The 53081-nt window shown below is 39.9% G+C and overlaps 1 protein-coding gene across 2 annotated transcripts; it reads left to right on the forward strand.

Moving 5' to 3' along the window:
* The first annotated feature begins 24798 nt into the window (after positions 1–24798).
* Positions 24799–47979, forward strand: LOC128691753 (zinc finger protein 300-like). 2 transcript variants are annotated; one of them, XM_070079927.1, is made up of 4 exons: positions 24799–24852; positions 33770–33988; positions 42473–42642; positions 42779–47979. In XM_070079927.1, exon 4 carries the CDS (start codon positions 44813–44815, stop codon positions 45734–45736), a length of 924 nt encoding a protein of 307 aa, XP_069936028.1. In that variant the 5' UTR covers positions 24799–24852; positions 33770–33988; positions 42473–42642; positions 42779–44812; the 3' UTR covers positions 45737–47979. The 2 variants fall into 2 exon arrangements, with proteins under 2 accessions (XP_069936028.1, XP_069936027.1); XM_070079926.1 differs by lacking the exon at positions 42473–42642.
* Positions 47980–53081: the final 5102 nt, after the last annotated feature.

A 53081-nucleotide genomic window follows, 5' to 3' on the forward strand; every position in this document is an offset into this window, starting at 1 on the left:
CTTGCTCTTGCTGTAGCTACAACTAAATAATGATCCGATATATCAGTTGCCCCTCTATGAACATGTACATCCTGGAGCCTACCCATCAACCTTTTATCCACCAATACATAATCTAACAAACTACTTTCATTATGTGCTACATCATACCTTGTATATTTATTTATCCTCTTTTTCATAAAATATGTATTACTTATTACCAAATCTCTTTCTACACATAGCTCAATTAAAGGCTCCCTATTTACATTTTCCCCTGGCACCCCAAATTTTCCTACTACTCCCTCCATAACATTTTTACCCACTTTAGCATTGAAATCCCTAACCACCATTACTCTCACACTTGGTTCAAAACTCCCCACGCATTCACTCAACATTTCCCAAAATCTCTCTCTCTCCTCTACACTCCTCTCTTCTCCAGATGTATACACGCTTACTATAACCCACTTTTCACATCCAATCTTTATTTTACTCCACATAATCCTTGAATTAATACATTTATATTCCCTCTTTTCCTGCCATAGCTTATCCTTCAACATTATTGCTACTCCTTCTTTAGCTCTAACTGTATTTGAAACCCCTGACCTAATCCCATTTATTCCTCTCCATTGAAACCCTCCCACCCCCTTCAGCTTTGTTTCACTTAAAGCCAGGACATCCAGTTTCTTCTCATTCCTAACATCCACAATCATCTCTTTCTTATCATTTGCACAACATCCACGCACATTCAGACTTCCCACTTTGACAATTTTCTTCTTATTATTCTTTTTAGTAATCTTTACAGGAAAAGGGGTTACTAGCCCATTGTTCCCGGCATTTTAGTTGACTTTTACAACACGCATGGCTTACGGAGGAAAGATTCTTATTCCACTTCCCCATGGATATAAAAGAAAAAGTAATAAGACCAAGAACTATTACGATAAAATCAAAGAAAACTCAGATGAGTGTGTATAAATAAACGTGTACATGTATGTGTAGTGTGACCTAAGTGTAAGTAGAAGTAGCAAGACATGCCTGTAATCTTGCATATTTATGAGACAGACAAAAGACATCAGCAATCCTACCATCATGTAAAACAATTACAGGCTTTCGTTTTACACTCACTTGGCAGGACGGTAGTACCTCCCTGGGTGGTTGCTGTCTACCAACCTACTACTCTAATAAATATATATATATATATATATATATATATATATATATATATATATATATATATATATATATATACATATATATATATATATATATATATATATATATATATATATATATATATATATATATATATATATATTATATATATATATATATATGCAATAAGATCACAGTAAACAGGTGATTTCGGAATATGCAAAACAACCACTCTGAAAAAATAGAGAAATTCCAAGCGCTTTCGTGACTACTCACATTATCAAGGAACTATGAAAGTAAAGCATACAAGGAAGCTATATAAGGGGTCAGGCCAGCACCTCACTATCAGATCCCACAACGGTTAAACACCTGACGCGCGCCGACCCAACTTGGATAGGTCCTTTGCACAACTCACCCCACAAACTATTCTACCCATGAAAATTTAAAAATTATTTGTCCAGTGTATTATTAAATTCTTCCCAAATTCTATTAATTATAAATGGATCTAATTTATATAAACCAAAGGAAATATTCATATTATTGTCAAAACTGCTTTTTATGAAACAAGATTCAATTATATTCCTGTCGACCATGGACTTGCTTGATACTACTTTCTCAACTTTTTGAAAATCAATTGGATGGTTAAAATCTCTTACATGAATAAATAGAGCATTGGAATCTTGTCCAGTTCTAATGCTATATTTATGTTGTTTTAATCTTAGTTCGAGATTTTTACCAGTTTGACCGTAATAAACTTTATCGCAAATTTTACAAGGAATCTTATAGACACATCCATCAGCATTTTGGGGGGAATTCTTTATCAAAAGTTTTTTTTACTGTATCAAGATTTTTGAATACAACTTAAATATTAAAAGTCTTAAGAAGAGAAGGCATGTCAACCAAGTTTTAATGGTAAGGGAGAACCAACATATTTTTAGTTGAATAAGGCTGGTTGTCCCTTTTTGGATTGTAAAAAGTATTTCTAGCAACTTTAAAAGATTTATCAATTACATTTCTTGGGTATTTTAAATCATTACCTATTTCATAAATTTTGGATATTTTCTCATCTATGAACTCAGGACTACAAATTCGTAAAGATCTCAGAAACATTGATGAGAAAACAGACAGTTTGACTCTATCTTGATGCGAGGAATAATAGTGGACATAGGAACAGTTATTTGTAGGTTTTCTGTAAATTTTAAATTTGAATTCATTATTACCCTTAATAATTAAAACATCTATAAAAGGCAATGAGTTATTTTCTTCAAACTCAACAGTAAAGTTTATAGAATGGGCTAAGCTATTTAATTTTCCAAGGAAATGGTGTATATCTACATTTTTGGGCATAAGACACAAAATATCATCAACATATCTGAACCATTTAGCTCTATTAGGGAGGATTGTGTTAAGTAACCTTGTTTCAAAAAATTCCATGTATAGGTTACTAAGAACAGGTGAAAGAGGATTCCCCATTGCCATACCAAACTTCTGAGTGTAAAATTTATCATTAAATACAAATTTTGCATCAACAATGCAAAGTTTAATAAGTTTAATGATAGTAGGAACTGGCAATGGTAAATCTTAGTTAACGAGTTCTTCAGATAAGAAACTTAATAAATCATCAACAGGAACTTTCGTAAACAAGGAAGTAACATCAAAACTAACCATGTTAAAATCATTTAAGTCAGTCAAGGAGCTTAATTTATCAACCAAGTCTATGTTGTTTTTAATATTAAAGTTAGAAATTTTGATGGACTGAACACATCGACTCCAGGCTGAGGGACTGATTACCTCATACTCCACCTCTCCTTACGCCTTCCTCTTTGTATTGGACTGATGAAGCCACTGTGTGGCGAAACGTTTCCTGACTAAAGATTCCCATATGCTGCATAAGTGTCTCAATCTTCAACTTGTCGGTTTTTCAAACCATTCATCACAACTGTCAGACACTGCAGCATCATGGGATCTTGTTACAAAGAATTCTTCAACACTTGTTCAACCTTTGGACGAAGACCTACTTCGACTAGTGGATGATACCACTATGACCCCGCCTCCGCCTGCTTCACCTCACCTCACTACAGTATATAAGCCACGTCTACGGCCCTATGCTGTACATTCTACAAGATTGATGGACTGAACACATCGACTCCAGGCTGAGGGACTGATTACCTCATACTCCACCTCTCCTTACGCCTTCCTCTTTGTATTGGACTGATGAAGCCACTGTGTGGCGAAACGTTTCCTGACTAAAGATTCCCATATGCTGCATAAGTGTCTCAATCTTCAAGTCCATGGTCGACAGGAATATAATTGAATCTTGTTTCATAAAAAGCAGTTTTGACAATAATATGAATATTTCCTTTGGTTTATATAAATTAGATCCATTTATAATTAATAGAATTTGGGAAGAATTTAATAATACACTGGACAAATAATTTTTAAATTTTCTTGGGTAGAATAGTTTGTGGGGTGAGTTGTGCAAAGGACCTATCCAAGTTGGGTCGGCGCGCGTCAGGTGTTTAACCGTTGTGGGATCTGATAGTGAGGTGCTGGCCTGACCCCTTATATAGCTTCCTTGTATGCTTTACTTTCATAGTTCCTTGATAATGTGAGTAGTCACGAAAGCGCTTGGAATTTCTCTATTTTTTCAGAGTGGTTGTTTTGCATATATATATATATGCAAGGAGGGAAGAGTATATATATATATAGTGGGTTATTGGGAAGATGGAAGGAATATTTTGAGGAATTGTTAAATGTTGATGAAGATAGGGAAGCTGTGATTTCGTGTATAGGGCAAGGAGGAATAACATCTTGTAGGAGTGAGGAAGAGCCAGTTGTGAGTGTGGGGGAAGTTCGTGAGGCAGTAGGTAAAATGAAAGGGGGTAAGGCAGCCGGGATTGATGGGATAAAGATAGAAATGTTAAAAGCAGGTGGGGATATAGTTTTGGAGTGGTTGGTGCAATTATTTAATAAATGTATGGAAGAGGGTAAGGTACCTAGGGATTGGCAGAGAGCATGCATAGTTCCTTTGTATAAAGGCAAAGGGGATAAAAGAGAGTGCAAAAATTATAGGGGGATAAGTCTGTTGAGTGTACCTGGTAAAGTGTATGGTAGAGTTATAATTGAAAGAATTAAGAGTAAGACGGAGAATAGGATAGCAGATGAACAAGGAGGCTTTAGGAAAGGTAGGGGGTGTGTGGACCAGGTGTTTACAGTGAAACATATAAGTGAACAGTATTTAGATAAGGCTAAAGAGGTCTTTGTGGCATTTATGGATTTGGAAAAGGCGTATGACAGGGTGGATAGGGGGGCAATGTGGCAGATGTTGCAAGTGTATGGTGTAGGAGGTAGGTTACTGAAAGCAGTGAAGAGTTTTTACGAGGATAGTGAGGCTCAAGTTAGAGTATGTAGGAAAGAGGGAAATTTTTTCCCAGTAAAAGTAGGCCTTAGACAAGGATGTGTGATGTCACCGTGGTTGTTTAATATATTTATAGATGGGGTTGTAAGAGAAGTAAATGCGAGGGTCTTGGCAAGAGGCGTGGAGTTAAAAGATAAAGAATCACACACAAAGTGGGAGTTGTCACAGCTGCTCTTTGCTGATGACACTGTGCTCTTGGGAGATTCTGAAGAGAAGTTGCAGAGATTGGTGGATGAATTTGGTAGGGTGTGCAAAAGAAGAAAATTAAAGGTGAATACAGGAAAGAGTAAGGTTATTAGTGGAAGGAAGGCGGGGTAGGGGTCGGCCTATATATATATTATATATATATATATTACATATATATATATATATATATATTTATATATATATATATATATATATATATATATATATATATATATATATATATATATATATATATATATATATATATATATATATATATATATATATATATATATATATATATATGTGGGTGTGTGTGCGTATATATAAAACAACCCTGCGACTAGCCAAGGACTCGAACACATGCTGCTTTGGCCTGCCTCATGGTGGGCGAAAACTTAGGATGCCTTAATCCACTGGACCATACAATCCTTAAGAGCAGCGCATCCAGCGGAGCTAGATGTTGTACTCGCTACCCAAGGACATACGATGGTGTGGATGACTCTAGGCTCGAGTCCAGTGGATTAAGGCGTCATGAGTTTTCACCCGTTTATGCAAACTCTCTGCTGCCTATTTGTAACCATGTCTCTATCCAGGAAATAATTTCTCCTCCTATTCCATGTGCCTTAATTTTCCTCAATAGCCTCTGATGTGGAACCCTGTCAAAAGCCTTACTGAAGTCCATATACACAATATCTTATTCATTATCATGATCTACCTCCTCAAATACCTGAGTGAGAAAAGTTAATAAATTCATTAGGCAGGAACGCCCCTTTGTAAAACCATGCTGAGATTCATTGATTAATTTATGCTTTTCAAGATGGCTACGATCTGTCTCGGCAATTATTGATTCCATAAATTTTCCCATTATAGAGGTTAGGCTTATTGGTCTATAGTTCGAAGCTAAGAACCTGTCACCTGCTTTGAAAATAGGTATCACATTTCTGCCCCCATTTTTCTTTACGGTGTAACTGTGATTAATTTATTGCAGCAATTGTGCACCGATATATGATGCTGTTATAGTCTATTCATGCTGGTTCGTTAGCTAATGGGGTATAAAAACCTCTCGACTACACGATGATCATTAAGGTTGAACGGTAACTTTTCCACCACCAGACAAGAATACTTAAATCCCTAAAATAGATACTAAAGAAAACTCTTACCATTATATATGCTTAGATAAATACGTCATACAGGGCATATAACTTGCGTCTTTATTCAGTAAATTACTGCAATTTAATACTGGACTTGAAATATTCCATTAAATTACTTCTTCTTATATATTACTGCCATTTATCTTGTTATAGACTTGTTGTTGTTGTTGTTGTTGTTGTTGTTGTTGTTGTTGTTGTTGTTGTTGTTGTTGTTGTTGTTGTTGTTGTTGTTGTTGTTGTTGTTGTTGTTTTTGTTGTAATATTCGTCAGGAGACATGACAAGTGTCTCCTGACACGGGTCTTAATCATATTAATGACCAACTAAACTTTGTTAAGAGTCGTGCTGTATTTTACGAATGTTTATTACCTGTGTTGTTGTCTTGATTTTATTAATGTAGTGGAAGCTGGGATGAGTGTCAGAAAATATACAGAAGTATTTATACTACTTACCTAATTATACTCACCTGATTGTTTACCTGGAGTTTACCTGGAGAGAGTTCCGGGGGTCAACGCCCCCGCGGCCCGGTCTGTGACCAGGCCTCCTGGTGGATCAGAGCCTGATCAACCAGGCTGTTGCTGCTGGCTGCATGCAAACCAACGTACGAGCCACAGCCCGGCTGATCCGGAACTGACTTTAGGTGCTTGTCCAGTGCCAGCTTGAAGACTGCCAGGGGTCTGTTGGTAATCCCCCTTATGTGTGCTGGGAGGCAGTTGAACAGTCTCGGGCCCCTGACACTTATTGTATGGTCTCTTAACGTGCTAGTGACACCCTGGTTACAGGAGGCGAATCATAACTCCTGGACCCGCCTGTTCACAGGTAGCCATTGGGCCCACACTTCCCCTGCTCCATGAGCTTTATCATACCTCTTCTTGAAGTTATGTATGGTACCTACCTCCACTACCTCACTTTCCAGATTCCACTTCCTGACAACTCTGTGACTGAAGAAATACTTCCTAACATCCCTGTGACTCATCTGAGTCTTCAACTTCCAATTGTGACCCCATGTTGCTGTGTCCCATCTATGGAATATCCTGTCTCTGTCCACCAAGCTTGTCGATTGCTCTCAGTATTTTGTATGTCGCTATCATGTCTCTCCCGTGTCCCTCCTATCCTCCAGTGTCGTCAGGTGGAGTTCCCATAACGTCTCCTCGTAGCACATGCCCCTTAGCTCAGGACTAGTCTCGTTGCAAACCTTTGCACTTTCTCTAATTTTCTGCCGTGCTTGGCCAGGTGCGGGTTCCAAACAGGTGTTGCTTACTCCAGTGTGGGCCTGACGCATACGGTGTAAAGGGTCCGGAACGACTCCTTACTGAGATGTCGAAATGCTGTTCTTAGGTTCACTAGTTGCCCATATGCTGCAGCAGTTATTTGGTTGATGTGTGCCTCAGGACATGTGTTCGGTATTATACACACTCCAAGATCCTTTTCCTTAAGTGAAGTTTGCAGTCTTTGATCCCTTTGACCGTACTCTGTCTGCGGTCTTCTCTGCCCTTCCCTGATCTTCATGACTTAGCAATTAATGGGGTTAAACTCCAGGAGCCAGTTGTCAAGCTTGACAAAGCTCCTGGAGAGCGAAACGTTGCCACAATAAAATGTCACATTAGTTGCACTTGTGTCCTTTTACTTTACATATTGTCGGTAATTCTACCAACATTATTACAGGAGCCAGTTGCTGGACCAGGCTTGCAGCCTGTCCAGATTCCTTTATAGTCCTGCCTGATTCTCATTTGATTGAATTCTCCTCATTAGCTTCACATCGTCAGCAAACAGAGACACTTCTGAATCTATTCCTTCCGTCGTGTCATTCACATATACCTGAAACAGCACTAATCACAAGTGCCCACTCTGACACCTCGTCATGTGCCATGACTTGTTGTCTACCTGTCAGGTATTCTCTGATCCAGTGCGGTGCCTTCCCTGTTATACCTGCCTGGTCCTCCAGCTTTTGCACTAATCTCTTGTGTGGAACTGTGTCAAAAGCCTTCTTACAATCCATGAAAATGCAATCTATCCACCCTTCTCTCTCTTGTCTTACTGCCGTCACCTTGCAGAACTCCAGTAGGTTTGTGACACAGGATTTCCCTTCCCTGAAACCGTGCTGGTTATCGTGAATAATCTCATTCCTTTCTAGGTGCTCCAGCACACTGCTCCCGATAATCTTCTCCATGACTTTGCAAACTATACATGTCAGTGACACTGGTCTATAGTTTAGTGCTGTGTGTTTGTCTTCTTTCTTAAAAATTAGGACTACATTGGCTGTCTTCCACACCTAGGGTAGCCGTCCTGTTTTGATAGATGTGTTGAAGATTATTGTTAGTGTCACACAGAGCACCTCTGCGCCGTCTCTTAGAACCCACGGAGAGATGTTGTCTGGCCCCACCTCCTCGGTTGTATGTACTGTGTCCAGCACTTGATGGTGTACTCCACCACTCTGGGCTTCTTGTGTCCTTTCTCTCTCCACTGTAAATATTCTCTAAATCTTATACTGAGCTCTTCACATACTTCCTGGTCGTTTCTTGTGGTATCCCCTCCTTCCTTCCTCAGCCTGATTACCTGGTCCTTGGCTGTTGTTCTCCTCAACTCATTAAGTTTAAATTGTGGCATGCTTGTGTCAGAAGCCAAACACGGGTTTGGTAGGATTTTAGACACTGGAGTCAGAGTGCACCTTCTGTGGATTCCATCTCACATTGGTCTTCAGATGCATGATAGAACTGACGAATTGGCTAAATTATGTGCTTGCAAAGAGAAAGAGTAGATTACAATCTTGGCTTGTCAGTTAGCAGTTTGAGAACAATAATATGAAAAGAACTTCAACTGAACTTTATTGACGCAAGACTCAGGGAGACTGGAGTTTACCTGGAGTTTACCCGGAGAGAGTTCCGGGGGTCAACCCCCCGCGGCCCGGTCTGTGACCAAGCCCCCTGGTGGATCAGAGCCTGATCAATCAGACTGTTACTACTGGCTGCACGCAATCCAACGTACGAGCCACAGCCCGGCTGGTCAGGTACCGACTTTAGGTGCATGTCCAGTGCCTGATTGAAGACAGCCAGGGGTCTAATGGTAATCCCCCTTATGTATGCTGGGAGGAAGTTGAACAGTCTTGGGCCCCTGATACTTATTGTATTGTCTCTTAACGTGCTAGTGACACCCCTGCTTTTCAATGGGGGGATGTTGCATCGTCTGCCGAGTCTTTTGCTTTCGTTGTGAGTGATTTTCGTGTGCAAATTCGGTACTAGTCCCTCTACGATTTTCCAGATGTATATAACCATGTATCTCTCCCGCCTGCGTTCCAGTGAGTACAGGTTCAGGAACTTCAAGCGCTCCCAGTAATTGATGTGTTTTATCTGTTATGCGCGCCGTGAAGGTTCTCTGTACATTTTCTAGGTCAGCAACTTCACCTGCCTTGAAAGGTGCTCTTAGTGTGCAGCAATATTCCAGCCTAGATAGAACAAGCGACCTGAAAGGTGTCATAATGGGCTTGGCATCCCTAGTTTTGAAGGTTCTTATTATTCATCCTGTCATTTTTTATAGCAGATGCGATTGACACCAGTCAGTCCATCTATCATCATTCTATCATGCAGGAGGAGCCACATCTCTATGGTGCATCCAAGAAAATAAGAAAACTCTTGAATGTCATTACCTCCCGGCTCCGGCTGGGTTACAAATATCTTTGGCAGGTTAAATTCCCACCTCCAGATGCAGAGCAAACGAAATGTAAACTTTGCCAGATGGACTATTGCCACACATTGCGTCATTATGTATGGAATGTGATAAAAATTATTGAATTCATGGACAACTGTTTCAGAAATGTTTAAGATATGTCAAAGTATTTTATCAACAGTGGTATATTACAAGCCATTCTGGAAAAATACTCTGACTTTGCTCACTTTAAATAAAATAATATTTGAGTTAATAACTCATTACAGTTGTTATCAGGTGTGGACGTGTGAATGGTTCATTACCATTGTAATTTGTTCAGTTATCATAACTTTGGGGTCCAGCCCCTGGACCTATTACGTACCTCTGTAATAATTTTTTATTACCGCCCACAGGACGGGTATGGGGTACATAATAAAGATAATAAACTAAACTAACTCCTGATGTGACTGTACAATAGCTTCAGGTCAGATTTGGTTATCGCTGCTATGTCATTTTCGTATTGTCGTTGGGCCTCCCACCTTATCTGTGCATATTCATTTCTAGCTCTTCAACTAATCTCCTTATTTTCCTGGGTCCTTTGCCTTCTAAACTTCTTCCATTCTCTAGCTCAATTAGTTTTAGTCTTTCTACACCTTTGGATGAACCAGGGGCTCGTCCTGGCCTTCCCATTATTCCTGTTGCCCTTGGGTACGAATCTCTCCTCTGCTTCCTTGCATATTGTTGTCACATATTCCATCATTTCATTTACTGAATTTCCTGCCAGTTCTCTTTCCCACTGAACTTCGTGCAGGAAATTCCTCATGCCTGTGTAGCCTCCTCTTTTGTAGTTTGGCTTCACTCGTCCTTCCCTTTCTGCTTCCCTCTCCACCTGTAACTCTACTATATACTAGAAGCTCAGGACCACGTAATCACTAGCTCCGAGGGACCTTTCATATGTGATGTCCTCATTGTCTGAACTACTCAAGGTGAATACTAGGTCCAATCATGCTGGCTCGTCCTCTCCTCTCTCTTTGGTTGTGTCCTAACGTGCTGATGCACGAGTGCGATAAATGGTTTTGAAAACTGACAAGTTGAAGATTGAGACACTAATGCAACATATGGGAATCTTTATTGAAGAAACGTTTCGCCACACAGTGGTTTTATATTGGACTGACGAAGCCACTATGGGCGAAACGTTTCTTCAATAAAGATTTCCATATGTTGCAGAATGTCTCAGTTTTGATGTATGACGTTGTCCAGTACCACCTTCATCATTTTAGACCACCACGTTTCTGGGCACCAGTGTGGCTCCAGATTTTTCCAGTCAATTTCCTTGTGACTGAAGTCACTCACGACTAGTAGCTTTGCCCTGCCCACATGGGCCCTTCTGGCCACTTTAGCTAGTGTGTGTGTCAGGCTCACGGGCATAGACTGTGTCCTCGACTCATGTGCGCAGATTGTGTCTTTTACTCTTGGGCACAGATTGTGTTCTTGACTCACGGGCACGGAATGTGTCCTTGACTTACGGACATAAATTGTGTACTTGACTTACAGGCACAGACTGTATCCTTGACTCTTGGGCACAGTGCATCCTTCACTCTTGGGCACAGGGTGCATCCTTGACTCATCAGCACAGATTGTGTCCGGGGTAGAACACCTGCCTCTCTCCACTGCTTCCTTGCAGCTGCTGATACCATGTGTGTATCTCTGCTCAATAACTAAACACAAATCCCAAAAATAGGGGCATTGTATATACAAGAAAACAAGCACATTCATCTTGCCTTTCCCAGGATGACTTCCATAACAGCCAACTAAGACTCAGGTGCCTACAAGAGCAGCAGGAAGGAAAGTCTTGCTCACACATCACTTTGTCTGAGTTTCTTAGCTTATCCTAAGTAATTTATACATATATTACTAATTTGTGTAACTGTATTTATGTGTACCTGTACCTAAATAAACTTACGTCTTGCCTCGCCCAGAATTTGAACTCTGGTCCTCTCGGTTATGAGCCAAACGCCGACTAGGAAAACACTCAGTTAGTGTGTCAGAAACTATGCTACAACAATCAGACATGTTTCAAAAATATTGCCACCAGTAATGGAGAAATTCATTTAAATAGTATGAATATTCAGTTACGCCTGGCTGGTCGACCACACGTTTTACTGTAACTGACAAGTCATTATCCTGGACCCTCTGGTTTTTATACACTCTTGCTGAATGGATTTTTTTACGTGTCATTGTCTACATTCGAATACTGTTATCATCTTATTCATTCACAATGTACTAGCGTGGATGAAGGGTGTCCCATGGTTCGGTCCGTGAGTGTCCATGGTTCAATCCCCGGCAAGGGTGAAAACACTGGGCGTTTCCTTACACCTGCTATCCCTGTTCGCCTAGCAGTAAGTAGGTACCTGGGTGTAGTGGACTGTTGTGGGTCGCATCCTGGAGAACGAGATTGAAGGCCCACAATATATATATATAAGACAAACAGTCCACAATAAGTAAATTTATTCAGGTATACACAAATACAGTTACATAGATTATCATACATAGCAACATATGTGTAGAGAACCTGGGATAACACAAAAAGGTCAGAGTGACTTATTTCCACTGCGGACTTTTTAATATTTTATTATTATACTATAAAGGAGATACACTAGGAATAATGTAAAATAAGTTATTTAAATTTACATGTGTGTTAGCTAAAAGAAAAAAAATCATTCTCCTCCCTTTCTGTCCCTATATTCATTAGGCACTTTTAGTTTTCTTCATGAACTGGCTCATGCTATGACTGGCTTTGACATGTTCAGGCAGTCTGTTCCATTTCTTTATTGCTGTACAATAAAAGGTGTTTGAAGCCTGGCTTCTACAAAGTTGTGTTCTCTCTCCACTTTGTACTATGGTTTCTTTGGTTTCCAACCTTGACAAAATTGGCAGCAAGATATTCTGGACACTGTTTGTGAGCAATTTTATAAATATGATTTAACTTCAGTTGTTTTACTCTGACTTCAACAGAGCATATCCAATTGTTGTAATTTATCCTGGCCTACATGTTCTCTTGGGCCCAGATCCAGGATGAATTTTCCTGTTTTGTAATGGGTGATTGGTAGTCTATCTTTCAGATTTTTTTATCAAGGCAGAGTACCATGAAGAGCAAACAAAGTCCATATGACATTGTATAAGGGCTAGACGTAGGGTCCTGCGAGCCTCAGTAGTCACTGTGCCCCGTGGCCTGGTGGCAAAAGCTCTCGCTTCATATGGTGAGGGTTCGTGTTCGATTCCCGGCGAAGGGGTGGAAACATCGGACGTGTTTCCTTATACCGGCTGTCTATGTTCATCCATCAGTAAAATGGGTACGTGGGTGTTAGTCGACTGGTGTGGGTCGCATCCTGAGACAAAATTGACCTAATTTGCCCGAAATGCTCAACATAACAAGCGGCTTTCTATGTAGTACTATGTCACTGATGTCAGCTAGGCCTGTATACCTTGTACATGTACTTGCAGTAAATAAAGTTATTATATTATTATGTTATTATTATTTGTCTGTAGAGGAACTTCAGTCTGGCATTCGCTTTCTTTACAACACTGTTCCCTATCAGTTCTCCTGACATGCATGGGTCAAAGGGGATTCCCAGATATTTTACTGAGGAAACTGAAGTGATGGGTTCCTCATTACACCGGACATAAAAATTATTTACTCTTCTCAGTTTATGTTTCGTGGCAAAGAGTATGGCTTCCGTTTTCACGAGGTGTAACGATAGTTTGTTGTCTACTATCCATTTGCTGCAGGACTCCAGTTCCAGTGTTATTGCATTAGCTATATCTTGTGGGTCTTTACCTGACACTAACAGAGCACTGTCATCCGCATACAGTAGTTTGCACTTGACACTGGTGAACATCTCGTTAACATAACACAGAAATAATAAGGGACCCAGAATAAAACCTTGGGGAACTCCACATACTATCAGCAGGGGTTCTGATTCTGTTTTGTTGATTTTGACAATTTGTGTCCTTTTGCTAAGGTAGAACCAGTCTACTGAGCCTATGCCGATAACTTGAAGTTTCTTACATAATGTATTGTGGTTGACAATATCGAAGGCCTTTTGCACTCTTATGAAGTTCCCTATCGACATTTCAGGTCTCACGTAATCAATCAGATTAATTAGGGAGATATCGGTTGAGTAAGATCTCCTAAAACCTGACTGGTAACTACGGAGAATGTTGTTGTCATTAAGATACCTACTACTTAACAGTACATATCCCTTTCTACAATTTTGGATATTACACTGAGTATACTAACAGGCCTATAGTTGCTGACATTACACCTACTATTTTTCTTGAAGACAGGAGTAACTCTGGCCTCCTTCAACCCCTTCGGTACGGTATTAGTGGTGATGGACAAATTTATTATGTGAGCAATGGAGATTGACAATTCAGAGGCACCATCTTTTAGGAACTTAGACTGGATGTTATCTGGGCCGGTGCTCTTAGATGGGTTTAACCTGCTTAGTTCTTTTTGCACGAAGTTATGAGATACACTTACTAGTTGACGCACTGTCTTTCATGGGTTATCCTGAGCGGCTAACCCTCCCTACCCAGGGTTAAAAATCCCAATAAACTTTATTTTAGGATCACTTGACCTGATGATGCATCTACAACGTCCGTGTGGGTCTTGGGTCAAGATATCTATATAAAGCAATATGTCCTCCTCATTTTTTAAATAAAATTTAACCAATGACAGTCTAATAAAGTCAAACATTATTATTTGCTTCAGTTACACGTTAGTAATAAAACTTACATAAGCAGGATCTTCAACATACATTATACTGGATAAGTCAAGACTTGACATTATTTTTTTTTCCAAATTTAAGTAACAGAATAAAAAGTCACAATACCCTGACGAGCAATACATAAGTAACCTGTACATAGGAGAATGAAACTTATGACGACCTTTCGGTCCGATTTACAACATTAATGGTCCAAGTCGGACCGAAACGTCGTCCTAAGTTTCATTCTCCTGTGTGCGCATTATTTGTGTATAAGTAACATATATATTTATATATATTTTTATTTGTTAACACATCGGCCGACTCCCACCAAGGCAGGGTGACCCAAAAATGAATAACTTTCATCATCATTCACTCCATCACTGTCTTGCCAGAGGCGCAACTACACAACAATTATAAAACTGCAACATATCAGCACCCCTCCTTCAGAGCACAGGCACTGTACTTGTAAGTAGATACCTGGAGTATACCTGGAGAGGGTTTTCGGGGGTCAACGTCCGCGCGGCCCAGTCTGTGACCAGGCTTCATGGTGGATCAGGGCCTGATCAACCAGGCTGTTACTATTGGCCGCAAGCAATTCGACGTACGAACCGCAGCCCGGCTGGTCAGGCACTGACTTTAAGTGCCTGTCCAATGCCCTCAGGAAGACAGCCAGGGGTCTATTGGTAATCCCCCTTATGTATGCTGAGGCAGTTGAACAGACTTGGGCCCCTCACACTTATTGTGTTGTCTCTTATCGTGCTAGTGACACCCCTGCTTTTCAGTGGAGGGATGTTGCATCGTCTCCCTAGTCTTTTGCTTTCATACGGAGTGATTTTCGTGTGCAAGTTTGGTACTAATCCCTCTACGATTTTCCAAGTGTATATAATCATGTATCTCTCCCTCCTGCGTTCTAGGGAGTACAGGTTTAGGAACTTCAAGCGTTCCCAGTAACTGAGGTGTTTTATCACGGTTATGTGTGCTGTGAAGGTTCTCTGTACGCATTATAGGTCAGCAATTTCACCTGCCTTGAAAGGTGCTGTTAGTGTGCAGCAATATTCCAGCCTAGATAGAACAAGCGACCTGAAGAGTGTCATGATGGGCTTAGCATCCCTAGTTTTGAAGGTTCTCATTATCCATCCTGTCATTTTTCTAGCAGATGCGATTGGTACAATGTTATGGTAATTGTAGGTGAGATCCTCTGACATGATCACACCCAGGTCTTTTACACTAGTTTTTCGCTTTATTGTGTGGTTGGAATTTGTTTTATACTCCGATATAGTTTTAATTTCCTCACGTTTTCCTTTTCGGAGTAATTGAAATTTCTAATCATTGAACTTCATGTTGTTTTCTGCGGTCCATTTAAAGATTTGGTTGAAGTCCACCTGGAGCCTTGCGGTATCTTCAGTGGAGGACTCTGTCATGCAGATTCAGGTGTCATCTGCAAAGGAAGACACGGTGCTGTGGCTTATATCCCTGTCTATGTCAAATATGAGGATGAGGAACAGGATAGGAGCGAGTACTGTGCCTTGTGGAACAAAGCTTTTCACCGTAGCTGCCTCAGACTTTATTCTGTTTACTACTACTCTTTGTGTTCTGTTTGTGAGGAAATTATAGACCCGTCTACCAACCTTTCCTGTTATTCCTTTATCACGCATTTTGTGCGTTATTACACCATGGTAACACTTGTCTAAGGCTTTTGCAGAGTCAGTGTATACTACATCTGCATTTTGTTTGTCTTCTAGAGCATCCAGGACCTTGTAATAATGGTCCAGTAGTTGGGACAGACAGGAGCGACCTGCTCTAAACCCGTGTTGCCCTGGGTTGTGTAACTGATGGGTATCTAGATGGGTGGCGATCTTGCTTCTTAGAACCCTCTGAAAGATTTTTATTATATAGGACGTTAGTGATATCGGTCTGTAGTTCTTTGCTAATTCTTTACTGCTCACTTTGTGGAGTGGGGCTATGTCTGTTGTTTTTAGTAGCTGTGGGACGATCCCTGTGTCCATGCTCCCTCTCCATAGGATGTTAATAGCACATGATAGGGGCTTCTTGCAGTTCTTGATGAACACGGAGTTCCATGAATCTGGGCCCTGGGCAGAGTGCATGGGCATGTCATTTATCGTCTTTTCGAAATCATTTGTCGTCATGATAATATTAGACAGGTTCAAATCCACCAAATTCTGTCTCTCTCATAAAAAATTCATGTTGGTCTTTGACTCTCAGTCTAGTTAGTGGCTCGCTAAAAACCGAGTCATATTGGCACTTAAGTAACTCACTCATTTCCTTGCTGTCATCTGTGTAGGACCCATCTTGTTTAAGTAGGGGCCCAATACTGGAAGTTGTTCTCGACATTGATTTGGCATAAGAAAAGAAATATTTTGGGTTTCTTTCAATTTCATTTATGGCTTTTAGTTCTCCCCGCGTTTCTTGACTCTTGTAAGATTCCTTTAGCTTTATTTCGATGTTTGCTATTTCTCTGGCCAGTGTCTCACTACGTATTGCAGATATAGTGGCCTCTTGTAGTCGCTCTGTTATTTTTTGCCTTCTCCTGTATAGGGAGCGCCTTTCTCTTTCTAGTTTACATCTCCTCCTTTTCCTTAAGGGAATATGCCTTGAGCATACCTCAAGTGCCACAGAGTAGATTGTTCTAGACATAGGTTTGGATCCATGTTGCTTTGGCTATCTTCCCAGTTTATGTCATTTAGGACCTGGTTTACTTGCTTCCACCTTATGTTTTTGTTATTGAAGTTGATTTGCTTAAGGCTCCCTTGTGACTGATCACATTTTGTCGGTCTGGGGCTCCGCACATACATGTCTGAACCTCTGTTATGTTGTGATCTGAGTATATTTTTTTGATTAGGTAATATTTAGTGTCAGATCATTAATATTAGTAAAGTTGAGGTCCAGTATAGAACCTCAAGATTTTATATAACGTGTTAAGTGCATTTATCTACACATGTTATTGAGTATCCTTGAAGGGAACTTTTAAGAGGTTGCCTGATTTCTCCCTCCAACTCTTCGATTTTATATCGCTCATAACTCTAGAATGCTTCATCAAATCGGCTTCAAATTTTCAACACTTGTGTACGGTAACGAGGATCACATTCCTGGAACAATTGGCGAGTTGACGTGTCCTGTGGCCGAGGTTGTTGAACCCATTCATAGCATCCTGGAATGGCTTGGACATTTTTCAGAACCTCTATGGTGTAACTTCATGTTATCAAAAATGGAGCCTAGTAATTCAAAGACGAGAGTGAAATTCAAGGGAGAGGTTTACTACTGATCTGACTATTTTATGTGGAAAATAGTGTCGCATATTTATTCATGTTAAATCACGTCAAAATAGATTTTGTTCACTCTGCGATTCGAAAAAGGTTTCCCCTGTATAGCATAACCCAAGTCCTCTCTACCTTAGTTCACTAGATAGACACAGTTTAAATTGTGGCATATGCTGATAATATAGCTAAATTTCGTTTACCTGCTGGCAAGTTTGCTGATGAAGTAAAATAGTAAACCCAAAAGAGCTTGGAATCATTGGAATCAATGCCATAACCGGAGAATGACTCATCTGATAGGTATCAAATTTGCACCACAGGTCTGGTTTAATGAATAAAAAGTGATATTCGTTTTCATTCATTAACTAAATAACACTTGAAAATTTTATTGACAATGAATTCCATAAGAAGGATGATGACCCATAAGTCTAGTCCAAGTTGATGCAGTTTGAATGAACTCCCGTTCCACAGGCACTATGTGTAGTCTACGGGTTTAGCTCTTTCTTCTGATTATAATATAACAATTGTGAACGGCATCAATCTTCATTGGTTGATGCCTCGTATGAAATGGATGGAACGTTTCGTGGATTTAGGCTGTGTAGGCACAAATTTTGCTGGATTCTGTCCAATAACTGGAAAACTGACCTTCCGGTCGGCTTTAAACTTTTAGTGCTGATGTGTTTTCTACAAAGGAAACAATTTCTTGAAGTTAGGTTGTTTAACTTATCTTCAAACAATTATATTAATCAAATCGTTTTCCTGTGAATACAGCCTGATAGACCAGTACGTACTTCGTGCTGGTGACAACCTGGATCTGGATCGAACTTAAAAAACTGTGGTTAATTATATTCTTTGAAAGGTCTGCACCTGGATGATAACAGATATACTCACCCTTAATATAGAGAAACATTCTGTATGTCTTTTGAGAATTTGAAAAATCTATAATTTAATGCATATGTCAAGCTTGTATATAAAAATATACCAGAAACTGGAGGTATATTTTTCAGTATACCTCAGTTTATTCTAGTAATACTGTTCATCAGTAACTATTACCACAACTATCAAATATGTGCCAGGGGTTCAAATTTAACTATCCAGTTTAAACCATTTAACACACAATAAATGGCAGTTATCAGAACCATCATAAACTCAAATTACACGAAACAAATTATACCCTTATTTATATCCCTAAACCTTTTGAATATTCACTTAAGTCCAATATATATTTTATCTGCTGTTTATATTAACCCTAGTTTAAGTTCACCTAAAGTACTGTAAAATATACAGGCAGTGTATACACTAAATATACACCGTTAAGTTAAAATTTTAACTCTGAGTTTAATGTTTATTATGCACCCCGTGGCTAGGTTGGCAACGCTCTCGCCTCTCACACTGAGTGTCCGTAGTGACACTCCTGCTTTTCATTGGGGGTATGTGGCATCGTCTGCCAAGTCTTTTGCTTTCGTAGTGAGTGATTTTCGTGTGCAAGTTCGGTACTAGTCCCTCTAGGATTTTCCAGGTGTATATAATCATGTATCTCTCCCGCCTGCATTCCAGGGAATACAGGTTCAGGAACCTCAAGCGCTCCCAGTAATTGAGGTGTTTTATCTCCGTTATGCGTGCCGTGAAGGTTCTCTGTACATTTTCTAGGACAGCAATTTCACCTGCCTTGAAAGGTGCTGTTAGTGTGCAGCAATATTCCAGCCTAGATAGAACAAGTGACCTGAAGAGTGTCATCATGGGCTTGGCATCCCTAGTTTTGAAGGTTCTCATTATCCATCCTGTCATTTTTCTAGCAGCTGCGATTGATACAATGTTATGTATGGTCCTTGAAGGTGAGATCCTCCGACATGATCACTCCCAGGTCTTTGACGTTGGTGTTTCGCTCTATTTTGTGGCTAGAATTTATTTTGTACTCTGATGAAGATTTAATTTCCTCGTGTTTATCATATCTGAGTAATTGAAATTTCTCATCGTTGAACTTCATATTGTTTTCTGCAGCCCAATGAAAGATTTGGTTGATGTCCGCCTGGAGCCTTGTAGTGTCTGCAATGGAAGACACTGTCATGCAGATTCAGGTGTCATCTGCAAAGGAAGACATGGTGCTGTGGCTGACATCCTTGTCTATGTCAGATATGAGGATGAGGAACAAGATGGGAGCGAGTACTGTGCCTTGTGGAACAGAGCTTTTCACCTTAGCTGCCTCGTACTTTACTCTGTTGACTACTACTCTTTGTGTTCTGTTTGTGAGGAAATTATAGATCCATCGACCAACTTTTCCTGTTATTCCTTTAGCACGCATTTTGTGCGCTATTACGCCATGGTCACACTTGTCGAAGGCTTTTGCAAAGTCTGTATATATTACATCTGCATTCTTTTTGTCTTCTAGTGCATCTAGGACCTTGCCGTATTGATCCAATAGTTGAGACAGACAGGAGCGACCTGTTCTAAACTCATGTTGCCTTGGGTTGTGTAATTAATGGGTTTCTAGATGGGTGGCGAACTTGCTTCTTAGGACCCTTTCAAAGATTTTTATGATGTGGGATGTTAGTGCTACTTGGATCAATGGTATAAGAATTATGAGCCCATTGGTACACAAAAATTTAATGATGATTTAATTACCACTATTGAGAGTGTTCTCACAGATCAAGTGGGCAGGAATAGGAAACAAAGACCCTCCACTATAAATAACAACAAAAACCAATGTAAATACTATAATGATCCACAGCTACGCAATCTAACACATGCAGCTAGGAGGATTGGTAAAGCATACCGTGAATGTAGAACCCCAGACCTGCTCTGAACGTTCCAAGCTGCACTAACAAATGCAAGGAATAGAAAGCAAGAACTTAGGCAACAGGAATGGGAACAGTTTGTTAGTGGTTTAAATAGGTCCACCCCTTTAAGTTTGGCTTGGAAAGGTATAAATAAAATAACCAGCTGTTGCTGGCTACAACCCCAACTATGGTGCTAATGTGAGAATCGTGAGAATGATGTACATAGCCTATGTTAGGTCCTTAATTGATTATGCTGCTCCCATGTTGACATTAGCTAGAGAAAGTTCTCTCCGACCCTTGGAGTTAATGCAAAATGAAGCTCTCGGGATTATTCTTGGCTGTCCCAGATCTACAAAAGTTCTTAACATGAGGAAGGAGCTTGGTATTTCTAGTATCGGTGATAGGATTATTGAGATTAACACTGTACTCGGTATTAGAATGTTGAGAAACAAACCAGACACTGTCACAATGAATCTTACCAAGTGTCTAGAGGTAAATACACACAGATCTAAATGGATTGTGAAAACGTGCAATTACAAGTTTTATAACCTGCATGAACTGTATCACTGTAGGCAATAAGAGCATTTCACCCCTCCGTGGAAGATATGTTCATTTAATATCACATACCTGCAAGTCCCTCCCAAGAAGCTCATTGCTAGTAATCCCTTCCTTAAATCTCTTGTTAGAGCAACTGCTCAAGAAGAAATTTCTCACCTAGCTGGTAGTAATAAGTTATCACAAGTTATATACACTGATGGATCTAAACAGGAGTCTTCTGGCAGGGCTGCATCTGCTCTTGTTGCCACCTCCCTTGTTAAAAACGATAATAAATTTGTTGAGTTAGGCATAAGAATTAACAACTGGGCGTCTACACTGCAAACTGAGTTGTTTGCAATCCTAATGGCGCTAAAGCTAACCTATGACACTGAGCTTGACTCTATCATCATTACTGATTCTATGTTATCATTGAAGGCTCTTGACTCATATAATGACTCCAACAACATGCTCATTGGAGAAGCCAGGTATAGATACTCAAAAATTAGGGACAAAGGAATTAATGTACAATTGCTATGGATCCCATCACACATTGGATTACTCCTTCATGGTAAAGTTGATATGTTAGCCAAGAAGAGTACCCAGAAGGAGAATGTAGAATATAACTTTAGTATAACTGTGTCTAGCATTAGGAATAATATTAGGAGAGAAGTAAATAATGAAAATGATTGTTATAGGAATGCAGTTAGAAGCCTGAGTAGATCTATAACCCACTATGATAACATGAACGTAGATAAGTATGTTTATGGAGTAACTTGCAATGTGAACAGACTGACTGATGTAGTGGCCAGGCTTAGGCTTGGTTACAAGTACTGACTGATGTTGTAGTGGCCAGGCTTAGGCTTGGTTACAAGTATTTCTGGCAGTTTGGAAGACACACAGATGATGATCAAACTAAATGTAAATTATGTGATCAGGTATATAGTCACTCTCTTGAACACTATGTGCTTAATTGTCCACTTATTGAGGAATACAGAGACAGACAGTATAATAACCTATGTGACATGTCAAGATATCTTATTAATGAAAATAAGATACCAGATATACTAAGCAAATTTCCTAAATTTGCTTGTAACAGATAAGTGAACTATAGATATGTAGATATAAATCCATATGTATTCCTGTTAACCCTTTGGGGCCTAGTTCCTAGGCCTTTTGTGTATCCATATGCTCTCGCGCTACCGTCCACAGGATGGATATGGGGTGCACAATAAACTAGCCACTTCGATGGCAAAATCTAATCTAAATCTAGTGCTATCGGTCTGTAGTTCTTTGCTATTGCTTTACTGCCCCCTTTGTGCAGTGGGGCTATGTCTGTTGTTTTAAGTAACTGTGGGACGACCCCCGTGTCCATGCTCCCTCTCCATAGGATGGTAAAAGCTTGTGATAGGGGCTTCTTGCAGTTCTTGATGAACACGGAGTTCCATGAGTCTGGCCCTGGGGCAGAGTGCATGGGCATGTCATCAGATAGGCTTGTGTTAACTAAATTCTGTGGCTCTCTCATAAAAAATTCATTTTGATCTTCGACTCTAAGTCTGGTTAGCGGCTTGCTAAAAACTGAGTCACATCGGGACTTGAGTAGCTCACTCATTTCCTTGCTGTCATCTGTGTATGACCCATCTTGTTTAAGTAGGGGCCCAATACTGGACGTTGTTCTCGACTTTGATTTGGCATAGGAAAAGAAATACTTTGGGGTTTTTTCGATTTCATTTATGGCTTTTAGTTCTTCCCGCGATTCCTGACTCCTATAAGATTCCTTTAGCTTAAGTTCGATGCTTGCTATTTCTCTGACCAGTGACTCTCTACGCATTTTAGATATATTGGCCTCTTTTATCCGCTCTGTTATTCTTTTCTGTCGCCTGTAAAGGGAGCGCCTGTTTCTTTCTATTTTACATCTACTCCCCCTTTTTCTTAGGGGAATAAGCCTTGTGCATACATCGAGTGCCACCGAGTTAATCTGTTCTAGGCATAAGTTGGGGTCTGTGTTGCTTAGTCTATCTTCCCAGCTTATATCGGTTAAGACTTGGTTTACTTGGTCCCACTTTATGTTTTTGTTATTGAAGTTGAATTTGGTGAATGCTCCCTCGTGACTAATCTCATTATGTCGGTCTGGGGCTCCGCGCATACATGTCTGAACCTCAATTATGCTGTGATCTGAGAATATTGTTTTTGATATGGTGACATTTCGTATCAGATCATCATTGTTAGTGAAGATGAGGTCTAGTGTATTCTCCAGTCTAATAGGCTCTATTATTTGCTGGTTTAAATGGAATTTTTTGCAGAGATTTAAAAGCTCGTGTGTGTGTGAGTTCTCGTCAGAGCTGCCTCCTGGTGTTATCACTGCAACAACATTATTTGCTATATTCCTCCATTTTAGGTGCCTTAAGTTGAAATCCCCCAGGAGCAAGATGTTGGGGGCAGGAGCTAGCAGATTTTCGAGACAGTGGTCAATTTTTAACAGCTGTTCCTGGAATTACTGGGACGTTGCATCCGGAGGCTTGTAGACTACCACAATGACTAGGTTTTGGTTCTCGATCTTTACTGCTAAAACTTCCACTACATCATTTGAGGCATTAAGCAGCTCTGTGCAAACAAGTGACTCTGTGATGTACAGGCCAACCCCCCCCCTCTTTTTTCCTGTTCACTCTGTCACATCTGTATAGGTTGTAACCTGGGATCCATATTTCGTTGTCCAAGTGATCCTTTATGTGGGTCTCTGTGAAAGCTACGAACATTGCATTTGCCTCTGCAAGCAGTCCACGGTTGAAAGGTATTTTGTTGTTTGTTGCTGGCTTTAGACCCTGTATATTTGCAAAGAAGAATGTCATCGGACTGGTGGTATTGTTGGTACTGGGGGGGATTTTTTTTCCGGCATTAGTATCTGTATCTGTTGGTTTGGAGTGTATCCAGGAAGCCTGGAGTTTACCTGGAGAGAGTTCCGGGGGTCAACGCCCCCGCGGCCCGGTCTGTGACCAGGCCTCCTGGTGGATCAGAGCTTGATCAACCAGGCTGTTACTGCTGGCTGCACGCAAACCAACGTACGAGCCACAGCCCGGCTGGTCAGGAACCGACTTTAGGTGCTTGTCCAGTGCCAGCTTGAAGACTGCCAGTGGTCTGTTGGTAATCCCCCTTATGTATGCTGGGAGGCAGTTGAACAGTCTCGGGCCCCTGACACTTATTGTATGGTCTCTTAACGTGCTAGTGACACCAATCCACACAAATTTAATTTACAAGAGTAGCTGGTTTTAGTATTGTAATTATTAATTAAATGCTAGGCCTAGCTTTTTGTGACTAGTGAAGAAGTGGGCATCGAGGGAATTACAGTTCAGCGACCTGCTGTGACTTAAGTCCCACTTACTTCACCCAAATTACATGCAGGTAATAATTCAGATACTGCCCTGTAAGCTTCCTACAGGTGATTTGTTCACATAATGAGAATAACAATTCACAATAAGTATTGTATTACACGTCAGCTACATTTTGTAATACTGCAGAAAGCAACGGCTCGGTTGGTGGCTCACTTAGCTCAAACACACTGAGGTCCGTGATTCTATCCTTGGTATGGGTGAAAACATCGGGACATGTTTCCTTAAGACACCTGCTGTCCATGTTCACCTAGCGGTAAGTAGGTACCTGGGTAAGTAGGTACCAGGCCAGTTGTGGGTCGCATCCTGAGAACAAAATTAACCTAATTTGCCCGAAATGCTCTGCATAACCAGGGGATTTCTATACAGTATGCCATCTATGGTCTGTGTAAGTTGTATCACGTGGTTATAAAAATAAATATTATCATTATTTATTTGTTGTTAATCTTATACACAAAGTACAACAATAAATGGTAGTAGAGGTACGAAAGCTTCTTGGCTGAGCAGCAGCAGAACAGTGATCATAACAACACTGGTTGTTGTTGTTGTTATGGTGGTGCTGCTGGTGGGTGTGGACCTCCATTACTGGTTAGTACTCTCTTCTCTCTCTCTCTTTTATATCTGGTCTTATGGAGGCAGCATGCATCTCACTCACCACATGAACTAGACACACCATCACCTCCATGACAATTGTGTGGCGGAAATTAATAGATTTTAGGGTAGTTTTTGAAAGTCGATTTTTTTTTTCAGGAACTTTCAGATATTCGTATATATTCTCCTGTCTGTATTTTCATTCGGGTTATGTTGTATTTTAAGAGCTAAATAGCAAGTAGTTCATAGATTTCATAGCTCGTAAGTAAGCAAGTAAATTTATATTGACACAGGTACACTATACATAAATAACCCGCAAATAGAAGAGAGGAACTTACGACGACGTTTCGATCCGACTTGGACATTTACAATGTCACAATGGTCCAAGTCGGACCGAAACGTCGTCATAAGCTCCTCTCTTCTATGTGCGGGTTATTTGTGTATCGTTCCAGTCACGGTATTGTGCCTTTTTTGTTATTCACAGGTACACATAAGTATAATTATATATAGTGTAAATTGCAAACCAGGATAACCCAAAAAAACAAAACTAGAAAAAGTGATTTATTTCTAATGGGGTTCTTGAAAGTCCTTGAAGGTAATGATCAGTGCTATTATTTTATTGAAGACATAGCTAAAGTTTAGCCCATAAGTCAAGAGTTATGGCAACACTTAATAGTTCTACAATAATATTATTCACAGCAAGCCATGGTATTGTGACTTACTCAAACATTGTTATCATCAGTGCTGCTGACGTGAGTTCCTACAGGAAGAAATACAGTTTACTGAAGTTAATGACAGATAACACTGTTCTTTTGGGAGGTTCTGAAGAGAACTTGCAGAAGTTGGTGATGAGTTTGGTAGGGTATGTAAAAGAAGAAAATTAAAAATGAATATAGGAAAGAGTAAGGTGATGAGGATAAACAAAATTAGGAAATGGTAGATTGGATATCAGATTGGAGGGAGAGAGTATGGAGGAGGTGAATGTATTCAGATATTTAGGAGTGGACGTGTCAGCAGATGGGTCCATGAAGGATGAGGTGAATCATAGAATTGATGAGAGGAAAAGGGTGAGCGGTGCACTGAGGAGTTTTTGGAGACAAAGAACTTTATCCATGGAAGCAAAGAGGGGAATGTATGAGAATATAGTTATCCCAGTGCTCTTGTATGGGTGTGAGACATGGGTGATGAATGTTGCAACAAGAAGGCTGGAGGCAGTGGAGATGTCATATTGTGTCTGTGGTATGAATATAATGCAGAGAATCTGTAGTTTGGAGATTAGGAGGAGGTGTGCAATTACCAAAACAATTATCCAGAGGGTTGAGGAGGGGTTTTTGAGGTGATTCAGACATTTAGAGAGGATGGAACAAAATCGAATGACTTTGAAAGTGTATAAATCTGTAGTGGAGGGAAGACAGGGTAGGGGTCGACCTATGAAAGGTTGGAGGGAAGGGGTAAAGGAGGTTTTGTGTACGAGAGGCTTGGACTTCCAGCAAGTGTGCGTGAGTGTGTTGGATAGGAGCAAGTAGAGACAAATTGATTTTAGGACTTGACATGCTGTTGGAGTGTGAGCAAGGTAACATTTATGAAGGGATTCATGGAAACTGGCAGTCCAGACTTGAGTGCTAGAGATGGGAAGTACAGTGCCTGCACTCTGAAGGAGGGGTGTTAATGTTGCAGTTTTATAACTGTAGTGTAAGCATACCTCTGGCAAGACAGTGATGGAGTGATTATGAAAGTTTTCCTTTTTTTCAGGCCACCCTGCCTTGGTGGACAGCAGCCGATGTGTTAATAAATAAAAAATAAATGACATTATTCATATTATGGAATTTTATTAAGATGTTTTGTCTGCCAGGGACTTCTCAGTTCACACAGAGACAAAAGATGTTATTATATTAATGGTATATTGACAAAAAGTAAACTCTAATCACTCAATAAGTAATTTGAGTTTATACTCTGTTCTTTAACCCTTAAACGGTCCAAAGAGATTGACATTCAAATTCGTAGTGCTACAAAAGTAGATCTACTTTTTTTACATATTTTCAAATATAACAAATGTAGATAAAAGTTTTTTACACGTTTTCAAATGTAAAACAAAAAAGAAGATCTACATTTTTTTTACATACTTTCAGATGTTGAAAAAACGTATATATATGTTTGGACCATTTAAGGGTTAAGCCACTTTTTCTCTCTATGCTAGAATACTGCTGTACTATAGCCTAGAGTAAACCATGTTCCTTCTCATAGCATAAATGGTATTCACTACAGTACCAATTAATAATAGCAAAATCTCAAGGCCTTGCCTTGGAATCACAATAAAACTGCAGCTTGAGGATACACCAGTCCCATACCACATGGCTTCTCTCAATTACACCATTACTTATTTCCAGGCTCATTCAGCTTCCTTCCCAATGTCTTAACAAACTGCAGCAACCTCCAGGAACACCCCAAGATGCAGCAACTATAGCCAGAACACCTTTGACACCTTAAAAACTTGCTCAATAAAGCATACTGCCATCTGCTTCCAGTCATGGTTATCAGAGAGAGAGAGAGAGGAAGTGAGAGAGAGAGAGAGGAAGTGAGAGAGAGAGAGAGAGAGAGGAAATGAGAGAGAGAGGAAGTGAGAGAGAGAAAGAGAGAAAGGAAGTGAGAGAGGGAGAGGGAGGGAAAAAGAGAGTGGGGAGAGAAATGTAGGATGAGAGAGGGGGAAGAAGAGAGAGGAGAAAGGAGAGAGGGAGAGAAAGAGATAGGGGAAAGAAGAGAGAGGGGGAGGAAGAGAGGGAGAGGAGAGGGGTCTGTTAAATCCAAAATCATACAGAAAACAAAAGAGCATCTCTGTGTTAAACCAATGCATTATTACACTTGTTTTACTTCTCTTTTTAAATGTTATGAACTCTTAATTCACATATTATACAAAAGATGTTATTTTATACATCACAGTTTTGATGTATATATTACTACAAATTTTATACATACAAGATAAAACAACATCGTTTACTATGTATTCCAGCCTCCTTAACACGAGTGATCAGGTCTTATGCTACGTTGAGCCACAAAAACTTTGTGAGAACACTAAATTATACTCATTAGCCACATCTTTGCTGCTATCTACTTAACAGTTATGCAGGTGTGAGGTTAAACTTCAGGGAGATTTTTATGCAACAGGGATTTCACCGAATTTGAGGCCTATTTTCTGTTTATTTCAATGCTCAAACTGAAGTAATTTCCTTGCTATTTTGTTAGTGTACCTTCCATATTATTCACTGAGTGCAAAAAATGCCCATTCAACCATCAGAATTGTCCTGTTATGTACCAAGAATTCAATATTGTACCCAACTTTACACTATTTTCAACAGATTTAAATTTAAAAACAGAGACCAAAACTAAAATTGCAGGCATTCCATTGATTGTGTCCCCAGGCCTTTACCCTATATGGTAACATTTACCCTCCATTTACAATCTGTCATCACAAAAGAAAAAAAAACGAATTTCTCCAATTTTTTGTCTAATAAACCATAACTGAGAATACTAGGTCATGGTTTAAGCTGTCCCAGTACTTGATAGACTTCGGGGATGTAAAAGATGCCCCCAATCCTTCCCCAGAAAAACTCCCCAAGATTGACCATTTCTCACCAGTTTGTTGCCTATTTCAGAACACTTTCAGTCTTGAATTTACTCAAATCTTGTCTGTTTCATTAGTATGTCTTCTGGTCTTGAGGATTCTTCATAATAATAATCTGGAATTTTACCTTTTTTTTGTTGGATTTGTTATTTATCTTGATGCTTATATGGTTGAATGTTGTATTACCAAATTTATAGATTAAGTGTAAATTTGTTTACTGTCATTCATGTGTGGATGTTTTTTAATTTATTGTTTATTGTTTGTTCTAAGTCCAAGGTTGGGGAACCAGGGTAAATTACCCCAAATGAGGCAAAAATGAAAATCTCAGAGGGTAATGAAGGCTCAGTAAATACAGTGGACCCCCGCTTAACGATCACCTCCAAATGCGACCAATTATGTAAGTGTATTTATGTAAGTGCGTTTGTACGTGTATGTTTGGGGGTCTGAAATGGACTAATCTACTTCACAATATTCCTTATGGGAAAAAATTCGGTCAGTACTGGCACCTGAACATACTACTGGAATGAAAAAAGTTCGTTAACCGGGGGTCCACTGTATATAAATAAAATTGAATAAAAATTTATTATTTAATAAGCGAGTCCAATTATGGAATTTATATTTTTTTCAAACAAAAATTTTTAGTTTCTTAATTTTAGTTTCTTCAGGTTTCTTCAAAACCTGAAGTGAAAATGTCAGTCAAATTATTTAGTTCCCTAATGGGACTTATTAAATTTATCTGTTACTGTTTTTTTTTTATTTCATGTAGTTTATTTTTCATCTCATTATTTTGTTATTTTTGTGTTTTATTTTTGAAGTTGCTTTATTATGTATAATACACACTTTTTAACCTGTATGACTGTTTACTTTATATAAATGGATTCAATAAACTGTTTTGAATTTAACCCTTTGAGGGTTTTCGTCGTACTAGTACGTCTTACGCGTAGGGGTTTTTGACGTACTAGTACGCATAAATTCTAGCGGCCTCAAATCTCGCGCGAAAAGGCTGATAGGCCTAGGTGTGAGAGAATGGGTCTGCGTGGTCAGTGTGCGCGGTAGAAAAAAAATCTGGGACCCAGTGGTGCATTGTGGGAATGCCCTCTTAGTAAACAATGTCCACCATGCCTCGCGGTAAGAAGCTCCTCACTCCTCGGCGAATTGGGACACTTTTGTTCCCCAGTGACAGTTCTAATAGTGATGGAAGTGCCAGTGAAGATGAGTTTCGTGGTTTTAGTGAGGTTTTGACCGAAACTAATGACCATAATATCGGTAATAGTGAAGAAAACCCAGACGACCCTCAGCCTTCCACCTCTGGTGCTGGGCCCTCGTGTTCACGTTCAGTTGTTCCAGAACCCAAGAGGAAACTTCTATTTTCCCAAATCCCAGACTCAGATGAGAGCATGGGTGATGATAGTGATAGTGAATATGAACTACAAGCTCTTCAAACTAGTTCCAGTAGTGATAGTGAAGTGCAATATTCCCCAGTGAAGCGTCAGTATATACGACGATATATGCGCTCTGGAAGTGTGCCATATGCTATTCCAAGGGGAAGGAGTGTATCTCGGAGTACATCCCGTGGCTGTACAACAGGAACAGACAGTGAAAATGACGAAGATACTGTTGCAATTGGGATGGAAAATGTGCGTGGTGGTAGTGGTGCCGGCGGTGAGGCACCAGCAGTGGGCCATGCTGCCACCCACGCCGCTGCCTCAGCTGATCTAGAACAAAGGCCACCATCCCCCACTCCCCCACCACACCAGCCTCCACAACCACAACCTCCACAACCACAACCTCCACAACCACAACCACCTGTCATTGTCCAGTACCCACCAGCAGACCGCACCTGGGATTGGCAGGAAGCTGTCAATTTTGTTCCAAATCCCCACCAGTTTGATGGCAGCCAAAGTGGAATACGGCCATCTTGTACACTTGGGAACAATGCCACTGAACTGGAATGTTTCGAGTTATTCTTTGACGAACCACTGATGAAAAGTATTGTCATGGAAAGCAACACATACTACGAGTACACCATGGCAAACACAATACTTTCACCAAAATCACGTCTACACCAATGGAAGGAGGCAACTGTGGCTGAGCTGTATCTTTTCTTTGCCACAATAATGCTTATGCCACATGTGTATAAGCACAAAGTGAAATCATACTGGTCAACAGACCCCCTGATTGCAACACCAGGTTTCAGTGATATAATGCCAGTGAATCGATTTGTGCTAATGTTACGTATGCTTCACTTCTCAGATAAAACCAGGCCTGACAGAACTGACAGGTTATATAAGATTAGGAATGTGTTTGTGTATCTGAAACAGAAATTCAGTACTCATTTTTATCCCTTCAGGAAGCTTGTAATTGACGAGTCTTTGATTCTGTTCAAAGGAAGACTCTCTTTCAAGCAGTACATACCAAGCAAGAGGAAACGCTTTGGTATAAAGTTGTTTGTGCTTTGTGATTGTTACAGTGGTCTGGTATTGGATATTATTGTGTACACTGGAAGTTATACATTGCAAAATACCAGGAAGTTATTGGGCATCTCAGGTGATGTGGTTCGAACAATGATAGAACCATACCTTGGTAAGGGGCATATATTATATACAGATAACTGGTACACAAGCCCCTCACTCAGTGATTTTTTGCGAGTGAACATGACAGATGTGTGTGGCACAGTGCGTGCAAATCGAAAACATATGCCCAGGTTTGATGCTGGCACTCGCAGAGGTGAGGTGCAGGCGTTTGCTGCCAATGACATCATGGCATTTCGGTGGCATGACAAACGAGATGTCACACTGTTGTCATCAATTCACCCTAATGAAATGGCAGACAGTGGCAGGCAGCATAGAGAGAGAAATGAACCCATTCTAAAACCTGCAGCTGTGATTGATTACACCTTCAACATGCGTTCAGTGGACAAATGTGACATGCAGATTGGGTTTGCTGATTGTGTTCGCAAGAGTTATAAGTGGTACATCAAACTGTTTTTCCATCTTCTGGACATTTCCATGCTCAATGCTTATAATATGTATAAGATGAGCACCAGAAACAAACCACAGTACGGCGAATTCTGTTTGTCTGTCATCAGACAAATAGTATTCAAGTACCAAGGAAATGCACCTGCAATTGACCGCCCACCAAATTATCAACAACTACCTGCTCGTCTGAAGCATGGTGATCACTTCCTGGTAAAACTGCCTGCTACTGCTTTGAAGAAAAAGGCTCAGAAGAGGTGTTACGTCTGTTCACATACAAAAAAACGCCCACGACAACGCAGAGACACTCGTTTTATGTGTGAGGAGTGCAAAACTCCACTGTGCATGACACCATGTTTCAAAGACTTCCACAGGCTGCAGAACTTCTAGAAACATGTCCTGTGACTGTATATGTGTATATAAAATATAGAAAAATAGTAATAAACAACATTTCATATTGTTTGTTTGTGTAAATATTTTCTGTAAACAAAATAATGACAACAGTGTTTACGCCCTTATTGTGTAGTATTGAAAAAGAAATAACTTACAAAATACTGATCATGTTGGCCTCAGAGGCCATAAAAGTTACTCAGAAAAAGAAAAATTGAAAAAAAATTGAAAATAGTACATAAAAAAGTAAATAGAAAAATACCGGGTGACGGCAGTCGGCGATGTTACCATATGCTGTTCAATTTTGGGAAATTTCACACCTCCATATCTCGGTAAGTATTGACGCTAAAATTTTTTTGTTTAGCCTATAATGTTTAGAAAAAAATACTCTATTTTTTCATAAGAAAAAATAATTTTTTTTTTTTTTGAAATTTGGCCGACCCTGAGAACGAGTTTCGGAGAGGGCCTGTCGACCCTCAAAGGGTTAAATGATCTTTGTCTTTTCCAGACTCTGGACTTTCAAGTCTAGTGGGTAATTTTGCTATACACAAATTTGTTTTGGGGAAATACCCAAAAAGTTCACTGACCTCTTTTCTTAGTAAGTAGTGTCAGGCCTAGAGATAACATTAAATAGTGTCATCAGCAATAAGTATTAGTATTTGGTAAGCTATTGATATAGAAAAGAAAGGAGTTATGGATCACAGAATGCTGCCTTGAGAGACACCAATACTATATTTATTGATAGAGTAGACATGGTAATATCAATTGTTTGCTTGTTGGAATCTACTAATATGAAGCCTCTGTCAATAGAGGAGACTATTATGGTTCATAGTGGTAAAAGCACACATACAGCAAAAGGTGACCTTTATTAGAATGACTTTGCACCTACATTAGGCTTTATCAAATGCAAAAACTATCAGATATTGCAACATACATACATACATGTATGCATGTAATATTACCAGGGATTTGAAAATCTGTTAAGAGCTTTAGTCTTGCAGGAGTTAACAATTTGTTTAGGAAATCTCAGGATGGAAAGGGCTCTTTCTGTGTATTCTTGCTCTTAATGTAGGTGTTCATTACTACAAATCCTGATGATGCATAAAAAGAAATCTACTACCACCCCATCTTTGTTCTGAGGTTATGATAGGTTAAGTGGGGAATTAAGTTGTCTTTATTTGTTGCTTCCTGTGGACTTTGTAGCTGGAGGTGTCATTATTCCTAATAAGAACATCTAGGAATGGTAAGGAATCATACTGCTCTTCTAAGGTGAACTGTATAGAGGGTTCCACATGGATGAATTGGTCCCTGAAGCTGTGAAGATTGAATGTTTAAGTAGTATAACTAACACATCATTGACATACCTTAACCATGTAATTTGGTGGGATTGATGTGGGCAAACCTGCTTCTGTTTAGATGGTCAAAATAGAGAATGGTCAGTACTGCACTAAGAGAACCCATGGCTATCCCAGATGTCTATTGTATAACCTGTCTTCACATGAGAACAGGTTGAAAGTCCACACAGTTTGATTAGGTCAATGAAATTCTCTGCAGGTACATTTTCAAAAATAACTCCATAGGGAAGCAGAGAAGAATCTTCCCTCCATAAGCAGTGTTTGTCATAAAAAGAAGAAAAACTTTGCTTTTTCTTTTTTGGGTCATCTTGCCTTGGTGGGAGATGGCCATTGTATTAAGTGAATTCAGAAATGAGTAGAAATAGCATGTAGATATACTTAATGTACATACAATATATAGAATTATTTATATAATCCTATCTCAGAATTGTGATCAGTTTTCTTGGTCAAGTATACTTGGACTCTTATCTACTTTCAATTTAATTAATCATTGTTTTATGTTTAGAAAACTTGTTAACTAATTGCTAGTTAATGCTATACAGATCATGAATTTTTAATGCTCCATTGTCACACAGGTGCAAGGAAAAACTGCTTCCTGACATACCAAGAAAGTTGAGCTGCATCGGCAGTCATCAAGCTCATGGTAGTTTTGTGTGCTCGTGCATTATTTGGCTGAAAAGAAAATACAGTAAAGAATAAAAAGGCACAATACCGTGACTGGAAGCATACAATAAACATGGGAAACTGAAACTTAAGATGACATTTCACTCCGACTTGGACCATTAACTAGTCAGGTAAAGTAAATGATATTATTAGACACTAAGTGTGATGGTGTTCATGAAATTGCTGTTGGATACTCTACAACATTAACAAAATGTAAAATTAAAATTTTTCATTTACTAATACTTTTTTAAGCACAATGGCCATCTCCAACCTGAAAAAGAAGAAGCACTTTCATTATCACTCGCCTCATTACCATTTGGCCAGAGGCATGCTGACATTACAGTTCAGATAACCCTCCAAACTTAAATATCCCCAGCTCTCCTTTAGAGTGCAGGAACTGTACTTCCCACATCCAGAACTCAGGGCTGGCTAACCAGTTTTCCTGAATCACTTCATAAGTGTTACCTTGCTCACACTCCAGCAGTACATCATGTTATAAAAGTCACTTGCCTCTGTTCAGTCCTATCATGCACACGCATGCACGCACACGCATACGTGCACACACAACTTCTACAACTCCATTGAAAACAACCAAACTCTTCTCCTCACAAATCTGAATTTATTCAGCTAAAGCAGTTACGGGAGCCTTTACAGTTCCTCTTGGTCTGTCAGTCACTCATCTTTTTTGACTGAGAATATTTTTTTCCCACTTGATTATGGATTTCAAATTATGTACACTCGGTAGTCACTTTATTAGATGCACTCTTCTAGTAGGGGCTTCCTTTTGACCGCAGAACAGCCTGAATTCTTCGTGGCATGGATTCAACAAAGTACTGCAAACAATCTTTAGAGATCCTGGTCCATGTTGACATAATAGCATCACACAGTTGCTGCAGATTTGTCAGCTTCACACTGATATTGCTAATCTCCCGTTCCATAACATCCCAAAGGTTTACGCCAAATTCTGCTTGTCGCAGAAGAAATCGGGATTCGTTAGAGCAGGGGACGTTTTGATAAACTAATTGTTAGACAACTGTAATGGTAGATAATTGTACTTAGAGGAGGAAATGTATTCTAGAGGTGCTATAATGCTTCAACATGTATTTGGCACATTAATTATAGAAGTGGAGACACCAGCAGCATAACTTTGCTCCTGAATCTAAACGCATGTTAGCACATGCGTAATGATGTATAATATAGATAATTAATTGCAAACAGGGAATTTTGCACACACACACACACACACACACACACACACAACAGGCCTAGTGTCTAATTGACATGTGCCTAGGACCAAATGGTAACTAACACACACACACACCTCTGTGTGTGTGTGTCTGTGTCACAAACCTACTGGAGTTCTATGACATGGTGACAGCAGTAAGACAAGAGAGAGAGAGGTGGGTGGATTGCATTTTCTTGGACTGCAAGAAGGCGTTTGACACAGTTCCACACAAGAGATTGGTGCAAAAACTGGAGGACCAAGCAGGGATAACAGGGAAGGCACTACAATGGATCAGGGAATACTTGTCAGGAAGACAGCAGCGAGTCATGGTACGTGGCGAGGTGTCAGAGTGGGCACCTGTGACCAGCGGGGTCCCGCAGGGGTCAGTCCTAGGACCAGTGCTGTTTCTGGTATTTGTGAACGACATGACGGAAGGAATAGACTCTGAGGTGTCCCTGTTTGCAGATGACGTGAAGTTGATGAGAAGAATTCACTCGATCGAAGACCAGGCAGAACTACAAAGGGATCTGGACAGGCTGCAGACCTGGTCCAGCAATTGGCTCCTGGAGTTCAATCCCACCAAGTGCAAAGTCATGAAGATTGGGGAAGGGCAAAGAAGGCCGCAGACGGAGTACAGTCTAGGGGGTCAGAGACTACAAACCTCACTCAAGGAAAAAGATCTTGGGGTGAGTATAACACCAGGCACATCTCCTGAAGCGCACATCAACCAAATAACTGCTGCAGCATATGGGCGCCTAGCAAACCTCAGAACAGCATTCCGACATCTTAATAAGGAATCATTCAGGACCCTGTACACCATGTACGTTAGGCCCATATTGGAGTATGCGGCACCAGTTTGGAACCCACACCTAGCCAAGCACGTGAAGAAACTAGAGAAAGTGCAAAGGTTTGCAACAAGACTAGTCCCAGAGCTAAGAGGTATGTCCTACGAGGAGAGGTTAAGGGAAATCAACCTGACGACACTGGAGGACAGGAGAGATAGGGGGGACATGATAACAACATACAAAATACTGAGAGGAATTGACAAGGTGGACAAAGACAGGATGTTCCAGAGATTGGACACAGTAACAAGGGGACACAGTTGGAAGCTGAAGACACAGACGAATCACAGGGATGTTAGGAAGTATTTCTTCAGCCACAGAGTAGTCAGTAAGTGGAATAGTTTGGGAAGCGATGTACTGGAGGCAGGATCCATACATAGCTTTAAGCAGAGGTATGATAAAGCTCACGGCTCAGGGAGAGTGACCTAGTAGCGATCAGTGAAGAGGCGGGGCCAGGAGCTCGGACTCGACCCCCGCAACCTCAACTAGGTGAGTACACACAGGAAGTGGAATAGTTTGGGAAGCGATGTAGTGGAGGCAGGATCCATACATAGCTTTAAGCAGAGGTATGATAAGTTCACGGTTTAGGGAGAGTGACCTAGTAGCGACCAGTGAAGTGGCGGGGTCAGGAGCTTGGACTCGACCCCTGAAACCTCAACTAAGTGAGTACAACTAGGTGAGTACACACACACACACACACACACACACACAGGCCTAGTGTCTAATCGACATGTGCCTAGGACAAAATGGTAAATAACACACACACACACACACACACACACATACACACACACATACACACACACACACACACACACACACACACACACACACACACGCATGCACATACAACAGGCCTAGTGTCTAATCGACATGTGCCTAGGACCAAATGGTAACTAACACACACACACACACACGAATGCACATACAACAGGCCTAGTGTCTAATCGACATGTGCCTAGGACCAAATGGTAACTAACACACACACACACACACACACACACACACACACACACACACACACACACACACAGACCTCACTCAGGGAGAAAGACCTTGGGGTGACCATAACACCGAGCACATCACCGGAGGCACACATCAACCAAATAACCGCTGCAGCATACGGGCGCCTGGCAAACCTGAGGATAGCATTCCGATACCTTAATAAGGAATCGTTCAAGACACTGTACACTGTGTATGTTAGGCCCATACTGGAGTATGCAGCACCAGTCTGGAATCCACACCTGGTCAAGCACGTCAAGAAGTTAGAGAAAGTACAAAGGTTTGCAACAAGGCTAGTCCCAGAGCTCAAGGGAATGTCGTACGAGGAAAGGTTAAGGGAAATCGGACTGACGACACTGGAGGACAGAAGGGTCAGAGGAGACATGATAATGACATACAAGATACTGCGGGGAATAGACAAGGTGGACAGAGATAGGATGTTCCAGAGAGGGGACACAGGGACAAGGGGTCACAACTGGAAACTGAAGACTCAGACGAGTCACAGGGACGTTAGGAAGTATTTCTTCAGTCATAGAGTTGTCAGCAAGTGGAATAGCCTAGCAAGTGAAGTAGTGGAGGCAGGAACCATACATAGTTTTAAGAAGAGGTATGACAAAGCTCAGGAAGCAGAGAGAGAGAGGATCCAGTAGCGATCAGTGAAGAGGCGGGGCCAGGAGCTGAGTCTCGACCCCTGCAACCACAATTAGGTGAGTACAATTAGGTGAGTACACACACCTACCTACCTACCTACCTTACCTGGAGTTTACCTGGAGAGAGTTCCGGGGGTCAACGCCCCCGCGGCCTGGTCTGTGACCAGGCCTCCTGGTGGATCAGAGCCTGATCAACCAGGCTGTTACTGCTGGCTGCACGCAAACCAACGTACGAGCCACAGCCCGGCTGGTCAGGAACCGACTTTAGGTGCTTGTCCAGTACCAGCTTAAAGACTGCCAGGGGTCTGTTGGTAATCCCCCTTATGTATGATGGGAGGCAGTTGAACAGTCTTGGGCCCCTGACACTTATTGTATGGTCTCTTAACGTGCTAGTGACACCCCTGCTTTTCACTGGGAGGATGTTGCATCGTCTGCCAAGTCTTTTGCTTTCGTAGTGAGTGATTTTCGTGTGCAAGTTCGGTACTAGTCCCTCTAGGATTTTCCAGGTGTATATAATCATGTATCTCTCCCGCCTGCGTTCCAAGGAATACAGGTTTAGGAACCTCAAGCGCTCCCAGTAATTGAGGTGTTTTATCTCCGTTATGCGCGCAGTGAAGGTTCTCTGTTCATTTTCCTGGTCAGCAATTTCACCTGCCTTGGAAGGTGCTGTTAGTGTGCAGCAATATTCCAGTCTAGATAGAACAAGTGACCTGAAGAATGTCATCATGAGCTTGGCCTCCCTAGTATTGAAGGTTCTCATTATCCATCCTGTCATTTTTCTAGCAGATGCGATTGATACAATGTTATGGTCCTTGAAGGTGAGATCCTCCGACATGATCACTCCGAGGTCTTTGACGTTGGTGTTTCGCTCTATTTTGTGGCCAGAATTTGTTTTGTACTCTGATGAAGATTTAATTTCCTCGTGTTTACCATATCTGAGTAATTGAAATTTCTCATCGTTGAACTTCATATTGTTTTCTGCAGCCCACTGAAAGATTTGGTTGATGTCCGCCTGGAGCCTTGCAGTGTCTGCAATGGAAGACACTATCATGCAGATTCGGGTGTCATCTGCAAAGGAAGACACGGTGCTGTGGCTGACATCCTTGTCTATGTCAGATATGAGGATGAGGAACAAGATGGGAGCGAGTACTGTGCCTTGTGGAACAGAGCTTTTCACCGTAGCTGCCTTGGACTTTACTCTGTTGACTACTACTCTCTGTGTTCTGTTAGTGAGGAAATTATAGATCCATCGACCAACTTTTCCTGTTATTCCTTTAGCACGCATTTTGTGCACTATTACGCCATGGTCACACTTGTCGAAGGCTTTTGCAAAGTCTGTATATATTACATCTGCATTCTTTTTGTGTTCTAGTGCATCTAGGACCTTGTTGTAGTGATCCAATAGTTGAGACAGACAGGAGCAACCTGTTCTAAACCCATGTTGCCCTGGGTTGTGTAACTGATGAGTTTCTAGATGGGTGGTGATCTTGCTTCTTAGGACCCTTTCAAAGATTTTTATGATATGGGATGTTAGTGCTATCGGTCTGTAGTTCTTTGCTGTTGCTTTACTGCCCCCTTTGTGGAGTGGGGCTATGTCTGTTGTTTTTAGTAACTGTGGGACGACCCCCGTGTCCATGCTCCCTCTCCATAGGATGGTAAAGGCTGTTGGATGTCCAAGTCCCTCACATAAAAACCCTTTACCCCTCTCCCTCCAACCTTTCCTAGGATGACCCTTACCTTGCCTTCCCTCCACTACAGATTTATACACACAACAAATTATCTTGTTTTGCTCCATTCTCTCTAAATGTCCAAACAACCTCAGTAACCTCTCCTCAACTCTCTATAAAACCCCCGCACCTACTCCTTATCTCCAAACTACAAATTCTGTACATAATATTCACACCTCATATTGCCCTCAGACATGACATCTGCACTGCCTACAGCCTTCAGCCTTCTCCTCAATGCAAAACTATAAAGTGGTGCCTTGAGTTACAGTATTAATCCATTCCAGAAGATATAATGTACCTCAAGACTATCGTAACTCATACCACAAAATATGTGGTTTTAAGGTAATTTGTTCGAACACCCCAGAAGTGCAACCTTTGCTTAACCTTGCATTTGGATGCTCACAGATATTACTTGCAGACGCTATCTCCCTTCATCTGCTTCTCTCTTATCCACATTAATAACAGTCTTTCCATCTCTGTGATAATTTCTCTGCCTTTTTTCACTAGCTTAGATTTGTCAGCCACTTGAATATCTTTTAAAATGTCCTTTTACCTCATAATGGTAGAAAATGTTGATAGTGGAAAGCCATACTCATGAATCAGTGCACTAATTCTAACTCCTGCATCCTTTTTTTTTGTTTGATATTCAGAGACATAGCCTGTTTCCTGTGCACTTTAGTAACCATGAAGACCTGATAGCGCAAAGGATGATGTAATTAAACCACAAATATGCATTGTATCTCAAATTTTTCATCACAACTCAAAACTAAGTTTCTTTATGAGGGCAAATAGTTATAGTAACTTCAGCCCATTGCAACTCAAGGGACCACTATACTACTGGATAATTTTTTTATCTTGAGTGTCTGAATTATTTTATTTTTTTGCTCTGCTTCCATTTAGGAGTATCTTAGAATTATTCTTTTCTTTTTTTCAACACACCAGCCGTATCCTACCGAGGCGGAGTGGCCCGAAAGGAAAAACAAAAGTTTCTCCTTTTACATTTAGTAGTATATACAGGAGAAGAGGTTACTAGCCCCTTGCTCCCGGCATTTTAGTCGCCTCTTACGACACGCATGGCTTACGGAGGAAGAATTCTGTTCCACTTTCCCATGGAGATAAGAGGAAATAAACAAGAACAAGAACTAGAAAGAAAATAGAAGAAAACCCAGAGGGGTGCGTATATATATGCTTGTACATGTATGTGTAGTGTGACCTAAGTGTAAGTAGAAGTAGCAAGAGGTACCTGAAATCTTGCATGTTTATGAGACAGAAGAAAGACACCAGCAATCCTACCATCATGTAAAACAATTACAGGTTTCCGTTTTACACTCGCTTGGCAGGACTGTAGTACCTCCCTGGGCGGTTGCTGTCTACCAACCTACTACCTAGGAGATATTTCTTGTCTGTTATTAAAATACAGAATTTCCTACCTAAAATTATGAAACATTACACTTTCTTCATACATTCTTCAACTTCAGATATTCTCAATAGTCTCACTTGCAATTGTTGCTTCAGAAAATATATCGTAAGAAATTTTTTTTTATAACCACAGTGAAATCTTGGTGTAATGAACTAATGGAAGAGGTGGCATCCAGTTTAACCCTTTCACTGTCCATACCCTCAAAAATAGTATTGCTAAGATAATGACACCAAAAGTATGAAATTTAATGGAAAACATACAGAATTACACAGGTGCAAAGTTAGTGGACTAGGTGCAATTTGTGCATTGTCAATTTTGTGCACTTGAGGTTCCATTTTAAGCTATTTGGCCAAATTCTTAGCTATTTCACTAATATTCCTTGTGTTCAATCTATCGAGCACAAGAAATTGCCCGTTCAACTATTAGAACTATACTCTATAAAATGCACTGGTCAGTAACTGGGCCAATTTTGCATAAAATTAAAAAAATACAGAATAAATAATATATAGACATTCCAGGCACTAAAACAACAATTTCTCTCTTCATTAATCATGTCCCCAGGTTTTTGTCTATGTTACGCTTCCCTTCCATTTTGAATTCATATCCATGAAAAATTGAAGATTTACCTTGTTTCTTGGATAACAAAGTATAACCATGCATGATTGGTTATGGTTTATGGTGTCCTAATAGTTGAATCCATAAAACCTCCAAGGGATTGTAAGAAGGCCTTACCTGTCTTCAGGAAAATTGGCAAAATCTGGATATTTCTTTTACATTTAGTTCAATTTCAAGGTACTTCTAGCCCTGAAATCAACCAAAAACATCTCAATTTCAGTTGTATATCTTCCATTCTATTAAATGATAGCAAGAAACAGCCAATAAAATTCATAAAAACTATCCTAGAAAACACCTAAAAGTCACTATTTTAATCAAAACATAAGGTCAAAGTTTTGTTTTTCCTTTCATGAAGCACGTGAGGCAGGATTTTTGTTTTATCTTGTGGACACTCGCCATACACCCATTTTCTCATATCTAGGCCAAAATTTACCACTCACAGTTTATCCACGTTCATGACATCAATCTAGGTGACAGACCCAGGTGTAAGTGACGTAGTTCTACATGATTTACAGTCAAAGGGTTACCAAGTACATTTTTATTTTTAACACATCAGCTGTCTCCCACCAAAGCAGGGCGACTTGAAAAAGAAGAAATATTTTCAGAATATTTTTTCTCTCAAACCAGCCTTTGCTCTCCCTAAATTCACTAACAGCAGCACTTGTTCCAGGCATTTTCTTTACAAGGTCCACATGCAACTGCCTTGCCTTCTCACAAATCATCTACTCTGCAACACAGTCTCCTGCTAATTGTTTTTCAGTGGTCCACAAAACCAACAACTTCTCCATATCTTCCATTATTGGTAACCTTTGTTTGGTTAGCACATTTACTCCTTTTGCCGTATCAGCTTCCTTGATTTGTTCTTTCTTTGCCAGGATAGAAGTGATTGTTGATTTGTTTTTCCCATACATCCTTGCAATTCTAGCACTTGAAAACCACTCTCAAACTTTTTAACCACTTCTTCCTTAAATTCCATCATGTTTCTCACTTTCTTTACCAAAGTAACTTTACTAGGAACTTTCTTTGGGGTCATGGTTACTTATTTTGCAGTTGCACTTAATCAGTAACCATGAAAAACTATGGATTATAGTGAAATGTTTGGATGAATGAGCAAAAGCTTCCTCACTTGCCCAGAGACAAAGCCAGACTGACGCGCAAGCGGCTGGCAGCGGTGGGTTGGCATGTACCATATGGCTGATAAGCAAAATAACGGCTGATAACCGGAAGCTGAAAAACTGGCTGCTATGCGGAGCAACCGATAACCGAGGGTCCACTGTATACCCTATCTTGGCGAGAGATGGCCGGTATGTTAAAGCAAAATATTTATTTTAGAGCATATTGCAAGAGAAAGTTCTCAGAGTATCTGAGAATCTAGATAAGTTAGCAGTAGATTAGTTTCATGTGAGTCTCGCTATTATCACCTGTTTTTTTTCTTTGCAGGTCTACACTGATAGTGAACATGCAGTGCAGTAACAGTATTCAGTGTTATAAAGCTGTTGTAACATTCAGTGCCATACGGTTCTTGTAACGATCATAAGACTGTTGTCAGTGGTATACGGTGTTATTAATACCTTATCATCACAAACATTGTACCGTGTTATTAAGAACATATCATTGTTACAATCACTGTACAGTGTTATTAAGAGTACCACATCATCACAAAACACTATATACTGCTGTTAATAATACCACATCATTTCTAACACTACAGTGTTATTAAGAACACATCATTACACACATTGTGCAGTACTATTAGGGGCTCCACATCATCACAAACACTACAGTGTCAACATGTTTGAAAATTCCCCTCAATAACCTAAGATGATGTTGCTTCCTCAGCACCTGGTGTACTATGAAGATAAATTGCACTAAAAATTGACTTACCAAAAGACCTTTGCATGTAATATCAGTAGCAACGAATTTACAAGTCAAGGGGTGCTCTGTGACCTGTGCTGGTCTAGCACTTTTATGTGAATAATTATTAATACTGTATATGGAGTTAGTAATTTTTGTTAATTTTTCTCAACTGTTTATACTGTGTTTTTAAGACCTTATACAAGAGTAAAATCCTGCATTGGATAATGAAAAGATTTTATGTGAGGCTTTAAACCTGTGTGGGTCACAACACAAGAAGTGGTGAAGGCTTATTCTTCTTTCCATGTGGGTCATTCAACACAAGGAGTGACAGATTCACAATCATCTGTCTGCTTATTGCAAGACATATATGATATACACAATTTTTTTGACTCGGGCATTGTGTGAAGGTTAAACTTCTCTTGAACTACTGTTCTATTTAGCAGTAATGCAAATAAATTAAGATGTTACACCTGCTACTCCAAATTTGATGTTTACTTTATTGTATTCCAAATTTTCTATCCACAACTTGAATAGAACATATTATGTAACTTAGTTGTAAAATATTCTAGTCACTGTATTCTGATTTATTCATGTGCTTGGATTTTCTAAAGTATCAATCTCAAGTTTGTTGCTCGACATCAATGCATCAGTATGATCATTTCAGTTAATCATACTTTTCTTTAATATTTACAAATGTTTTCGTATTTCTGTATATTCTAGAGTATAAGGTGCTGTATGACCCACACAGGTTTGATCCATTTTTAGGACTGCTACTTTTATTACTAATAGTTGCAATATAAATGTCATCTTTGTATAGAAATACTAATTCCTGAAATTGAAAATTTATGGTCATATAACTTTTAGTTTCTCACTGTCAGTTATTTAATTTTTGAGAAATATGATTTTCTCTTGAAAAACTGTATGTAGTGTTGTGTAAATCTTTCTACACAGAGTAATGTCTAGGAGGAAGTACAGAGGAGTATTTACTATATAGTTTAGGGTGAGAATTTTCAGCAAGTTTTAGAGAATTATTAAAATATTTAGTTTTTAAATTATTATAAGACATATAATAAATTATTTTTTTTACCTCAACAGCCATATCCTACTAAGGTAGGGTGACTGAAAGAATAAGACACATTAACCATTATTCATTCTGTCAGTTTTTTCCAGAATTGTGTTGACAATATAATACAGATTACTCTCTTGACTACATCGTCCCCACCCTCCCTCTTGACTACAACATCTCCACCTTTCCTTTGAAGTTCAGGCATTGCCTTTCTTTCCTCTAGCACTCAAGTTTGGCTAACTGTTTTTTCTGGTATCCCTTCGTAGAAGTTACATATTGTTAGAAATCATTTCATTTTTTATGGTCAGGTTTTGCCGCACCAATATACCTTAGCATCATTTTTTAGAAAATAATATATTTATGATTTAATGTCACAGTATTTGTTTATAAATATCAGTACATTATACCAACACAGTTCAGTATATTGTCTTAAGTGTTCTTCACTTTCTAGACATATAAGTGAAGTTTTAGAACACACACACCCAGGAGCTTATTCAGTGTAAAAACCACAGTGTTGTGTCACAACTACCTCTTACCAAATACTTGCAACAATGCATGTGAATGTTGACACAGAAGAAGAGAAGCCTTATCAGTGCTCCGTGTGCCAAAAGCAATTTCCCAAAAAATCTAATTTATTAAAGCATGGAAGAGTTCATACAGATGAGAAAGTACACCACTGTACTGAATGTCCAAGAAGCTTCACATATAGATCAAATCTAGTAATACATATGAGAATTCATTCAGGTGAGAAACCTTATCAGTGTTCTGTTTGTCAAAAAGACTTTCGGCAAAAATCAGGTTTAACGTCTCATATGAGAGTTCACACAGGAGAGAGACCTTTTAAGTGTCCAGTGTGTGAGAGTAGCTTTACATTGAAAGCACATGTGGCAGGACACATGAGAGTCCATACAGGAGAGAAACCATACCAGTGTTCAGAATGTCTGAAATACTTTACGAAAAAGTCAAGTCTAGCAATACATGAGAGAATTCATTCAGGAGAGAAGCCATACTCATGTTCAGTGTGTCTGAAAAACTTTCGACAAAAATCTGATCTTATATCTCACGTTAGACTTCATACTGGTGAGCGACCTTTTCACTGTACAAAGTGTTTAAAAACCTTTACGCTAAAATCACATTTAGCAGTACATATGAAAGTGCATACAGGAGAGAAACCATACAAGTGTTCTGAGTGCACAAAATATTTTACAACAAAATGTTATCTTAAAAAACACATGAGGATCCATACTGGAGAGAGACCTTATCCTTGTACAGAATGCATAAAAACTTTCACATGTAAATCATACCTTGAATCTCACATGAGAGTTCATTCGGGATACAAACCCTATCAGTGTTCAGAGTGCCTAAAAAGCTTTTCCAAAAAATCTAATCTAGTAACACATGTAAAACTACATACTGGAGAGAAACCTTATCGATGTTTAGTATCTAAGAAACTCTTCACAAAAAAACTCACTTGATAATGCATGTGAGAATTCATGCAGTTATGAAAATCCAGTATAGTAATCAATGCTGTAGCTCGTGCAAGAGAAAATTTTATATGACCTTTCAAAGTATGTCTTAAAGGGAATGGACAATTAAGGATTTATAACAGTTATAATCTAGTAACAGAATTAAAGTCAAAGTAGGTGTTGAATCATATTTATATGTAGAAAGCTTTTAACCCTTTGAGGGTTTCGGCCGTACTAGTACGGCTTACGACCCAGAGTTTTTGACGTACTAGTACGCCTAAATTCTAGCGCCCTCAAATCTAGTGGGAGAAAGGTGGTAGGCATACATATAAAAGAATGGGTCTATGTGGTCAGTGTGCGCAGTATAAAAGAAATCCTGCAGCACACAGTGCATAATGAGAAAAAAAAAACTTTGACCGTGTTTTTGGAATAAAACAGCAACTTTGCACTGTATTTTTGTATGGTATTTATTGTTTAATTCTAGTTTTCTTGGTCTCATTTTATAGAATGGAAGACATATTACAGAAATTGAGATGATTTTGACTGGTTTTACAATGAAAAGTACCTTGAAATTGAGTTCAAAGTAGCAGAAATGTTCGATTTTTACCAAAGTTCAAAAGTAAACAAATCATGCCAAGCGTCCAATACACGTCAACTGGTGAGTTTAATATTATTTCACAAGTGCGCTGATATTATTTATACTATTTCTACACTAATGCAGCAGTCTGCATAACAGTAAATCTTCTATTTTTTTGTAAAAATAAAAATTGAAAGTGGAAAGTCGAAGAAATATAAGAGGGGCCTGGGGATGCGACTAACGAACAGAGGAAATGTTATTTTAGTGCCAGGAATGTCTTTCTTGTTTATTCTGGACCCTATTTGGAAATTGGCATTTTTTGAAATTTGTGTGAAATTGGAAAAATTGCTAATTCTGACCACTGTATTGGATAGTTGAAATCAGTAAATGGGTGGTTTCTTGCACTCATTCAATAGAAAAAATGGAGTTCTAGAGAAATAGTTATGATTTTTGTCGACTAGTACACTGGAATTGGCCGAAAATAGGGCTCAAAGTGGGCAAAATTGCCGATGCGTAAAGATCGTCAAGACCGCTAACTTCGCAAGAGCATAATTCCGTAAGCTTTCCATCAAATTTCATACCTTTGGTGTCATTATGATTGGGAAAAGATTCTCTATCTTTTCATAAGATTTTTTTTTTTTTTTTTTTTTAATTTGGCCGACCCTGAGAACAAGTCTCGGAGAGGGCCTGTCGACCCTCAAAGGGTTAATATAAATATATTCTAATATATTTGAGTGTTTTTAAAAATAGAAAAAAAAAATTTTTTTTACCTCAGCTGCCATCTGCCAAGGCAGAGTGACTCAAAGAAAAAAAAAATATCATCATTCATTCAGTTGCTGTCTTGCCAGAAATATTCTAAAATCGAAATTCAGATTACCCTCTGACTGCAGTGTCCCCTTCCCTCTAGAATGCAGGCACTGCCCTTCCCACTTCCACAATTCAAGGCCAGCTAACCTGTTTCCCTAAATCACTTCATAAAAGCTACCTTGCTTACACTCCAACAGCATATCCATTAAAAACCACTTGTTACCATTCACTTTTATCTAACATTCTTACTTAAGCCTACTGGATGTTCAAGCCCCTAAAACTCGAAGCCTTTTTCATCTCCCTTCAACTGTTCCTGGGATGGCCCCTTTCCCTCCTACTTTCTATCACTTATTGTATGGCAAGTTTATTCTATTAACACTTCATTTAGGAAACAATTTGTAAAATCATGTAGACTGCAATAATATATATTGCTATATTAATTAGAATTAGAAGAATTACAATTGTATATATCATACCTGAATGAAACGTGTAATTGTAATTGAAGCTGAACTTCACCAAAATTAATGTTAAACTTTGCGAGTTTATACGACACAAGGCTTGGAAGACAAAATAAGCAGCTAGAAAATTACAGTGGACCCCGGTATTCGATGGCATCAGTATTCGATAAATCCGGTATTCGATGCGTTTTAACGCAAAAATTTTGCCTCGGTATCCAATTGAAAACCCAGTATTTGATACGATTCGTACGAGACGTGTCCACATGTCGCCTGAACTGCCCCGTGTGTGCCAGTGTTTACAAGCCAGCCAGTGTGTGCGCATCTAAAGATACATTCGGTACATTACATATTATCACTGTTTTTGGTGCTTGTTTCTGCAAAATAAGTCACCATGGGCCCCAAGAAAGCTTCTAGTGCCAACCCTGTGGTAAAAAGGGTGAGAATTAGTATGGAAATTAAGAAAGATTTTGAAGGGTTTGGGGCTAACCCTGAGAAGCCTATGCCAGTTGTGGAATCCATTGTGCTTACTTCAAAAATTAAGCAAATGTGTGCACAGTGGGTTGAACTGCAAACCTTTATGGATGAAAATCACCCTAACACAGCTATTGCAAGCCGTGCTGGTGACTATTACAGTGACAATGTTGTGGCCCATTTTAGACAAATCATAAAGGAATGGGAGGTACAGAGCTTTATGGACAGATTTGTTGTGCGACAGGGGTCCAGTGGCTCTCAAGCTGGTCCTAGTGGCATTAAAAGAAGAAGGGAAGTAACCCCGGAAAAGGACTTGCTACCTCAAGTCCTAATGGAAGGGGATTCTCCTTCTAAACACTAACACCATTCACACTCTCCTCTCCTCCCATCCCATCAATCATCACCAGATCTTTATTAAAGGTAAGTGTCAATTATTCTATTGTTATTGTTGTTATTGTAATTATTCTATTGCATTAAACTTAATATTTCATGTGGTAAAATATTTTTTTTCATACTTTTGGGTGTCTTGCACGGATTAATTTGATTTCCATTATTTCTTATGGGGAAAATTGATTCGCTTTTCGATATTTTCGGTATTTGTTGAGCTCTCAGGAATGGATTAATATCGAATACCGGGGGTCCACTGTAATGGATGATTTTCTCCATTAAATTGAAAAGAAAATTGGTAGGAAAATATGGCAGGCACAAAAACTGTTAAGAAACACACACAAGAAAGGTAGAGAGGTAAATGTATGCTGAATGTCAGTAGAAGTTTGTAGGAATTTCCTGTCATCTTAGATGTTCAGGAGACTGAAGGAAAAAGATCAGTAACCTCTGTAAAAGATATTTAAGAAGATTGATGGTTTCTGTTTATTAACTTGTGAGTTTACTTTCATATTAAATTACTACTTGGCAATAACTTGTGCTGGAATGGATAAGTTGACTTGATTCTTGCTTCATTACAACTTGCTGTTGAGAACACTAGCAAATGGGCCATACTGCATTGCTTCTGGTTCATCCAAAAAAAATTGTTATGCAGTTACAACTTGCCAGATGCTGAAATTTCTAGGTTTCCTATCATGAAAAGTTCAAGAGCTGAGTGTTTTAGTAGAATTAATTTTCTCTAAGATATTCTCAGATCTTTCTTGTAGAATCAGGAGACTCCTTGACTTCATCTAGCCTTCTTTTTTTTTTCTTTAACACACTGGCTGTCTCCCACTGAGGCAGGTTGACTCGAAAAAAAAAACACTCACCATTATTTATACTATTACTGTGTTGCCAGAGGCGCAGAGATACAGCAGTAGATGTCCGTCTAAGCAACAAATATCCCAAACCCCTCCTTTAAAGTGCAGGCATTGTACTTCCCACCTCCAGGACTCAAGTCTGGCTAACCGGTTTCCCTGAATCCCTTCACAAAATATCGTTCTCGCACTCTAACAACTTAAGTTCCAAAAACCATCTGTCTCCACTCACTACTATCTAACATGCTCAAACATGCCTTATCTTGTCTAAATTAGACTTGGGAACTCAGTGTATTCTTCCGCTTCCTTAGCTTCTCTTCAGACTTGATGCAGTTCATCGTCAAGGGTTATACTTTTTGATACGCTTTTCTGTATTAATTGTTTCCCTTGATTTTCATGGTCCCACAGTGTATGGGATTCTCACAGATGTTTGCAAATCCAAGTTTCCATTGTTATGTCTATAACACTTCTTTATTGTTATATGCATAGTTGTACCTACAAATTTGTGGACTTCCTTATTTGAAGGTTTCAGTTCTCCAACATTTTTTACTGATTGGTAATCTAAAAGGATTTCTTTTATTGAAAGTTTTGCTGGCTTAATGGCTTTCCCAAATTTAAATCTTTCCTTATTCAGGTCATTATTTTTTTACGAATGCCAGTAATAAGCAGATTAGAATAACATTAATATTAAACGATCTCTGAAACACAGAATAAACCCAGTTTGCAGCAAAAGTCATTATATAGATTTAATTTTATATTACATTTTTGCATTTGTTTTGTGAATATCTTTGAATGTAACTTCCTCCTCTACTCCTCCGCATAAATTTGTAATGATGAGTATGTTGGCTTTGTACCACCTTCATTAAACCCCAAAAGGATTTTTTTTTTATGGTCATTAGTCATTCTTACGTTTCGGGGAATGAACTTACACACCTCTCAGCAGGTTTAGCACTCCGTGATTTTACCCTTTTTGCAATCACTTGTTCATTTCCAGATCATGCAAGTGCCTGTCCCAGCACTACACTATTAAATAAATAACAAAAAGGCACAATACCGTGACTGGAACGATACACAAATAACCCGCACATAAAAGAGAGAAGCTTACGACGACGTTTCGGTCCGACTTGGACCATTGACAAAGGCACACGTCCAAGGTCCAATGGTCGAAGTCGGACCGAAACGTCGTCGTAAGCTTCTCTCTTTTATGTGCGGGTTATTTGTGTAACACTACACTATTGTTTCAAGCTTTTTCTGACTATAATATTAATAATAATATTACAATAATTTTTTTTTCAACACAATGGCCATATCCTACTAAGGCAGGGTGACCTAAAAACAAGGGAGAAAGTCTTTCAATAATAATAAAACAGTAATAATAATAATAATGCTGGATCATTGACAGTGCTATTGTTCTGTGTTAATGACCAGTGAGATAAATCAAGCCACCACTTGCTGAATGATCTACATGCATTTAGCTGTCTGCTCAGCATTAGTCACACCAGACTCACTCTCATGGTCATCTTGCAGAGGTACATCTGGCTCCACTTAACTAGGATACTGACAAGTGGTTTAAATAAGAGACACAAGCAAACCCTGGGCATACATATTTAGAAAATGTTTTATCCCTGGGACCTTGATCACTTCTAATATTCAAAATGTTAAGAATGGCATTCCATTTAGGCAAAAAGTGAGGTGTGAGAGTCAGATTATCACCTGAAGAAAGTTAAATAGTACAAGAGAGGTTTGAGATGGCATGAGGAAGGCCATGAGGTCTCTTGGTGCTTGTGTCATGAAGTTGGCAAGGCTTAACTTGATCAAGTATCAGATATACCAATGTTTTTGATATGTTATAATTTACAGCTTTTTTGATCCACGGTCCACTTCAAGGAGGACTCCTTGGCGTGGTGAAGAGGCTCTTGGTCTGAGGAATTAGACCTGTTGGCCTCCTTCCTCAGACCGAACCTAATTACCCCCCAATCCCTCCTTCCCTATCCCATCCTCCCCTTTTTCCTTTCCTCCTCTTCCCCGCCCCTCCCTTTTACCCTTCCTCTTTTTGGCCTTAGGGATTTTTCCCACAGGCGCACTAGTTCCTAGGTAGGGGAAAGGGTACAGGGGTCCATCCCATTCCGTTGAGGTTCTTGGTGGTGGCATAGTTTGCTGTGGAATCTGGATCACCTCTGGATGTCCCGAACCCTCTCCGATATCCCGGAGGGTGGCTTTGGGTGTCTTTCGGGCGACGGGTGTATCTCTGGAAGCCACCTTTCGGATTCCGGGGGTGGTGGCCGAAGGAGATATGCTTTGTGGCAGATATCCGGCCACCCTCTCTTTTGTCCACCGAGGTAGCTCGGTAGATGTGAGGTTGCTATCCCGGATTGCTGGTTTACTGGCTTGAAGGGTAGGATATAGCAAGGGTTCCATGCTGCATCTATGCTATTGCGGTGCTGAGGTCCTCTTGGGCGTGGAGGGAGACTTCTGGCCCTTTCATTCCTCCTAGGAACTATTCCTCCCTGGTCCCCCCTTTTTTTATTCTTTTTTTTATTTTTATTTTATTTTCTTCTTTCTTTTTTTTTTTCTTAAAAACAAAAAGAAAGAAGTAACCTAACCATGGAGTTCCCGATCCATGACCTCGCTACCCCCGGGCCCCTTCTTGTTACTGCACCCCGTTCTGACCTCGCCTCGTCTTTTGACCACTCTTTGGACACTCCTAAGGCCCCTGTAACTCTTGCTGGTGCTGTTTCATCACCCGCTTCAGGTGCTGGGGTTTCGACTGACTCCTTGGATCTGTCTGACCTTTGCTCTCCTTTGACTATGCTTCCGGCCTCTCCCTCTACGGTGCGGCAATTTTCGAATCGCCAGCCCGTCCCGCGTCGGACCAACTCTGGTCCCACTTCTGAAAGTCAACGACAATCTCCTGATGATGTTACTTCATTACCTTCCTATTCTACTCGGAAAAGACCGACACATCATGCACTCCCTCTCCACACTCAGTTTCGGACCACACAATGGACTAAATTCTTTACTTTAAGACCGACTTCTTCTACTTCCTATCTTTCCGACCATAGTATTGGCAAAGTGCTCCTATGCCATGTTGGTGGAGATATTTCATTTCATGCTCTCAAAAGCAGTATGCGCATCGTCACTGTCCAGAATGCTACCCAAGCTCATGATCTTTCTCTTCTTTCTCATATCGATACTACTCCTATCACTATTGAAAAACATCTTTTTCTCAATTCTTGTAGTGGTACTGTCATTCTGCCCCATAGTCCAACAGAATTTCCAGACATGTGGCAACGACATTCTTGAAGAGCTGGAACTCCAGGATCTCCCAATCCTTAAAGTAGATACTTATGTCCTTCCTGCCCGTGGGTGGAGACAATACCCTTGCAATGTGGCTCGATTAACTTTCAACAGCCGTGAACTCCCGTCCTCTGTTTATGTAGCAGGACATGGGTTACAAGTTCAAAAGGTGATCCCTACACCACAGCAGTGTAGAAATTGCTGGCAATTTGGCCACCCAGCAAAATATTGCAGATCTATAGCCGAATGCCCAGTCTGTGGTGCCAATGACCATTCTAATACGTCTTGCAGCTGACCTCCCTCTTGCCTTAATTGTCATGAGGCTCGCCCTTCGTACTCTCGCCGTTGCCAGGTCTACTTAAATGAGCGGGAAATTCGTTGCCTCAAAGAAGCAGAAGGTCTCCCTTATGCTATGGCGGTTTCCCATCTCCGCCTCAAAGGGAGACTACCCCGTGTTTCTTATTCTCGTGTTTCAAAACGTCCCCCCACTTCTAGGGTCCCAT

This window comes from Cherax quadricarinatus, unplaced genomic scaffold, assembly GCF_038502225.1.
Source record: "Cherax quadricarinatus isolate ZL_2023a unplaced genomic scaffold, ASM3850222v1 Contig45, whole genome shotgun sequence".
Classification (NCBI taxonomy): domain Eukaryota; kingdom Metazoa; phylum Arthropoda; class Malacostraca; order Decapoda; family Parastacidae; genus Cherax; species Cherax quadricarinatus.

Bases quoted from the DNA above. Each gene is read 5' to 3' on its own strand.
- LOC128691753 (XM_070079927.1), top strand. From the start codon at position 44,813: ATGCATGTGAATGTTGACACAGAAGAAGAGAAGCCTTATCAGTGCTCC.